A 72,089-nucleotide genomic window follows, 5' to 3' on the forward strand; every position below is an offset into this window, starting at 1 on the left:
CCTTACTGCCAAAATCAGAGATAACTGTCGAATAAAATTCCTATATAGTAATGTTTATTTGATACAATTCAATGTTTATTCCATATATCAATACTTCGCAGCTTGTTTTGCGACATTCTATCAACCATGGAAGAGGACTGTCAGAAATATGCTATTATGGATATAAATAATCTGATAACAAAAACCGGGTTGTTCTCCTTTTATATGACTAGCATGATCATGTCCTCATATCTGGTGTCTGCGGTTTGTTATCTTGCCGGCGCTATTGCATTTCAAGGAACAAACGATTCAATGTCTCGAGAGCTTCTTTTGAAAATGGATTTACCATTCGAAACGAGTAAATCCCCGAATTACGAACTTGTGGTTACCACACAATTTATTATTCATTTCTCAGCGGCCCTTGCGTTCGGGACGTTCACTGCCCTGCTTTTCATGATGGTGAGTATAAATTTTATGCTCCTGTTGAGCAGTTATAGATATATTTTTTGTTCAAAGTGTAAATCATGGACAAATATTTATTTTTAATACGATTACCGTACTAAACAAAACTTTTGTTGCATAAAATTTTATGGCCCTACTGAAGCTATCGTTAATAGTCTTATAGCATTGAAATTATTATTTTTAGATACTGCATTTAGGGTGTCAAATCGACATAATGTGCCAGAATCTAACAGATGTTTTTCCTAAAAATGAAAACAAGTTAAAATTTTTTATTATTAGATATCAAGAAATCATTACTTTTGCAGAGAAAATTGAGAAACTTTTTACGTATATAGCTCTTAGCCAACTTGTATCAAATACAGTTAATACTTGCTGCGAAGGATTCCTCATTGTACTTGTAAGTAATGACTATCCGATATGCACATACGACACTTTACTTTTTCACTGCGTCATGTACGAAATGGATGTTACAGGCTGTAAACGATGAGAGTGGACTTGCTATTGATATACTCATCAAATCTATTTTATTTTACATAGTTATTTGCTTAGAAGTTTTCATATATTGTTTCGCTGGGGAATATCTTCGCACTAAGGTTGTTGTATACAATATCGTTTTGTTTCTTATTTGCACTATATCAGACACATTGTACTGAAATAACATAAAATATTTTGTAAACGAATAATTGTTTTGGAAAAAAAATAGCTGTAAGTGCAGTTGGTACCAATTATTTCGTTATTTCTTCTTATAAATCTTCCACGATTTTTATTAATTTTATTTTATTTTATTAAATTTGTAAATATATATAATTCATATTTAGACCAAGGCGTTTAAGTGGAGACAGTGGTGCACGAGAGAAATACGTTTAAGATAAAGTTGAACGTTCGTAAGCAAGAACGAAATGAAGAAGAGATAAATCCCCTCAAGGCTTATTACGTCTTGTTAAAATAGTTTTTCTCTGTTCTTAAGCAAAGAACATTCATTCAAACAAATCTGTTTACATTTGTGCCAATTTGTGAAAGTGAATTGTGTTTGAGGTACACAAAGCGAGGAACCGTAAAAAATATATTGCACTCGCAAGTGTGCCAATATCTCTTTGACTTTGAAATGTTTATTGTTCTTTCTTCGTTTCCTTGAATCGAATCGTTCAAAGTTCTATAAGTATACACTAGTTCTCTATGTGAAAAAGTACTACAAGGCATATGTATTTCGTATTAACATATCGCTTCGATGTGTAAATATAATTAAAAGAAAGTTATTAATACTTTTCATTTAAAATATCTGTTTCGTTATTAGAGCCAATTAATCGGCGACACTGCGTACAATATGCTCTGGTACGATTTACGTCCAAACAAGAGTCGACTTCTGATACCTGTTATATTAAGGTCTCAAAAAGGTTTCACATTGACTTTCGGAAAATTTTCAAACCTTTCCCTGGAAAGCTTCACAGGCGTAAGTTATTTATTCTCTATTTATTTAGATCATATATTTTAACTGGCATGTAAAAACTACTTGTAAAAGCAATGGTTAAAGGAATTTTCAGTAATCTTAGGGTAAGTCACGCGCGTGTAAAGTACAATGGCTGTAAAATGTATTGGACACACCATTATATTTATTACAGCATTCACATACTAGTTCATTATTAAAAATCCAATGAAATTTCGTATCATTTAGCAGTGCTATCAGGCGAATACAAAAATTTAATACTATGGAAATGAAATTTATAGTACCTGATTAAAACATGCTGTATTGTAAAATAAGGGCGTGAGCCAATACTTTTTTTAGGCACTGGAAGTAATACAAGGAGTAATATTACTTATTATTTTACATAGGTAGTATATTCGCATATAATCGTGACCATTGGAATCTTGAAAGTGAAGCCAATACCATATGAGTTTCTCTCGTAATTTTCGATCATGTTGCAATTTTTTGCAATAAGTATATCAGCTTTTGCCTTCGTAATACATAATACGTGGAGTTCGTTTCGGCTATCAGAGTAATTCGAAACTCATAGCTCCTTGTAATTTAATGTTGTTATGTGTATATTCAAAACATGAGAGTACATGGAATGTTCTTCTGGCAAAACAAGTGATTTCCGACAGGCGCGAGAATAGGAACATGTGTCTCTTGCAAAAGGGATATTTTAAAATAAATAATTACGATATCACTGATACCAATTAAGTATAAAATATAGTTTTTCATTATTTTCAATTAGATCAAAATTCGTTTCATCAGAAAAGATATTATTAGTTTTAATACGTATACATAGGTAATAGGTTTCTTGTACTATTTCCTTTATATGATGCTTTTTTATATTTAATATTAGTCAAAATTCCTTTAGTCTTTGCTTTTGCGCAAAAGTAAAATTCTATCTAGTCGGAAACTTTTTCACGTTACTGTCTGTTTGATTTTCGACGGAAAATTGTGCTTTTGCTTTGTCAAAATTGTCGCTATTCAAGGGACACACTTTTATGATATTGTTTTATCTTTTACATTTATAGATTATGAAGGTTTCAGCGTCATATATGTCGGTACTTCTGGCATTATACTGAGAAATATAAATGGAAATTTCGATGTGGAATTATCGTATCAAGTGTGCAATCGATTTAAATCTAGTTATTGTTGTCTGGATTACTATAAAAAAAAATTACAAAAAGAAAAAGAATATCATTGTTGTATTAATAATGAAAAATAAATAGTATATATAGTGTTAAGGTGTACTTATTTAACATATGGTATACCTCGTATTTGATAATTTTCGTTTGTAAATATTTATGACGATGCGTTTAAAGAGATGTTGTTTAATAGGACAGCGTATTTATAACTATTACGAAGGAAGATATGTAAAGTGATGATAAATAAATGACAACAATCTAAAGATTCTTTTGTAAAGTCATTTATCGTTGATATCGTGTGTATCTCTAAAATATTCTCGACTCCTTTATGAATTATTCTGATCATTACGAGAGGTCACTATGAAAAATGGTAAAAGTGTATAGTAACTGTAAGTTTCTATGAAGTCGACACGCAATTAAGTGTATATATGGGTAAACATTCGAAATTGTCAAAACAGGCTGTCTTGAAAATTAAGCCATAGACAAAAATCTTATCTTTTCCTGAATTTTTTTCTACGCTCTCGATTCGTCTTTTATAATTTGATATAAGATAGCAAGTAATATTTTGAAAAAGTAACAAATAATTGAGTGAAAAATTACATGACTCTAAAAATAAGATATCATTGAACATAGACGAGTATAAAAAAGTTTTTGAACATATTTACGCACCTCCAAATGGGGAATACTTAGGTGCTACGATGTAGAACGTTGTCTACAAAGCTATGTTACCGAACATCGGTGAAATACTATACGCGTATTATATTATGTTAGATATTATTTAGATACTTCATGTTGGCGGACAAATAGAAATATTACACGAAGCTCTAGAAAATATTCCTGTCAAAGATAGAAAACATGGATCATAACGAAATGTCATTAAATCTTTAACTGATCATCATTACCGGATTATCCTTAATTCGGAATATATCGAAAAATTATTCTCGTATATTGCTTTGATGCAATTATTATGTAATACAATCGTTATATGTTGTATAGGTTTCTTAATAATAGTTGTGGGTGATAGTGATGCATGCGTGTGGAAATTACATGTAAAGTCTTTGTATACAAGGAGGAAGCCCTAAAATAGTTTAAGCAAGAGGATATAATTAATTTTATGTGAAATGATATTAAACACGATTAGCCCGTCTGTTAAATTTGGCCTTCATTTTTGTGGTGTCTGGCCTGGAACACCATTTCACTTCCTACATAAGTTATGTTGGGTGATAGCGATAATTACGCTTCAGACTTATCAATACAAATATATCGTTATACATTATAACACCGATACTCTTATGAACATAGCGGAAAATTTGAGCATCGCCGTGCCTTTCAGTTTAGTGTTAATCAAATTATTTGTTACTTGGACGAATTATGGGTAAGTTACCCTGATTTCAATGGAGATTCATGAGTAGAAATTCTATCTATACGTGCATCATAGTTTTCGTGTATCTTCTGTTTTAAATATTGATTTTTTTACTTTTCGAGCAGTATGGTTTTTAATATGATGAGATTTTACAGATATACACAATGATCTCGCACGAAAGTTTATATTTTTATGAATACAAGTATTTTTTGAATGTTATTTATTTAATTCTTGCCTTTCGGCTTCGAACAGTTCCCAGCAATCAACCTTGCAAGCGTACATAAGCTTTACACAATACAAGCATAATATTTTTCTTCCTCACATTAACACTTTATGAATACAGGTAAAAGAGTAGAATTTAATTAGAAATTTGTTTCACTACTGTTGTTGCTGCGGTTTGGATATATATTGTCGCATATTATCCGTTTCACGCATTTTTGCACCTTTAAATTTTTGGAGTCGTCTCTCTAGCTGCTTCAGATTGAGAGAAAAAAACGAAAATGTGAATCGTTCAATGCAACTCACTCAGTGGAATTTAAAATGAAAGCTGTTTTGTAGTGTTGAGTATTTTTATATGTTTACGTTGTTTTGTCATGAATTATTCCGAGTTTTGAATTTAAGAATGTAACATATAAGAATTCATTTTTACGTGCAAAACCATCTCACAACACTACCTTACTGCCAAAATCAGAGATAACTGTCGAATAAAATTCCTATATAGTAATGTTTATTTGATACAATTCAATGTTTATTCCATATATCAATACTTCGCAGCTTGTTTTGCGACATTTTATCAACCATGGAAGAGGACTGTCAGAAATATGCTATTATGGATATAAATAATCTGATAACAAAAACCGGGTTGTTCTCCTTTTATATGACTAGCATGATCATGTCCTCATATCTGGTGTCTGCGGTTTGTTATCTTGCCGGCGCTATTGCATTTCAAGGAACAAACGATTCAATGTCTCGAGAGCTTCTTTTGAAAATGGATTTACCTTTCGAGACGAGTGAATCCCCGAATTACGAACTTGTGGTTACCACACAATTTATTATTCATTTCTCTCTTACAAAATGTATACAGTAATTATTAATTATACGATATGATTATCGAAATTAGTTATTTCGCTAGGTTGGGCTAACTCATAAAGCGGGTCAAATATTTGAATTTAAGATGAAGTAACAGATGAATTTGTAAGGTCCACGAATTGATCTGCACGCTTAATAATAAGATTTAAAGAACAACGTTCATTAATTGTGAGACTCAGAATGGATAAAATTTAATACTTTCAAAGATAGTCGTTTAGTAAATTCAAGATCATTTCAATATTTCGTAAATAACCACCTTTTGTAAATAAAACATTTCGTTGCTAGGACGCATATTTTCGAAGATATCTAGAGTTCTGTTTGTTGCATAGTTCTTCCTAAATAAAATGTTTTTTCTAACAGATGAGCCAAAAACTTTTAATTGAATGAAAATAAACGTATGTCGTGGTAGAAGACTGCTTTGATAGGATAACACGAAATAGTTCTTGCGTATTTTTTCACAAAGCGCGCGATAAAGAAAGGGCAGCGTTTTTATACGTACTTGTGAAAAATTTATATTGATTTCGTTTGAAATATGTTTGATAATGTCAATATCAAATTGCTTATGTAATTACAGATTATGTATTAACAAAGAAAGGCCGAAAACTTTCGATGTCATAATTTGATACTGACGTATTATATGATTTCAAAAATACATACACGCATATAGATACGCATATTCCGTATACTGTATTACTTGTTATCACTTATATCCTTTTAACTTTTTAGATTCTAAAAGCTTCTGCATCAATAATGTTTATTTGATACAATTCAATGTTTATCCCATATATCAATACTTCGCAGCTTGTTTTGCGACATTTTATCAACCATGGAAGAGGACTGTCAGAAATATGCTAATATGGATATAAATAATCTGATAACGAAAACCGGATTGTTCTCCTTTTATGTAACTAGCATAATCATGTCCTCGTATCTGATGTCTACGGTTAGTTATCATGCCGGCACTATTGCATTTCAAGGAACAAACGATTCAATGTCTCGAGAGCTTCTTTTGAAAATGGATTTACCTTTCGAGACGAGTGAATCCCCGAATTACGAACTTGTGGTTACCACACAATTTATTATTCATTTCTCTGCAGCTCTTGCGTTCGGAACGTTCACTGCCCTGCTTTTCATGATGGTGAGTATAAATTTCATGCTTCTGTTGAGTAGTTTTAGATGTATTTACCTTAGAATATGGTTATTTAAGAAACTGTTTTTGTTCAAAGTGTAAATTATGGCAGAATATTTATTTTTAATTCGATTACCACATTAAACTAAACTTTTGTTGCATACAATTTTATGACCCTGGTGAAGCTATCGTTAATTATGCTATAGCATTGAAATTATTATTTTTAGATACTGCATTTAGGGTGTCAAATCGACATAATGTGCCAGAATCTAACAGATGTTTTTTCTAAAACTGAGAACAAGCTAAAATTTTTTATTAGTAGATATCAAGAAATCATTGCTTTTGCAGAGAAAATTGAGAAACTTTTTACGTATATGGCTCTTAGCCAACTTGTATCAAATACAGTTAATACTTGCTGCGAAGGATTCCTCATTGTACTTGTAAGTAATGACTATCCGATATGCACATACGACACTTTACTTTTTCACTGCGTGATGTACGAAATGGATGTTACAGGCTGTAAACGATGAGAATGGACTTGCTATTGATATACTCATCAAATCTATTGTATTTTACATAGTTATTTGCTTAGAAGTTTTCATATATTGTTTCGCTGGGGAATATCTTCGCACTAAGGTTGTTGTATACAATATCGTTTTGTTTCTTATTTGCACTATATCAGACACATTGTACTGAAATAACATAAAATATTTTGTAAACGAATAATTGTTTTGGAAAAAAAATAGCTGTAAGTGCAGTTGGTACCAATTATTTCGTTATTTCTTCTTATAAATCTTCCACGATTTTTATTAATTTTATTTTATTTTATTAAATTTGTAAATATATATAATTCATATTTAGACCAAGGCGTTTAAGTGGAGACAGTGGTGCACGAGAGAAATACGTTTAAGATAAAGTTGAACGTTCGTAAGCAAGAACGAAATGAAGAAGAGATAAATCCCCTCAAGGCTTATTACGTCTTGTTAAAATAGTTTTTCTCTGTTCTTAAGCAAAGAAGATTCATTCAAACAAATCTGTTTACATTTGTGCCAAATTGTGAAAGTGAATTGTGTTTGAGGTACACAAAGCGAGGAACCGTAAAAAATATATTGCACTCGCAAGTGTGCCAATATCTCTTTGACTTTGAAATGTTTATTGTTCTTTCTTCGTTTCCTTGAATCGAATCGTTCAAAGTTCTATAAGTATACACTAGTTCTCTATGTGAAAAAGTACTACAAGGCATATGTATTTCGTATTAACATATCGCTTCGATGTGTAAATATAATTAAAAGAAAGTTATTAATACTTTTCATTTAAAATATCTGTTTCGTTATTAGAGCCAATTAATCGGCGACACTGCGTACAATATGCTCTGGTACGATTTACGTCCAAACAAGAGTCGACTTCTGATACCTGTTATATTAAGGTCTCAAAAAGGTTTCACATTGACTTTCGGAAAATTTTCAAACCTTTCCCTGGAAAGCTTCACAGGCGTAAGTTATTTATTCTCTATTTATTTAGATCATATATTTTAACTGGCATGTAAAAACTACTTGTAAAAGCAATGGTTAAAGGAATTTTCAGTAATCTTAGGGTAAGTCACGCGCGTGTAAAGTACAATGGCTGTAAAATGTATTGGACACACCATTATATTTATTACAGCATTCACATACTAGTTCATTATTAAAAATCCAATGAAATTTCGTATCATTTAGCAGTGCTATCAGGCGAATACAAAAATTTAATACTATGAAAATGAAATTTACAGTACCTGATAAAAACGTGCTTTATTATAAAATAAGGGCGTGAGCCAATACTTCTTCTAGCCACTGGAAATAATACAAGGAGTAATATTACTTATTATTGCATATAGGTAATATATTCGCATATAATTGTGAGAGCCATTGGAATCTTCAAAGTGAAGCCAGTACATTATGAGTTTCTCTCGTAATTTTCGAAGATGTTGCAATTTTTTGCAATATGTATATCAGCTTTTGCCTTCGTAATACATAATACGTGGCGTTCGTTTCGGCTATCAGAGTAATTCGAAACTCATAGTTTCTTGTAATTTAATTTTGTTATGTGTGTATTCAAAACATGACAGTACATGGAATGTTCTTCTGGCAAAACAAGTGATTTCCGACAGGCGCGAGAATAGGAACATGTGTCTCTTGCAAAAGAGATGTTTTAAAATAACCAATTAAGCATAAAATATATTTTTCCATTATTTTCAATTAGATCAAATTTCGTTTCATCAGAAAAGATTTTATTAGTTTTAATACGTATACATAGGTAATAGGTTTCTTGTACCATTTCTTTTATACGATTAATATTAATACGATTAATATTAGTCAAAATTCCTTTAGTCTTTGCTTTTGCGCAAAAGTAAAATTCTATCTAGTCGGAAACTTTTTCACGTTACTGTCTGTTTGATTTTCGGCGGAAAATTATGTTTTTATTTTGTCTAAATTATTGCTATTCAAGGGACACTTATCATTATATTTTAGGGACAATTATTTTATCTTTTACATTTATAGATTATGAAGGTTTCAGCGTCATATATGTCTGTACTTTTGGCATTAGACTGAAAGATATAAATGGTAACTTCGATGTGGAATTATCGTATCAAGTGTGCAATCGATTTATCTCGAGCTATTGTTACCTGGATTATTATAAAAAAAATTACAAAAGGAAAAAAAATATCATTGGTCTGTTAATAATGAGAAATAAATAGTGTATATAGAATAAATATTAATGAAAATTGAATTAAAAAAGTAAATTAAGTTTATCTCCTCGCATCAATAATTTTATTATTTTCAATTGTTATTTATATTATGATATACCTAAAATATGTATCTTTAATCTCGTTTTCAAATTTATCTCATTACGCCACGATGCAATTTTTCATTTATTATATTTTTTTAACGCCGATTGTTCAGTTTCAAGAACTGAACTACTTGTTATATCATTTCTCATATTATATACTTACAGTTACATATTACTCTTGCGGCTGATCAAATTTTGCGACTGTTTGCCAATAAATCTGAACATTAAGGTCATATTATGCATTAGAACCTTTCGAAGAGAAATATTTGCAACAACGACATCATCTTTCCACAGTGGCAATGAACTTTTTATTAACAATTCCCTGCACAAGATTCGCGAACCGTTACAATACTAGAAACATGAATAGTCTTATGCAAAAAACTGTCATAAAACACATATACAGCGATTCTAGAAAGATTTTCCAACAGAATCACAACATCATTTAACACAGTATATAAAATACACGTATTTACTAATTTCGCTGAATGCGTAATATATGTCTATAAAATTGCGATGAGTCAGCGGAGATAAATGTAAGTTCGTAAACAACGAATTTCCGTATAGCTAACATTGTACTTTTTATGATGCAAGGGTAGAGGGCGTGAACGTTTTTTAACTTTTTCTTTATTTTATTTTCCTTTATTTTTTCAAGTGTACGAAGATCGGCAGTTTGAGTTAGTAGGATTAGCTTTTTTATATTTTAGATGATTAGAAATTACCATTGATACCAGTTTTGTAAATAATCTCTGAGAAAAATAATTATTTTTCAACACTTTGTGATAAAAGGTGTGAGTGAGCGTCTGTTTTTAAAGTAAAAATTTTTACAAAAGGAGTTGGTTGGTTGAAAAGACGCCGATAAAATCACATACAGTTACTTATTTTTCTGATCGCTTTTATAACGATACCAATATAACGATAGCAATATCATCTTCCATACCTAAGGATTTTTTACAATTCATAAATCAAATGAAAAATTATGTGGACAAAATCAGTGCCAAATAATTCGCACGTGTGTAGAGTCGCTCGTGAATGAAATATCTAATATTGTTGAGAATTGTGGATCTTTGGAGCCGAAATAATGTTATAGGAACATTAAATCTATACTGAGTATTAATATGAAAATAATGAAATATTTATTACATGGACGATTCTTTACATATTTATCGATACATACTTGCACGCGTCTCAGCACCTTCTACTATACCCGACTGTAAACCGACTCTTCGACGACCCTTAACCGACTGACTGTTTATATTCCTTCGTTCCGAGACGCTGCGCACACACACATACTTCCACACACTGATATATACATATAAGTATTTCTACTACGCACTTAACTCAGTGCAGCACAAAAAATTACACATATCTCAACAAATATGTTGTAAATATATATCACGCACGTATAAATGTATTTATATGGATATCGAACATATCTTACCTCTGTTGAAAAACTAATTTATCTTCTTCTTATGATACAATAGTTTTGTATAAAATTGTTTGATATGCCTGTCCACCACTATTGAAACGAGTATATTTTTATTCACATTTTCTATCTTTTTTTTCTCATTTTAATATGAATATTATATGGATATTGTTCTTTCTTTATCGAATCTCTTTCTTCATAAATCTTCTCTTCCTTCGTATTCTTCGGACAATCGTGAAATGAACTTTCCCGCTACTACGAACTTTCGATGTCCTGTGGTTTAGCAGAAAATGTTGGATGTTGAAAGAAAATTGGGTAAACTTTTCCTCTTCCTTTAATCATATATTTATGGCCTGTACTCGTACGAGTCACAACATCGGTTATACTTATCTGTATTCTTCGTTTCCCATGAATACTTTATAGACATATAGCCAATGTGCAAGAAGTAACATCAGAGACGTCTAGCAAATTTTTTCAACATACAGCGTTCAGTCTTCTATGCATAAACAGTTTAGCGCAAATACTTTCCATTGTATCATAGAGAAGGAAGAAAGACCGAATAATTAATCATTTCTAAAGCCGAACTTATCGGTCAGTTCGCTTAAAATGATACACAGTAAAAGTATCAGTCGGCCGGTAGTAATTGGCTTACGATTGACTGGAATTTGGCCAAATACATCGTATGAAATTATCGCCCGATGTATTTGGGTAGCTATCATCATGCCTGCACAAGTATTTCAGTATCGGTATATAATGAAGAACGTTAGTTCTGGAAACTTGGCAGATGTAATAGAAAGTGCGAGCACTAGTTTGCCTTATACTGTACTGCTATTTAAATTAATTAGCTTTTGGATTAAACGCGGGTAAATATCAATTCCTTTCTTACGCGCTTACTATTTAACATAGGAAACATAAGTTGATCGTGGACTTTTACGGAAATTTATATTTTTTTGTAAGAAATTCTTCTACCTACCAAGTATTGTATTGTAGAAAGGACTGTACCTTGGATATTTTACATAGTCTCATATTACGCATACTCTGTGTAATTTTGCACTTTTAAATTTCCTGTAAACGTATAAAAATGAAAGGTCTAATGAAAAGTTCAAAGGTCGTCGAGTTGAACTTCAAGAGAAATTAATTGGGAAATTATCTGTAAAATTTTGTTTTATCAGTCTATGTGCTACATGTCATAATATTTTTCAGAATATTTAAAAACATGTTGGTGGGAATGTATTACGATTGGATCAACTCTTCCGCTGATAAAGCTAATGTAGATGTTATGACGAACAAAGCTGAACTTGCATACCGTTGCTCGTATTCGATTTTTGGCGTATATATTATTTCCGTTTTTATGTATGCCGGTGTGTTTCTGCAATTTATCCGTCAAGATCAAGACGATTTCAATATAACGTCCCGACAGTTATTAATGAAAATGGACCTTCCGTTTGCATATTATGAAAGTCCTGTGTATCAATATGTATTTCTTGTACAATTCCTTCAACTGTTAGCTGTTGGAATTGGCATGGCTATATTAAATGCTTTGATAATTACATTGGTAAGTGTGTCTTGATATAGTAATCGAAAACGCATTCATTTCACAGTTTATTAACAATCTGTCACACATACAGTGAGTACAAAAAGTATTTGTACGTCGCTGCACTTATTGATTTTGAGAAATTGTTTAATACTCGAAAATGAAGCTCAGCCTTTACGAAATGTTTTAAATACTTTTTTAGAAACAAAGCTACGTGTATGAAGTAAACATGCTGCTTTGTTTTAACAAATTGTATAGCATAGGCGTTTAATAGTAAGTTTAATTTGCTAAAACTCCTGGTATATTTCTGAGTTCGGATCTCCCAGTTTTCATATGAAAAGCGAACTTTTATTGTTTTCTTTAGACGTTGAATTACCAAATGAAGAAGTAATTTCTATTTTCTACACGTGATGTACATATAATATTTTTATGCATATATTAGCTGAATCAAGTACAAATCAGTTAAGATTTAGTGATATGCTCTGTGATGATTTTTAAGATATACTGCATGCATTATAGAAGAGCGTATCTGTAATAAATATGAAAGAAAAAATGTAAAGTGCTGATAAATGGAAGATGACAAAAAAAAAAGATATTGGTTTGTAGTAAACACATGTGTACACGTATTTGTCTTTTTTTTGCAAAATTACTTATTCTTGATATATTGTATATCCTTGAAAAGTATCGACTCTTTTAACAATTATTTTGATCGTCACGACTGAAAGATGTTAAAAGCATATAGGAATTGTAAGACCTATGCAATCGATACGCAATTAAGTTTATACTAATTTTCAAAATTGTCACAACATATTTTCTAAAAAATTAAACCTTAAACAACAAATCTTCGTTTTGAATTTGTTTTGGTATTCGAATGTAAGATAATAAACAATATTTTGAAAGAGTAACAAATGAACGAAGGAAATACTCAAGTTTTATAATATAGTAGATACTTTATTTTGTAAAATTATGTTGCTAAAAGTTGCTGAGATATTATATGTGTATTATATTGTAACAAGTATTATTTAGATATTTCATGTTGGTGGACAAATAGAAATGTTACACGAAGCTCTAGAAAATATTTCTATCAAAGATGAAAAACATGGATCATTGCGAAATGTCATTAAATCTTTAATCAATCGTCATTATCGGATTATTTTTAATTCGGAATATATCGAAAGTTTATTCTCGTATATTGCTTTGGTCCAGCTATTGTGTAATACAGTAGTCATGTGCGGTATAGGATTCTTAATAATAGTCGTAAGTAATATTTACAAATATTATTTTTCATTAATTGTTCTTATTTAAATTATAATTTTATTTATATTTCACATCTAATTTTTTTATATTGATTTATGGTTACGATTACAATTATAATTTGTACTATTCTTTATATCGTATTGTAGGCGATTAATTCACACGGGGATGTAGGAATAGTTGTGAAAATTGTATTATTTTATATTGCTATAATGTTGGAAGCATTTGTTTTTTCCTACGCTGGGGAATATCTCAGTAGTAAAGTTAGTATGTAATTAAAATATATGCATACACGATGTCCTACAAAATGTATATAGTAATTATTAATTATAAAAATCGAGATGCGTATAAATGTTTATTATTTTATTTTTAGAGCCTGTCAATTAGCGCTTCAGCTTACGGTTCTTCTTGGTATTTACTAGAACCTAGAAACAGACGTGTCGTGATTCTTCTTATGATAAGATCACAAAGACGTTTGACAATTACTGCTGGGAAATTTATGGATTTGTCTATGTTCGGTTTTGCGAGTGTAAGCTTGATCTTTGTTACAATATAATAAAAATGTTTTTTCTAATAGGTGTTTCAAAAAATTTTTATTGAATAATAATAAACGTATATCGTGGTAGAAGAATTTACAATAATAATAATAATAATAAGATTCCACGAAGTAGTTCTTGCATATTTTTTAACGAAACTTTTGATAGAGTGAAGAACAGCTTTTTATATCTATTTGTTAAAAACTTTTTGATTAATTTTGTTTAAATTATCTTTCAATTATGTTTCATGATGTTATTAATTTTAATTATTAATTATGTTTCAATTATGTTTCAAATTACATATGTAGTTATGTGTCAATAAAACAGAAGGCGGAAGCTTCTTGAAAAAAAACATAAAAATACGCATATTTCGTGTACCGTATGTTGTCACTTTTATTGTTTAATTTTTTAGATTTTAAAAGCTTCTGCATCATATGTATCGGTATTGTATGCGAGGTACTGATTACAAAGGGACACATAGTAAGCAATGAAATAAGTATATCGTGTATGATATATATCATATATATCATAATTATATATTGAGAGACAATATACTAAAAGTAAGAACATCTAACTTCATGATTTTGAATTATTGCAAAATTACATACTGTATTAAAAAACTTGTTAAACTAGTATTAAATGTCGTCGAGGAAGACGTTATTTGATGTTGATAGTTTCTTTGCAGGTGAACACGTGAAGAATATAAAGGTCAGCTACATTTTTTAAATGCAATCACTGCGTTGAATTTTCTTTATGCGTTGTTCAATACATCTTATTATTTATAGGGAAGATATATAAAATTGACGACTTAACCTTATTTTTAAAATTACAAGCAATACAATTTTTTGCCAGAAATATCTCTATATCATACTATGTAAGCTACCTGTAGGAAACGTTCAGTATCGTTCATTCGCGCATCATTAGCTTATGATTAATTCGGTGCATCTTTAATGCATACATTACAGTTATGGAACCTAGATAGAAATTTATTTTGCCATTAGAAGATTTTCTAAATATATAGATTTAGATTTTAACATATATAGATTTTGCATACGTGCATATTTGGCTAATGAAAACAAAAACGTTCTAAATACTTTAATTATATACTTACTCGAGTTATACATTACGTTTAACGTAAACGTTCGAAGAGTTCGCCTCGTGGTTCAACAAGCTGCTGCACGCCTCAACATTGACTTCCGTACTGACTCAAAAGTGTCAGGTATTCTTCGAACAGCTTCAACTCTATTTTGCACTTTTTCTCACAGATCGTATATGTTGTTTACTCGCGTTAAATACACAATAAATTTTAAATGACCCCAAAACCAAAAACCCAATGGATTCGTCTCGCTCTATCCATCGGTTTGCCAGGGTAATGTTAAGAAATTCTTTTGCAGAAAGAACACGAGGAAAGCACTTTGAACAGTTTCTTTAGTCATCCATAACTTGAAACTAAGGTATACAGGACGGTATATCCATATATTCATATTTCGCATGTTCATATTTTTTACTTATATTAATATATAGATTTACCTCTTGCGCGCATGCATTTGCATGTATGAATAAAAGCTACGACTCCTAGAGATACTGTCCTGGAGGTGTCTGGCGGCAGAGCATAAGCAAAGTTGTGGCAGTTGCGACGCCTCGAGGCACTTGAAGGTATTTGACGGTAGCAGCAACGGAGTGTTTTTGTGCATGAAATTCTGTTCGAAATCGGTTAACGTTAGCGGAGTACGTTGAAATGCCTAGAAATTATGTAGTATTGGTTTGAGAAGCCACGATTAAGAAGGTATGTGTTCGGTATCGTAAAAGAATGCTGTGTCCAAGCGCAAATATAATAATGTTTGGGTAAGCATGGTTTCCAAGAGCGAGAAACATGCCACGTTGGTCGTACTAGCGGCAATGTATCGTCGTGATGATATAATGACAGATAGTCAACCGCTATTTAGTCTTGTTCACAATTTATAATTAGGCCGAGCTCTCCGGTAAGTACCTCTAGTCCTCTAGTAAGGCAGAATGCTTGAGCGAATGTTGGAAAAGTTGATAGCTGGCGATTGGAAGTCGCAGAGCTATGCGATGTCGATGATATGACTGTTTAGAGTTTAAAGGATGCGCGAGATAGTTCACCGATGGTAACCGATCCAACGTTGCATTGCCAAAGAATAGAAACTGTGTCCAAAGGATCTGGCCGCGTAGCGGGGAAGGCAATGGAACCTTTTTGTTAAACGGACTTAAATCACACGGCACTTGTTCCAGAATCTTGAGGGAGTAAACTTATCGCGACAAATTTCTAACATATAAAAGAAGCACGCGTATTAATCAGAAACTCACAAGTAAGAACAAAATTTGTTAGCAATTCGCAAATCATTATGGGATATATTCTTCGTTTAATATTGAAATTTCTGATACGTATGGTGATACGGATTATCGGAGATGGTATACGTACAACTGTTCATGAAACATTGATTTCATAGTTTCCTCAAATCCTCAAATCATTACAGGTGTCCATGATCACGACTCAATTTATTTAATTATCAGTGTCATTCTAAATAGACTTTTGTTTGATGGATCCACATACATCTTATTATCTAATATTAAAGGCGACGTCGGAACAAGTTAAACAATGTCATACATTGCAAACAAGTGATTGTAAATTAGACTTTTTCATGAATAAATAATTTTTGATAATATTTCTGATAAAATATTTTTCCTTATTTTCTAATAAATCAACCTTTGTTCCATCAGAAAAGGTATTTGTGCTATTTGCTTTACACGATGCATTCTGATATTTAATATTAATCAAAATTCCCTTTCATCTAGCGTAATAAATTTTATTAATGCTGTTTGTTCAGTCCCAAGAACTGACCATATATATTACATCATTTATCATATTATGTATCAACAGTTGCATATGAGACTTCCCCGCTGGTCAAATTTTGTGTCTGTTTGCCTGAAGATCTAAACATTAAGGTCATCGTATACACTAGGGCTTACGGAAGACAGATCGTTTGCAGTAAGGATATCGTCAACAGCCCGTTCGTACATCGGGAATGACGATCTGCACAAACACCTTAATACGAAATGGATGTTCCAATATGCAAAAAAACGTACGGTAGCACGTAAACTCGGACTACAAAACCACCCAAATCACCCGGCTCAGATTACAAAACTAATCCATTAAAACGACTGAAAGGAATCGAAGTTGCAGGACGCTGCACAAAATAAAATCTAAACCTAAGAACTCTGAAGGGTTGTTGCTGAACAATATTTATTTATATTTAATATTTTACTAACAACTTCCGCTGCAGAATTTTTGAACCATTGCAACAATCGAACAAAACAATCATACTACAGAGATTCTAAAAATTCTCCAATAGAAGCGCAATAAGATCCCTCAATACGGTAGGTATATACAGATATATACAGTGAGATTTTACAGTCAGATTTTAAGCGAAATTATCTTTACAGGCAGATAAACTAACATGAATATGAAGACTGAAATTGTTGGTCGAATCATTTATGGCACTTTTCGTGTCAAGCTGAATTAAAAATGAATTAAAAATGAAAAATGTAAACGAGTTGAAAACTGAAGGAAAAGCTGATACACAGCGAGCTAAAATGCCGTCATTCTTCAAATTGTACCTATTGATTTATACTGGTAATGTATTAATAAATGTGTTCGTTGTCGCTAAAATGACAATACTTCGATATTTCGTGAAATCTATTTTTGGTCATCGTATTTCCGAAAATGGCTGTGCGCAGTACCGGGTTTGTAAACCAATATTCATCTTTTTCTGATTTTTTTACAAGTCCCATTATGATAATTAATCCGAAAAATTTCTTCATTTCTACGACATCGGTAGCCTCGTCCTTTTTCGTTTCATTATGATTGCCTTGTTGTTGATAATATCGATTTGTTTCTCTTGCAAGTAAGTTTAGCACTTATTCTTCAATAAGTAATTCTACGCTCGATTTTACATCTCAATGTTCACATAGTGTTTGTATTCCAGATTGTTCCATGCAGTCATGGAAAGCGGGATCGGAATCATTTTGCGACCATTCACTTTCATCACCATCAGAAACTACACAATTATCGTCAGAATCACTAATTATCGATCTCTGTACATTTCGAAATCGTCTTTCTACAATATCACTTCCACTGTCCGACGACTTATTATCACTGTTACTTAATGATACTTAATATCAAAGTTACTATAGTTAAAATTATCTATGTCCGGAAATAGATCTGCGTACATTTCCTCATCATTATGAGATGTTGTATACGGAAACAGTATTATCGAGACAGGATATTTTACAATTATAAAATGTTTCGTGAAATGAAAATCAGCTGATCTTAGTTATTATGCTGCGAAAGCAGCGAACTGTTTGAATTTAATTAAAATGAGTTATGGAAATAGCGCTACATACAAGTAATGCGGTCCGACGACAGATAGCAGAGTGAAGTCACGACTACGTGACGCCAGACAAGAACCGCCAGCTGCCATAGATGAATGGAGTCACGCATACGTGACAACGGCCATCAAAGTATTACGATTTTAGAGTATTATTAATTATTGGGGTTTAATAGCAGAGCGTACACATTCATACGAAGGAAAAGAAAATTTATATTATGTATGAAAAGTATATATTATGGGTAAATAAGAACTATAATTTGACCTTACTCGTTACCTGTTGGATGTATCGAAAAACGATTTAAACCACTTATGTTAGATTCGGAGGAACTCGTTTGTTTTGCGCCAATTTGTTTATTTCGTTATTGACGAAAGGTTGTACGTAGGAGTGGATGTTGATGTTTCTAATTGGTGGAAAGTGTGCTAATTTAAATTACATTGTAATTTATTTATACTACAATTTCGTAGTAATTCAATTAGTTGTAATTACAGTATCGTAATAATCCTCTCTAAGAGTATTTCCTCATCTTGAATTGCTCATCGTTCATAAGGTCCTCGAACGTGTTCCATTGTTTGGTGTTTAGAATCAACCCTATAAGCAGCATCTATATGTTTATACATAAATACCCTTAATATTTACCCTGTACGTTTGCGTGTGTCGTATACGTTAAACGATAACAAACGATAACAGTACTCTTTGACAAGAGTACTGTACCTCATATTTGACATCTTAGATAACAAAGGGAAGCAATATTTCCTAAACTTTGGCGAAATTGACCCTCATTTTTTTGTCAATATAGTTCTCTCTCGTGTATTGCACTTCTGTACAAAAGATTCGAATGAAATTCATTTTATATTATAGTGACCCTCCCATAGTGGCAAGCAGAGGGATCACGGCAGAACAATTTTCACACAATTTTCTTCGTCTGACCATCCAATTCCTACAAATACATCCTCTGACCCGGGAATACTCCCGTCCCGTTCCCGTATCTAAGGCACGAGCTAACTAAGAAATCTTACTGATGAATCCAGCAAGCACCGGACTATACGAAACTTTTCTTTCCTTCCTTTCCACTTTTTCTTCGTCTCTTTTATTTCTTCTTTGCAGAACCATAATATGATTCATTCGCACTCTTATTCTTTCTAAAAGATTCATCGCAAAGTTTATTCTTATTTGATTTCAATTTGCGATTGGTAATCGATAACGATAGAAAGTTTACTATTGTAATGGTAGTGATAGAATATTAAGAAAAATATGTAAACAATTTGCAAGTGAGTCTGTGACGTATTACTATAACTCTTTTTTGTATAGCATTCAGATGCATTGTATAGCATTCAATCAGATATGTACTATACATTATATACTTAATTATACTTATTCACATTTTTGTACACAATACTGTCCCAGGCATTCGTGTGGAAGTCCTGTCCAAAAGGAATTTCTTTCCGATGTTTCGCCAGCATTGCAGCTTTTTCAAGGTCTAAAGACGCACCGAAACTTTTCTGATGGATTATCCTGAAATCCCAAGTCTCTTATAAATTTACAGTATAAAGAAAAAAAGAGAAACAGGAAAGAAGAAGATGTGAACTAGTGCGACAAATTTATGTACATAAATGTACGTAATCCATTATATATTTACATATGTATTAGGTTGTCCCAAAAGTTTCTTTTGTTTTATAAGGAAATAATAAATGCACAACACTTTTTGTTTTGTATTACTTTATCAAATTATGTATGATCCATATTGTTCTCTTGGAACATATGGAATATATGTCTTTAAAGGAGCAATTCATGCTGTTAAAGCTAGTAAAAAACTGCCTGATAGAAGTTCCTGCTGGTACAAAACTGACATTATTTGCCACACTTAAAATCTTTCTTAATTTATTAATATGTGCATTTCTTTCATTTCATTTGCTGTTCGAGACATAAACGGACCTACCCCCAACCTAACCCCAAATCCCGAGCAAGTTTTTCATTTATATAACGTTATGGGAAATGTTTATTGATAGCGTAACCTGCAACAGTAAAATGTTAATTATTTCTTTCGATCAGTTATTAGAATATCGGACATTGTAAGTATGCAAAAGAATTTTAATATGAAAATTGAGGACGTGAAACAAGAAGAACACCTCCTTCTTTTCTTTTCAAAACTTATGTTATCATTACGCTGCAGTTCAAGTTAAAACTTTTTCGGACTTAAGCATGTTAAGCGTGTTAAGCGTGTTAAGCGTGTTAAGCGTATTATTCGTTTATTTCGCAGTACAAATAACATATAGCTAGTGGAATAAAATCGATCAAAAGCTATTACGAGAGAAAAATTTCTGTCTCCGTTCTAGTAGCAGATGACCAAAAGCAAATGGTCAACAAATCGGACGCTGTTCTGTTATTTGTAAACTAAATATAAACTATATATGTGAAAAATATGTTTATGTTATATGTAGGTTTTATTCGTTGCATATATAATTACGTCAAATATTTTATAGTACAGTTAGAAGCTGTATGACAAAATACTGTATCGAATACACAGAAACGAAAAATATCTTTCGTAATATTTTCTTTAGTATATAAATTTCCATAATTTTATAGATTATGCAAAATTGTTCAACGAATGTATTTTCCATGAATTCTGATTTTATCTTTTTGTTAGTTATCGCGTAATAACATAATATATCACTTAAAAAAGTGACAACGGCTTCGAAATTTTAAAATGATGATTTTTATAAAATTCTCTTTTCGTAACAGTGCTTTTTTTCTTGAAAGGGAAAGTGCTTTCTTCTTCAGCAGCGTTTCGCATAAGAAGTATGAACAGAAATGTTAGAAGACTACAACGAGCTGTACATGCAGCTTAATACATATTATAGTTTTAATTACTGACGCTAATTACTAACGCTGTAGAATGTAATTAATATTATAACATTCACTAATTATATGAAAAACGTTTAATTTTTTTAAAATACTTTCTTTTACATAAAATAAATAATCATAATAATTGAAACAAGACAAATATTTTCTAAATTTAATTCCAATAAGATAAAAAAGTTTAACTTGTCGTTCATTTTTAAGTGTATTAAATTCGAATATTTTTTATTCATAAAAATAGATTCTTGTGGAGCAAGATATGTTACTAACGGTATATATGTATGAAATAAAAGCACTGTCTCTTATTGCGTTTATTGCCATATAAAATTTACAATTTTGGATATGATAACTTTGTTACAATAATGTTAAACGCCAAACAATAACGTAACAAATTAGCAAAGAAACGATGGTTCAAAAATTAAGCACCCTGTATGACGAAAGATAATAATGTAAAAATTATTGCTTGAATTTCAGGAAATTCTAAACTAAATTATATCTTTGTATTATAATATCGGAATATATATAATAGAAAAAAACACTAACAAACAAGGAGTAGAGACACTTGTTACATTTTGTTTTTTATCCCTTTGGTCCTATGAAGCACTTTCTTTATTTGTAATATTTGAATGTAAAATGCTAAAAATACTAAATAATACGTACAGAACTGCCACTATTATTATTCACTAAAAAATTAAAGTTCAGAAAACAAATGATTCGATAATATTGCATACAAATGAAAGAAAATGCATTTATTCCCGGTTTAGTAGTAAACTAGCGAAGTTTAAGAAATTTTGCACGCAAGTTCTTATTCCACAATGTTTCTCAGTTTCTCGTGAATTTTCTTCATCGCGTGACTCAAATAATTTATTGTGCGCTCACCTGTGCCTGTCGCGCATTTATGCTTGTATCTTTTATGAAAATCACTTTCCGCCGTAAATAAAATTGAGATTGCATTACAACTCGAGCAGCACTTTCTGTAGTTGCGCCTGTTCCCAGCAAACCTGCAATCACTTTGATATTATTTGCAACATTTATGCGATCATCGCGTACGGAAAGAGCAAATGCTTATCAATAGCGAATAAGTTCCACAAGTTTGAACGCTAGCAGTGTAATTTTGCTACAAAATTTTCAGTCTAGCGTGACGAGGTGTAGCAGAACGTTCATGTTTTATAAATCTGTCGATGGTGATAGTCCGACTGCGAGTTCTTATGCAAATTCGTATTTTTGTGAAAATAATTTAAAAAGTCGGACCTAAGCAGAAGTTTATTTTGACTGTTAAATATTATGTCAGGTGCTGGATATTTTGTACAGTGGCGGACAAAAGAAAGTTTGTAACATAAGAAGAATAAAAGGACACCATAATTTTAAGCAGCGGATTTATATTTAATAAAAGAAATACATATATAATATACAGTGGATTTCGCTTGTTTGAGCCATCGCTTAATCGGCGCAATACTTTATATGAGACAATGTTGAAAGAACAGAACCTAAAGGAACGAATTGGCCTAGTTGTCTTCTATTAATTGGGGCAACGTGTCGCTTAGTTGGGACAGATGATGTACGCAGAAGACGGCAAATGGGACAGCATAGGGCGCAGGAACAAGAAGACTACTCTTCTCTGTCGCTATATTATATCGCAATATGATCTTATTTGCAACGTGACACTTTTAGGCAAAATGTATTTCTCTGCCTTGGCATCTTTTCGTAAACGCACTGTTTATGTTTTGCATTCCTCTTCTGTTTGTAAATACGACAGCACGGTTTTTATATAAGTTGAGTGAACGATGTTCACGTATCTTTCCTAATACGTTGTGCATTTTGTTGTAATTGAATTTTTTAGGGAGACTCTGAAGACTCGCATTGATGAAAACATTAATGATATCGATGGTTATTGACAAAGAATGAAAATAGTTCTGCACGAAGAATATGTATATACGTGTTAGACATTTATTCTACGAATATTTAAATAAACGCTTCATTGTTCATTCAAGCTATAGTTCGTTTTATATAATTTTGACTACCGTATTTACGTATCCGATAATTCGCATAATAGAAATAGCCGCTTAATCGAGTGAAAAAACGCTAGACCCGATATGTTCCAAATAATCGAAATTCACTGTATAACACAGGATAGATGATTGTTATCGATATGATAAAAAAGCTTTACGAAAATTACTAAAATTTCTAAACTAAACTTCCCTTTATCCGCAACTGTGTACTTTAGTGTATTATGTGCATTCTATGCATCTTTCTGCTTTCGAACGTCCCTTAAATGTTAAAAATCCGCAGTCTAGTGATAGTGGTGGAATGGAATGGGAAAGTAGCTCGTTTGCTGGAATTTTATCAATGAAAGGTGAAAGTTTCAAACGGTAGAAGCAGAAGGAAACGATCAACTAGTATGAAATGGCTGCAATTAATACAATCAGTCGGTCCGTGAAGTACGGCCTTCATTATGCTGCTTCTTGGCCAGGAGCCCCACTCTCAGTTTTATGTAAACTCATTTGGATGATCGTCCTTGGTGTCGGGCAGACTCACCAATACAATTATATAATCAGGCATTACAAAGTTCATACTCTTATAGAAATAATAGATAATATAAGTATTTGCCTGCCGTTTAGTTTAGTATGTATAAAATTAGTTATTGCTTGGACACACCAAGGGTAAGTTTTTTATTTTCATTATTCTTCAGGCAGATATTTAGATGTACGTTGTCGAAGAAAATTGTGATCTCGCTATGAATAAGTATTAACCCCTTCCCGTGCCATCTAATTCGACGAAACTCGGACCCAAGCGGTAGACATCGACGCGCGCTAAACAGACCAGACTGAAGCTCGTAAACAGGAACTATTACAACATTCAGTGACGATCGTAACGGGCAAAAAAACAGTCCGCGAGCTCGGCTTGTTTATGTTTACGTTTGGCCCAAGTATCTGGTCGCGAGTCAGACTCGCGATATTCATGTTTGGATCAAAATCTTCATCGCGAGTCTGACTCGATAAAGTACGGGAAGGGGTTAAAGATAGAAATTCACAAGGATTCGCCAAATGTTAGCCAAACGTGAATTTGACACGCTAAAACAGCTGCCAAGTTCATAATTTAACTTAATTTATAAGCGTGCTTACAATTTAGTCCCACCAAATTTCATGGGTCCGACTTATTTATCTAGAAACTTAATGTTTGCTTTTCACATTGTAAAAATAATCGTATTATAATCTATAATCTATAATAAATCTATAATCTTAATTCTTTAAGTAAAACACAATTTTTTAATGGATCCGTTTCTTTGTGAAAGTTAAACTAATTGTTTTTTGGCTAGTCATCGAGCTGTCTATTTCTTAACTTTCAGCAGTGTAATAAAATAACGAAAAATTCAGAACGAACGACTTAGAAAATAGTTATATCTTTTCAAAATTTCTTGCACTTGTTGCACCATGTACAAAATATATATTGTACTTTAAATTGTTTATACGAAATAACTGTTAATAACTGCGTTACATATGATGACATTCAGCTTGTAAAATTTGTGGTACTACAGTCGATACAGTTCACTTATAACATACTCGTTTGTAACAGTATTTAAATACTAAATTTATTAATATTTAATTATACATATTGCATTACACAGGGATTTATATCCAAAATATTATTTTACAGCCTGCTTCGCAGTATTTTATCAACCATGGAAGAAGAGTGCCAAACGTATGCTGTTATGGACACAAATAACTTAATATCGAAAACAGCGCATTGGTGTTATCGTTTGACGAATATTATAATAAGTACCACTATGGCATCCACGGTTTTTTACGTAATCGGTGTTTTCACTTCCGAAGGAGTTAATGCAACGACACCTCGAGAACTTTTATTAAAAATGGATTTGCCCTTTGATACTAGTAAATCGCCCACTTTCGAGCTTGTGGTAATTGTACAATATTTTTATCAGGCATCGTCAGCGTTTATATTTGCTGTATTCACAGGTCTCCTTTTGATGATAGTAAGTATCAATATAAATACTTTTTCAATATTATTCGATTCTGCTTATGGGATAAAATATAAAATTTAATTTTCACGTACTTTAAAAATGATTTTTTAATACAATTTAATGAATCACATAAGAACAACATTATTTTCTAACATTAAAAGGTAACATAAGTCATTCATTGTTTTTGTTCATTTATTGATTTAGTTTTTTAGTTTAAGATAATATCTCTATTAAGTAAATCAGCTATAAACAACATATTTGATAAGATTTTTTAAAATATTGAAATAGCTAATATTTTGGAACTTTTGCATATACTGATGTACATATGTACATACGTATATGTATGTACAGTGAACTACTCAATTATCTCCTAAACTATTCGTTTTTGAAACGAATGTTTCGACTAAAACATTTTGTTTTTATTTTAGTTTTCTATCTTATTGTGGTGAACTATCTTCCGGTATTTTACTTAGGATCGTAGTTACACGAGTATCGAAACAATCACTGTCGCAAGAATCGATTTGAAACACGGCTTGGGTTTATTCTTTGTACATTTCAGTATAATAAGCAATAAATATTCACACGAGCAAGATGGATGAAATTTCGATTTTCAGTCATACATTATTGAAAATGAGAAAAAAAAAAAAAACACAAGCCGGGGAAGTGTTTAATGCAGACTGCAAAGTCAAAACTACTGAAAGATTATATATAGAATACGTATGCATTTCATACGCTTTAAAGTAAACTGCAAACTGGGGAGGAAAAACTTTTTAACTCGTTCCATGTATTTCGATCAATGTTCGATGAATTCCATCTATGACGAATCCTTTTAAACGATGTGCCAACGTAGGTCGCAAATAATTGGGACCTTTGCATGGCGTGATGAGGATTCTTTCCGCGAAAAGACCTCTTTTTCTTCATCCGAGGTCGATTGGCTAGAGGCTTTTTAATTTTCCGAAGTTTTGCTGTTGTAGGAGTAGCTGCACGAGAGGATTGCGTTTCTAGTTTGGTACGGGGACGTAAAAAATAACACTGAGAATTGTAAAGGCTATCCATTATTTCATAAAAAACAAATGACAAGTCGACAGGTCTATGATCAGATCCGTAGGAATAGATAGCATCGTACAGGAATGCCCATATCGAACGCATGACAGACGATGTTGTACCATTTGCTGCCTGCTGTCAACGGTGGGCAGATGTCAAATTTGATGACTGTAACTCGCGTGACTGCTCGTATCTCGTATGCAACGACATGTAATGCCCACGTGTGAGAGATGTAATGCGCTTCGTAAAATTCATTTTTTTCAACGATTGTGCAACAGCTGTGTATGTGGTGGACAGGGTGTCTCATTCTCATTGTCATCATAAGACGATCTACTCGAAACAGAACAAGTTTTATTTGAAATAATTCTTCAAATAACCTATTATATATTCTATATAATATTCTACGTAGAAACATAAATCGAAAATGTAGAATAAGATCTTCTTCTTCGAGGCCCCGTTTTTGGGGAAATCGATTTTGAAAATTTATCAAGTATGTTCGAACATGACTAATTCCGGACTGGACAGGAGAAAATAATCGGCAGGAAGTTATTCTACGTGTAAAAGAAAGTCGAAAATGTAGAATAACATTTCTTCGCAAGACGTTTTGTTTGCAAGAAAAATCAATTTGAAAATTTAGTATGCGCATATACAATTCTTAACTAGACATGTTTAAACCCTATTTTCTTGAAGAAACCTTGAACTGACAAATTTTATTCCGCGTAGAATAATCGTCCTGCTGATTGTACATTCATATCCAATCGATAATTACTAATTAATCAAGTTCAAGTACATTGGTATACGAATGATAAAAATTAATTGATTTTGCCTTGAAATACTTGTATACTTCTTTGGGTTGTTTTATTTAACAATTTTATATTATTATTCGTCATTTTTAGGTACTTCATATAGGTTGTCAAATCGATGTTATGTGTCAGACATCGTCAGAAACTCCTTATAAAAATGAAAAGCAACTAAAGTTCTTCATTAGCAGGCACCAAGAAATTATTTTATTTGCAGAGAAAATTGAAAAGTTCTTTACTTATATAGCGCTTAGTCAACTTATAACGAATACCTTAATTATTTGTTGCTTGGGTTATCTCATAGTGCTTGTAAGTAATGCACTGATATAATATAAATAACAATAACAATAAGAATGAGAAAAGTTCATGTAAACACATGCCCGATATGATCCTGTTTTGAATTAACAGCTTGTTTTGTGTCGTAATAGTTGCTTACCCTCAGAGAAATTGCTAGAAATGACCAAGTCCAGTTTTAGTAGAAGCGTTAATGCGTCACATTATAAATTCTCAAATTTGTTCGAACAGCCTACGCGTGTTTCTTGGCAAGTTTGGTCGTCACATTGACGAAGAGTTTCAATAGTGTCAACTGACGTCTTAAATGTTCCCACAACTAATGATAGAATGGGTGCAGGTCTGCAGAGCGAGCTGGTCAGGCAATGAAGTTACCACGACTTATCCATTTTTCGAGACATTCAACTTCTAAGTTGAACTAACTAATATCTAGCGTTACAAAATAAGCTGTAACTCAAACTGTGCTGAATCAGCCCCTGCCGCACTTCCCACGTGCTCTTCCTTGTCCCGTATACGCTATATCAACTTGTACTGATATATCAAATGCTAGCCTTTATTTCATTGTTCATCCCTTATTATCTACTAATATCTAAAATCCGAACTACAATATGAATACCATAAAGATATTTTAGACACGGACTTAGATGAGTTTAGACGTAGATGAGATCATACATAAACACGCCTATACTCGACGAATTTTTTATTTATTCGGAATTAACTTCTCGTACGAAAACATGTCATTCTGGATTTTTCAACATATTGATTCGTGTAAATTTATCGCGTTTCAAACTGTACTACCGGCCGAAAACATTCTACATATACAGTATGTATAAAAGAGGATTAAGACATTATGTGTTACAGATAATACATATTGAGAATGGATTCCCTATGTTCATGAAATGCGTTGTATTCTATATCTCCGTTTGTTCGGAAGCATTTGTATATTGCTTCGCTGGAGAGTACCTGAATATCAAGGTTATTAAACAATGTACTGAAATACCAAATCGATCAATTTCCGGTTATGCGATTACCACGGATAGCGTAACGAAATGATAATTGATATTATGGTCTACGTTAGATGATACTTTTATAATACATAATGCAATTTCGTTTTTATAATACAAATATTAATTTAGAAAATATTAATGTGTTAAACAATTAATTTGTTATGTAACAATAAGAGTGCAATATGCAATAAGCTTCTCCAATATCTTTTACTTATATAGTTGAAGATAATTATTATCGTGTACAGGAGGTTTTGTTATCTTTCTTTTTATCATTACATAGATTATTAACATTAAATATCTTTATTTTTATTACTTGAACTCTTTGATTCTCAGTTGAAATCTACAATTTCCTTCACAAATAACAATGCATAAAATATAAATTTTTGACAGCTATATATATCTACTTTCGAAAATGCCACGACCAGAATTACTTTGAAAGCAAAATGTTGCAGTACATATTTTTCTCTTCGTTTGTGTGTTTATATTTATAAACATTTTGGGTGTTGTAGTTTTTTATCTGTTCTTAAATCTATACTATATATTAGCGCCTTGCCATTGACACAAGCTGTCAATCTGATCGATCTGATAATATTAAATGCATGCATATTTTAAAATCAATTTTTTTTTCAAATATAATGTTTGTTTGTTGAAAAAATTGTTTGTTCTTTATTTACTTTTTTATAGAGAATTATACCACTAACTGGAAAGTACATTTTACGGGTAGCCTGTATAGCGATATTAGTTATTAATTTATTTGCGTACTTGGTTATTGCCTTCCAAACATAGTTGAACACGATTTGCATATGATAATGAAGCAATTGGCGAATGTTAATTAGCACGTTAATATAGTTACCGGGGACGTGGTAATGTGGTAGTGTGAGAAGCACAGTAAGTCGGTAAATTTTAAGACTGACAACAGTTAAATAAATTTCTACTACGATAATCTATAATATTTCAATGAGATTGAAATAATGTTGTTCCTTTCAGAAATGTAATCTTTCTCGTGTAATTATCGTACATTCTTTCAATAATTTGGTGAATTTTAAGACTTTCATTTTATTTATTTTCTACTACATTTTATTACACTTGTATGTGTATAAATTCATGTTCGAAAATACACGAGTATATATGAGTGACAGATGTCTCACAGCTAGCTACTTTAAATTTTCAACAAAGCGATGTACGCTTAAATTTAAATATTTATTTTTCAATCGGAGGGTTGAAAATCAGCTTGAATTTCTTGAAAATATAAGCATAAGTTGAGCCAAATAAACAGAAAATATAAATATAGTGTTTCATCGTTGTTATATACACATAATATATGCATTATCTGTTCCATATGTATTAATTTATCATCTTTCTGAGTTGGAGAAGTTTATTGATTTCCTGCCTGGTTATTACGCACGTGTTTAGTTTTCCTTTTCAATTCCTAGTTAATATTGAATTATAAGCTAATAAAGTCCATTAATATGTTCTAAGGACTAATTCCAGTTTTTGTCCTGGTTTAATGATTATGAAATATCATCTAAAGTCGAGTTGGAACTTCGGTTGACGCTTATTATTTGAGTAAAAGGTAGCAAAAGTTCATTTATCCAAGCCGCAAAATAATAGTAGAGTAAATAATTATATCTTCCATCCAAATAATAATAAAATTGACACACACTGATCGCTGACATTGGCTATAAATGAACTTGCAGTGTTGTGAATCATATATTTAATAACAAGTTTGATATTCCTCATCTTTTATGACCTTTAATAAGTCGATTGGTATTCTGTATGCCAACTTTTTTAATTTATAGCACGTCACATATAATGTAAGCAATATCAAAGTACCCGAAACCTCAAGTATTAGTTGCACAATTAAATTAGCAGAATTGCTAATTCGAATAATAAGTATGCCAACATAAGTTTCAACGTGATGGTGCGTGTAAGAGCGTTAATTGCCACCCCAGCGTATTTTGTTTTAGTATATCTCCAATATTTGTATTTTTTTAAAAATACAAGTATCTCGTATAGGGTAAAACGGGGTATAAAATGAAAAATAAGCTGTCTTATTTTGATATAATGTTTACGAGGAAATATGAAATTGTGACATTATAATCGAAAAATAAATTTTCGTTCTTTGAGAAATACTAAAGCTCGACATTCCCCATTTTTCCTGTGGACCCTTCGTACGTCTACGACTACTACATACTTTTTCATGCTATACTATGTATACTAATTCTTCACCAAACGTATGTCTGCAATGAACGCTCTTGTAACTTCCAGATACATTTTCGGATTACTTTTTAATTTTGCTATTATAACTACATCAATCGTGCGTAAACTGCATCACACTGCGAATAAAACTTCAAAAACTTACGTATAATGCACGCAATATTTTACTCATAAAAAGGTTTTGTGGTAAGTAGAATACTTTCGTGAAACGTCGCATTCATTAATTAGAATGACAAAGCTGTGCAATTTTGAGTTACGAATCTAAAATTGCAAGTTGAAAAAGGAACTAAAGATACGTTGACCGTAATATGTAAATATTCTCTACGCATATATTCATATAGTCTATTTTACAAAAACGTTAACTAGGCGTATAACCGTATATAATCTCCGTTTTACCCTATTTTTTCATAACCTATTCCTAAAATTCCATTTCGTTTTAGAGTAAATTGATTGCGGACACTGCATATGAATTTCTTTGGTACGATACACATCCAAGTAAAAGCCGACTTTTAATACCTGTGATACTAAGATCTCAAAGAGGATTTAGTTTCACTCTTGGGAAATTTGCAAATCTTTCCATGTCAACCTTTGCGGCTGTAAGCTGTTTATAATATGTGTTTTGATATAATATCTTATTTGACATTTCATAATACTTACGAGAAGATTGACGATAATTCGGCTGAAGAAATAACATTTTTTCTACTTTTAGATTATGAAAGCTTCAGGATCGTACATATCGGTACTACTTGCAATGACTTGAGAAAGAGATTCGTGAATACTATGGAATAGTTTATCGTAATTTACATATCTTAAATTAATTAGTAAAAAATTGTTATAGTACAGGAAGGCACAATATCGTGTATGTAAAAATAAAGACAAAAGAAAATGCTAAATGTGGAAAATTCATATGAAGATCGCGGAAAAGAAACACGATAAGTACATTTCCGTTGATTTTTTATTTCAATGTCACTATATAATTGTTGAGATATGAATGAATTGAAAAACTATTGCTCTGTAAAAAATAGAAAATGCGACTTATCGTTTTCTTCCACCGTAATCTTCATATCTAAATAATTGCACCTAAAGGTGTTAATGGTACGAGAAAAATAGTTGATTAAAGTTTTTAACACATTAATGTACAGGTTGTCCTAGTGTTTAAAGAACATCTAAACACTGTATTTGTTTTTAGCTACATAAGAAGCGTTTCATGCATAATTTGAGTGATTTTGAATGATAAACACCGTAAGAAGAACAAATTTTTTACCGTTTTCTTAAAACATTTCAACACCATCGTCGTTATTTTGCAAACAAGAATAGGTATCTTTTTTCTAATATATTTGTAAGAAATATTGACGGCGGAAGTTTTGCGGTAAGAAAAATTTATATCTTTTAGATAACCGAAATTTAATAATTTTCCCTTTTCGTATGTATTTATTTACTACACCGATGTGGATCGTAAATATTTTTTAAAATTGATCTGTTGTCAAAGATCAGTGGATACGTAGTATTTCACGTTGCGCCTCGAATGAGAAATTGTGGTTGTAAAAGGTAATATTAGTTTGTATACCGCTCTGTTTCCTGAACTATCAGTTAGGAAGGAATTTATTGCAGATACGCTATACCGTGCAGCTAGTTCTATTTTTTGCAATAAATAACTTCTATTTTATATCGGTAAAGATCTTTTTGTACGATAAATTTTGAATCTAAAATATACGCAATAGAACTCAATTTCAAAAGCTGAAAATATCTTAACCATAATACTTTAGAAATTAGTAAACTGTGTAATTTATATATACAATTATAATTATAATTGCCTATGACCATTAAACAGTTGTTGCTTACATCTATAGAGGAAAGCGGCTAAATATGGAATAGCATACCTAACAGGGAATTTTTAAAAGTCTGACAAATGAATATCTGTCAAACGGCTATAGACTGTTTCACTCACTCGCTCTGCAAGTGTTTATTTTGCCAAGAACTTTTTTCCCAGTATTCTGATGGTGATATATAGATCAAGTGTCTGGTCCGGTATGACAAATGTGCTGGAGCAGAGTTTTGCACTTGGATATACGATCACTGCAAATAATTTTTAAAAAATGTGTTTATAACTAACGTTCTTTGATCAGTGAAAAGAATAAAACTATCTTTTGTTTGTTTTCCGGGAAAATATTGTACCTGGTGTCAGACTACTTAGTTATTGCGGGTTACGTACAATTTATGTTTTTTCAATGTGAATTCAATGTTAAAAACTGTTTATAACGTTAGAAATATAAAAATGGGATTAAATTGAGCGAATACTATCGAATACTCGTAAAAATCTTTTGATTTTGCGAAAATGACATTCGAAGGACGAAACGATATTCCGTGTATGACTACTTCGCTCTATTCAAAATTCCATTGATTTTTCAGAATCATGTAAACACTTAGAAAACGATGAAACAAATTGGAAGGAACTTCATTTTCGCGCAATTTATTTGAAACCATAGATTCAAAGGTTTTATTCTATTTTTATCAAACTCTTTACAGAGAAACTATGTCTCGGTTAGCTCTCTCACAGTTTCTAATACATTGCTGTTCTTCCACGTAGTTTCAACAAACTTTTATGATTTACCTTCCGTCTTCCTTTTTCTCGTCCTTTTGTAGCATTGCTTTGAAAGTTTTCCGTTTTCAACACGACTGAAACATGACTTCTGCTCGAACATGCGCTTACTTGTGTAAGATGTGCCATGAATTTCATCAGATTCTCTAACCCTTTAGAAGCAAAGTACATTCGCTTTATTGCAGTCGTCGCATCTCCCCACCTAGATGAAACGAATGAAAACCTTGTATAAGGGTCTAAAGCACATTTTGCTCAAAGTTAAATCAACGGTAAAGTACGTGGTTCTACAGTTACTTTTACAAAATACCCAAATTGCAGATAGTTTGTCTGATGGTAATAGTCTGAATAGATAAAATATTAAGTGTATATGTGAATAATCAAACATTTTTCGATCCAGATTCGATCGTTGATATCATTATATCTCGATAGCTCTAACATTTGTGAATTTGTCATTTGTGAATAGGCTGTCAAAACTAATAGATGGAAATACAAAGACAGATTTGTCGACCATGGCTTTGATATGTATTACATTCAATTAATGGGTTACTCATCTGCTATTGATACTGAAAAATGCCGAGGTTATACATCAACATTTTTCCTCGCGGGAATTGAAGCTACTGTGTCGGTGTACACGAAAGTTAAACGATCTGATCGAATGAAATATGTTTTTTTTTTAGTATTCCTCTTATCCTATATTCGTTTTATAGCTACACGGATCACGTGAAAAAATAATCAAACTGCGTTAAAGAAGATAAAAGTATAAAGGTTCTGTTAAAGTATAGAGAGGATTTGTAGAGAAGAAAAAGTTAAAATTTATTTACAAATTATCTAAATTTAGCTCTACATGTAGGTTACTCTCTGAAGGACTCGACAACACACTGGCTTGCTTGTTTGTTTTCTTCTAATCGCTCTTTTGTCTCGACTGAGACCCGGACGTCCTGCGACGCTCACATACACTCTAGGGAGGGCATGCATACATGTGTCTGCAAGTTCTTCGCTCCCTCACTCTCGCACGTACAATATAAATGTACTATTCTATTTAACAAGTTCGATAAAAGCAATTAAAACAAACAAGAAAAAATTAACGTTATGTGATACTGTGATTATTATTTTGATTATGAACGGACTTTAGACATTTGTTTCCATATTTTTTAATGGAGTTATTTGTATTTATAGATTAAATGCTGGAAATAAAAAATATCATTAAAAGATAATATAATATTTATAATTTTTGTAAACAATCTTCTGTAAGAATCTAATTACATTTAAATAAGTAACAATGAATAATTACAAATTCTTAAGTATTACTAAGTATATAATTATTCTGTTTGAAACTTGCCTGCTAAGTTTTCAATTAATAATATTTTTCTAGCATATTGCGTACTACTGTCGCAGTTAAGTACTTATATCAAGCTGAAAGTGTTAAAGGTATCAATTATTAACATTTATCAAGCGAGAAAATTCATTTTATTTCCAGGGGATCAATGTGATTTATAGATGGAAACTAAGCACAAAAGTGTGCGTCAGATCGCAGATGTTCAGCAGAGCAGCAAAGGTTTCTGTTTCGCTCGCAGTTTCTACCCTCGTTTGTTCGCAATCCCTCGCATTAAACCAAATGAATCGGAAGAGATCAAGTTGGCACGGATCTAAGATTATCAAGACAATTTCCGCGTCATAGCTTATCATCAAACTGAAAGTTAATATTTAAAAGGATACGTTTAACCATAAATAGAATTGTTTGTAAACAAATTATGTACATCTACTTATAAAGTATTATAAAAATTACTTAATTATTTTCACCACGTGTTACTTTGTTGAAATTGTTTTGGCTACTCGACATTTATGTAGTTTAACACCTTAAATTCTTACTTATTATAAAAAAAATAGCACTTATATGTAATTATTTTTTTTCAACCACTTAGTATTTCAATAAATCTTTCAGAATTAATTTCAGATAAACACCGTGATATATATTTTGTAAATGTATAGCAAACAACAATAATAATCTATAAGATAAGTATTCTTAAGATACTTTTAAGACCTTTACTGACGATACATATTACACAAGTACACATCATGTAAATCTTTTTCAGACGAACATCACGTTGGAATCCACATCAAAAGACGATCAAATGTACTTTTCAACTATACATTTGTCTATGAGCATACGTTATGGTACAATTTTTTTTCTGGCGATACATCGATTGTCCGACAAAGTGTCAGTTGTACAATGATTCGAGGGTGTGACAATCACACATTCTCTTTGAGACACACATGCATAATACATCTATTCATGTTTGTTCGCTACTTGTCAAATTCATAATTGATTTCATTTCTCTTATTCCTGTAACAATATCCATTACTAAATGATTAAAGTATCTCGACAGATCAAAGTGGTGTTACTTCGAATCATTTGCTGGTTGTCGCGTGATTTAAGAATCAAGATTGAGAAAAGAGGGTCGCTATGCATACCGGACAATACACAGACATGTCCATCAAAATGTCAGGCTTCCTTTTGAAAATCACAGGTATCTCGAAGGCGACAAACAGTATCGGACAGAAGCGAAGGAAATTCATGGTGGTCTATACCATAGCTGCACTCGTTTATGGCGTGTACGTGAACGTCGTGGATATTTATCATAACTTGCATAATTTGGACGTGAGTAAGAAAGTCGTTAATCCTCCATGGACGCGTCTTTTGCTTTTTACATGAACTTTAAAGTTTTCATTAAAGTATGTGTGGGTAGTTGATCGCACAATGTGTCAGTAAATAGTACGATACATTATACGGATTTAGATATATCTCGTTAAAAAAGCTTGAGAGAATTTTTTCGTTGCAGATTGTAGGATTTCAGAAGTGTTTGCCCTATGTCATTTCAAACGTTCTTTTAACTTAAATTTACCAATTGCAAAAATATTACTAAGTCGTAAAATTGTTCTTTTCGAAGCAAGTTTCACCGATTAAATATTACAAATCGTTTTTTTCAGCATTGTATCTTTCTGGCTTCCAACACGTTGAACATAATATTGGCGATGTTCAAGCTTTCGGTACTGCACTTTTATAAAACGGAATTTTCGGATATAATTGTATACGCTCAAAAGCATTTCTGGCATATCGATTACAATGACGATGAGAAGATACTTTTCGCAGAGTGCAGAAATTTTTGCAAGTTATGGACGGTATTTATATTGCTTGTTACAGAAAGCTCTTTGTCTTTCTATGCAATTGTACCAATCAGCGGTAAGTTGATTCATCGATTAAAAGATTAAATAACGTTTCTTTTTTTTCCAAAAGAAAATAATTTTCGAAATAGTGAACTGACTAGCTATCTATATTTTGTTATAGAAGGATTGTACTTTATTTTTCATATATTCGTATATTCACATGTTTTTTTCATTCAAATATGGTAAAAACAATTGTAAGTCATAATACATTGAGGAAATAAATTTACGCGTTTTAAGTTATGGAAATACAAGGACTAAATTAACGTTCGAAGTAAGAAATAACTATCTCGGTTAGACAAAAACCTAAACTCATTCTAGTAAAGTCTGACCTTATAAGAAACGTTTATATTAATCAGGAGGATATTATAAAGCTCATGTTTCGCTATATTTCAGCGAACATTGGAAACAATGGTTCAGAAAGGTTACTTCCATTCAAAATGTGGGTCAATCTACCATTAACCGTGACACCTTATTATGAAATAATGTTCGCCATCGAGGTATTGCAAATCTCCATACATGTAGATTTTAAACTGATGGTCGTTTTTTCTTGTGCGCCCTCAAGTTTTGAAAAGTTTAAACTTTTAGCAACTCTATATCTTTCGTTGCCGGAATAGCTTCTCAATATTTGCAGAAAAAGTAACATAGCTTGATTAAAAAGATATTTAAGTAAAGTATCTGAAACTCGTGTCACATTTTCTTATTGCACAGTCGCCGGTTAAACAGCCCCTAAAAACTGGATAAAATATCATGTATCGCAATAATTTATCATCGACGACTTCATCATCGAATTACTATTTATACAGTTATTGGCCGTACAACAAATTGGCGCAAGTTATTTGTGCCCCGAACAGTTCTTATGTGTGCTGAATCTGCACGTGGTCTATCAGTTTCGTATGCTGCAAAAAACTTTATTGAACTTGTGGTCGAACATCGACGAACAAACCGATATCGCCGATTATTCAAACAAATACTACATAATATTGAAAAAATGCATCCGAAAGCATCAGTGGTTGATTCAATTGAACGCTCAACTCGAGCGTTTTCACGTTGCCGATTCTCAGTCACATGGTTATCTTTAGCGTGCTGATGTGTTTCGACACGTACGAAATCGTTCTGGTACGTATAAATGATAGGTCTGTTTTAGCCCTTAAAGGATACCGCGGATGGGAGTGCGCCATATCATTTAAATAAAAAATTTAGTGAAGTTAATCAAGTGCGATTAAACGTTTTGTTATTATTCCATACTAGATATTCTACTGGTGGTAAACTTTAAGGGTTGAATAAACGATCATTTCTTTCTACTTTTCACAAAATATTCTAATTTTCGAAACGAAAGCCGAATATATTAAATCTTCAGATCAGAATGTTGTACTTGTACATAGGCAAACATATCTTCCGAGAAACGACTTATATTTTTTTTCCACATGATCGGTAGCTTTGCCCATATAATTTTCTTCACATATATCTGCCATGGTTTGGTAGAAGAAAGCACGAATATTAGCATAGCGTCGTATTCGGGATGGTGGGTGTGTCTGCCAATGAGCAAAACAGGCAAAAAGATACGAAAGGATATGAAGATGATGATGATGAAAGCGATGAGACCGTGTCAACTGACCGCCGGAGGATTCTTTCCTGTGAATTTGGAAACATCTACCGCGGTATGCAACCACTTCCTTACTCTAATCTCACGTCTACTCTCAAAGTATCACTTTCAGCGTTCTGTTACGATATCTAACATTATTTTGTTCGTAAGTAAGCAGCATTTGCCTCAAAATATGTCTTATCTTCGAAATAATGTAACATGAATTTTATAGTATAGACAGTATAGATATGGTATTTTTGCATTTATGCTTATCGCATATACATTTTTACATATCTATAATTACAATAGAATACGTATTATAATAAACGTATAAATTTGATGAGATTTTTTCGTTACAACTTATAAGCTCGACGATGTCATACTTTGCTCTCATGGGGGAATCGTCTATGAGAGTAGCAGAGCAATAATTGACTATAAATGCACGGATTTGCACAATGAAAATACCTTAATATTAGCAAATAAACTTCAGTATTTGTATTCAAATGACTATAGGAATAAACCTAATATTATTGAATGATACGTAATTTCTTCAGAAAATTAGCGACAAATTTTCAAAATAAATTCACATTTGAACTTTATTTTCTCGAATGTGCGGCTGCTTCATCTGCGTTGAACGCTAATAAAAGTTCCATCAAGAAGGCAAAGCACACTTACGTCGCTTGAAAGTAACAAAAGCAAGTCACTTTATGCATAGTCACGATCGTTCTTCGTTCTTTCTATTGTCACCTGTTCCGTCCAAACTCTCTGAAATGGCGTTCACGCAAGTCGTCAGAGTGTCGTCGCGATGTAAAGATCTTGCTCTACCACATTGAGCCAAAATTAGATACATAGTCTTTATCTTGATTATTCGACGTTGACCGCGCGAACGATGCAAGATATGAACATCTGAATTTTTCAAAATTCGAAATCAATCTTTATTTATGCGTATATCACGTCATTTACATTTATTTCGTTACATTTGTTTCGACAATTAGTTATGCGTCGTGAATCTTCACGAAAGCTTCAATAACGCAATCAAAGATCAGATAGGCGATCAGAAATCAGATACGAGATTATCGTATTATGCAATTATTTCTGATACAAAGTTGAAGAGTTGTGTACAACAGCATCGAGTACTCATTGAATATCGCAGAAAGTTAGAAAATATATTTATGGCGATCGTGCTTGGCCGGGTAATTTCTTGCTACGATGTATGCCTTGTGGGATTTCAGCTATTTCTGGTGAATATGGTAGGCGATATATTTTAAGTTCTATCGTTCAGTCGTTTCGTTTCAAATTGTCTCAGTTACTTGCGCCTAAAGTTATCTCTTTACATTTTTATTATTTTTGTTGAAAATTTTATTTCTTTTATAAACGTGTGTATGCAGTAATCGTGAAAATTAGAGACTACGCGATGCCAGGACTAAAATCTTGGCTTGGACGTTTGTAGCTGACTACGTTAACCAGATAGAATGGATACACGATATACGGTAGTGTCCGGATATATCGCCACGAGCTATTTCCACCAACTCCTGCAATTGCTCGCTCAAGGCATGCCTCGTTGTCTGTGATCCGTATCGATGTAATTGAATTCGATATTGAATTATTGCGCTAAGCAAATATAATTTCTTCTACTGTTCATCATATTGTTACGAGATGGCCTTAATCGGATTATTGAGATTCGTGCGATCAAAATGATACCAAACATGAACATATTTGTCCAAGAATTTTTAACTAAACCGAAGAAATGTGTAATATTTGATCAGGAGTAAGAAATGATTCTGTCTTTCTCTTACCTTCGATACGTAATGTGCGCCAATTTTTGGAAAGTCAACACACCCGATATATAATCGTTAAACACAGTTTCGATCAGTGAACATATATTCGGATATTTTAATCACCACGTACAACAGATGCAGTCAATTCAAATATCGTACCAGCTTTTTAATAAATATTCATGGTATGTCAAATTGCATCAATTATACACAATACATACTATGCAAATGTAAATATCATACGGTTCCCTATTATTTGACTAGATACACAATTGGTTTATACATCAAACCGAGTTTTCATAGAGAAATGAAAATATTATTAAATAAATAAACATAGTTATTTTTTTGTTTCTGAACTTAGTTATACATTTTCGTTCAATATTTTAATTGAACATAATTATTAAATCCATGTATTATACACATACAATATATATATATAATGGCAGACAATAGAAAGTTTATAAAATAATAAATATAAAAAGACGCTATAATTTTACAAAACAGATTTATATTTGATAAGAGTAATGAATAAGTATATGTATAATATACAGTACAGAATAGACGATTATTACTAACACAGCAAAAGATCTGTAGTACAGAAGGTATTAAAATTCATAGTCTATCAATTTTAAATTTCCCTTTATCTGCAATTGTATAATACATATAGTAAAACTATAGTTTAAGATTGCACTTTTCACGAGAAATACACAGTTTCTCTGGAATATAATTTTCTGATTACATATACATCATCCGTACGACTGTCGTATGAAAAATAATGAATTTCGTAACTTAAATTATTTTCCAGTACAAGTGAAACAGTTGCACAGTTATTTCATGCATTTTACAATAGCTATTATCCACATCGGAAACAGTATGTTGAACAGAAATATTTGCATAAAAGTAAATTTATAAGCAAATTGATATTATAAACAATCCATCCATTTTTTTTCACAAGGTGTGAATCCTTCGTAGCAATACAAACAGCAATCTCACGCTTTTCCTCATCCATATGCATAATTCAAGGTCTTTTGAAGGTTGCACGAGAAAAGAAAATTTGATTTCTTTGCTCTCATTTCCCATGATTCATGGTATCTAGAATTCCATTAAACGAATTCCATATTTAAAGAAGTTTGCCTAAGTGGTTCATAAAAAATATAAATCGTACGAAGGAATAAACTAATAGTTAATCCTACATGATATTTACTTATTTTACTTGTTCATTTGTTCAAGATCGCATCAACCCTGCGATTATTAGCGAAAACAACGACCGTATACATAATATCTAATACGTAATATATAACATACATAATACATAACGCATAATGAATTAACGATATAGCAATACGGCAGTATATTAGATTGCAGATTTTTGAGCGAATTACAATCAAGCAAATAAGTAGTAGAACCTCGGTAAAAAATTGCTTTATCTACCAAATATTACAAAAAGTACTGTACCTTGGATATATCATATATTTTATTATATTATATGCATTCTGTGCAATATTGCATTTTAAATGTCCCATAAATGTATAAAAATCAGCGGTCTAATTGATTATAAGCGAATATATGTATACACGCATAGCGGTTACTACATAGTCGGATAAGCTCAGTTTACAATGTTATATCCCAATGTTATCCCACGTAGTTATGTTTTTAAGAAAGCATAGAATAGTTTTGCAGAGTTTTTGATTGTTAAAAACTAAATGAAACTGAAGCGAGAGATAAAATTCAGTCCTTTTGTGCAAGACATTTTTGCAGTTCGATAGACGGTCCATTAAGAAGATACCATTGTGATAGTTGCTCTTTTGCATCGCTTCTGGTTAGAAAGCGTGAATGTGTTACGTGGCTTTTTCGTCAATCGACCTTAGTGTTCGATAATCAATTTTTGCGCGACCGTTTTCTTCTGTATACTGTTTACTAGTCTGTACAGTGGTAAATATTTACTTCAACGTAAATTAGATAGAGGAAGGACACACGGGGATAAAGGAAAAGTAGGATGAGAGATTGTAAAATCAAAGCAAATACACGTGTCGAATGGTACGAACTTTTTGGAGTTCGGACGCAATGCGATTTTCCAGGAAAGTTGCGGCCGTGGCAGCGACGGTGGCGGCGGCGGGAAATTCCCCGGGCCGAGCGAATTGGTCTCCATGGAAACCACCCCAAAGCCAATCCGGGGTACATTCGTACGTACATTTACCCTTGTCGAGGCGCGTCTGCAACACTCCCCTTACTCCGCTCTCTCTTCATAAACTTGCTTCCCTTTTCGCCCCTCTCGACTCTTCCGTATTGTCCCCCTTCTCCGCATCCCGAGCTCTCCTTCTCCCTTTCTCCCGTTATCTGCTTCACTCCACCATCTTGCTCCCTTTTATTTTATTTTTCTCTCGCGTCTCTTTGTTCCGCTATAATCTTCCTACCCGATTTCTTTTTTATCTTCATAACCATCCTATTTCTCTATCGTTTCGTTTTATTTTACGTTCTTTTTACGCCTCCTCTTCCTTCCTCCTTTCACTTTTCCGCGTTCACTTTCCTTCGTCGCGTTCCAAACCAAACCAGTAAGAAACGAGTCGCCTATTTGTCAACCCCGCGAAACAAAAAACGGGGGAAATTGATGAATTATACGAGATCGATCAAATCGATGAAACGTTTTTGCGCTGAGATCCAACAGATTTCAAAAAGTGGAGTTACCACTTTCGCCCGTGAGCTTGATGCCCGTGAGCGTGACATTTATTTGAAATTCGATTTATATATTATTACGTAGTAATTAATCATTTCAATCCTGTAAAGCAGTAACGAAGGTATTAAAATTTATGTAATAGGTAGCGAATGTAATTTATTTTTCAATATTTGTCGTCAATGCTCTTCTTACGTAATAAAAAGTGTCTGGTAATGAGGGATTTCAATCGAATCGCTGTCCTTAAGAAGGAAATAATAAGAAGAAATTTCCTTTGTTGAAAATATCGTAAGCACGATTGTATTTTACCTCTCATAATATTGATCATAGCTAGTAAACGTTAGATATTTAAGTTACATTTCCATTGTTATATATCAAACAATAGAAGCTATATATGAATACAATAAAATAACAATTACAATAAAATTAAATGTTTATGTATATATACTTTTTTGAATTCTTACTAATTATATTTTTATTATCATCTTTTAATATTTTCCTTCTGCTGCAATAACATTCGCATATTCTTCCAGCTTTTTTATTTTCTTTTGTCACTCAATAACATTTATGTTTTTGCGTTTCAGATCAACTTTCTTTTAGCTATTTCTTTCATGTAGCATTTTGCAATTCTCTTTCTCGTTTCACAGTATCTAACATGTTCTTCTTTACTTCTTTTTCGTCAGTTTCTGACGTTAGAGACGCCACGTCAGCGACGACGCCAGCGGCGCGGCGCGCGTCGTCCAGCAGATTGCCTGGCACGATGCAGCCTTATAGACGCCGCGTCGTTGCGTGTCTGATTGCTCGAGGCCCTGCGTTTAATCGAACAGTGACGCCGAAGAGGGCTTCTATGACATTTGATAAGCTCCTTTTCTTTCTCTATCTACACTTGCGTTCTATTCTTACCTCTACGCAAATATTCTTTATGCATTTGACAATTATTGACAGAAAGATCTCGTTTTATTAGCTTCGTTGCCATATTGCTTCTTTAAAATTAACAGAAACAATTAACGATAGAAGGAGGAGATGAGTTTCCATTAGTAGAAAAGCACATAATTAATCGCGTACATATTCGGATACGGCACTATCTGTCTTGCCGCGTATAAGAAATGATTTTTAAACATCGTGTTAAGGTCCTTTTCTTTGTACGAGTATTTCCTATAATGATACCTTCTCGTATCGTCTTGTATCGAATAACATTTACTACGGTACTTTTCTTCGTTACGAATAATTGTACAATTTTGCGATAAATTTTTCCCCTTGTCTTTATAATAATGGATATACAGTGGCCCAACTGAATATTAAACTGAAAAGTAACGCGAGCGTTGAAATACTTTCGCGAACCTCATAAGACGCTATGTAGATACAAAGTCCTTAAGTACCAATCCCGTATACGTTGACAGATTTTCTTTTAATATTCACTATACATTCCTTAGAACTTGTTTCTTCGTTTAATCACAATCCAGGTTTCAGAACTTAAGATTAACGTGTGTTGTTTGTTTGTTAGCAGTTTAGAGCGTAAACGTTCGAATATTTTCGTAAGCGGCTGTATATAAGTGTACATGGATGAAGCATAAATCCTCCACAGCTGTCTAGCTCAACGCGTCAGCTACCTCTGCTGTGCTCGTTTCCCTGGTCCTTCTTTCCCTAATGGCAAGAGGTAACCGTCCAGGACAGTGCGTCATCGGACTGTCGACCTGGTACGATACAGCTTCTGGCTGTGTGGTCCGCGGTATCGTAGGGATAACATCGCACGGTGCTATTTGCTGGTATACTGGTCATGTGCTATTTGCCGAATGTGATTCTCCAGAAATCAGTGGCATTGGAAGAGACGAGGCGGTAGCAGTTCCACCCTTGCGAAACCAGCCCACGAGTCTCCTTTCTGACCTGCGACTAGTTATCAAAGTACTCTTCGTTTACACAGATGCTAGGTAAGCTAGGTAAGATAGAACTTCGATGGGAACCAGATCTCCTTCATATGCACCTTCTCGATCGCGTAGTTCGCTTTTTACGCCTCATACGAGCCCAGATTCAGTAGAATTGGGTCTCCAGTCGCAGCTCTTAAAGGACTTCGATTACACTAAGCTCCACTAGGTCAATATTGCTCCTGGCAGCAGCTAAATAGTGTGATAATGCGAGTGACAGTGCGAGTATGCGACGTTGTAATCTTCATCGATATCGAGGATCTCCGCCGCTGTTAGAACTGCGATTATTGTAATAAACGTATTTAAAAATCACCGAAACCGAGAACGTCAGTTTTCTGAATAATTGATGGTTAATTTTCTTTTTACATACAAGTGACATGGATTTAATTCGACCGAATAAGTTGTTGCGAATTCTCAACTAATCAGTCAGGTTGCTGATCGGTTAATATCGCGAATCTTGAACCAGATTAACGCTCAAGGTGAAGGTAAATTAAAGATGTTGAGTAGTCGTATGTTTAGGTTATTTATTTGCACTGTTTAGTATACACGAAGAGAATCACTAGCACGTTAAGATACAGAATAGTGTTATGTTTTAGTCGATACGGATTAGTATAACAAGAAGAGTATGACGCTCTGATGAATGTTGCAAGACTTTGTTCATACCGCTTTCTCAAGAAGCTTCGTCTTACTTTTATATTATTTTCCTTATATATTACTTCTCCGTCCCCGGTTTTCCTTCTTACCACGGGTTTTATGGGATGGGAATCTATTACTTCAAATCTTATAATTCTGTACTCTCGTGGGCGCTTATCCTCTGGTATTGTTGATTGATACCAGTTGTTTACTTTAGACCTGACCGATCGGGCACTTAGGGCACTTATTAATTAGCCTCTTGATGAGTTTCGCATGTAAAGTTTACAATTTGGAAGGTAGGAAATTTGGACTTTTCCAGAAAAGACTGATGTGCTGTTTCAGTCATAAACGGACGGCCACTTCAAATCCCGAACATAAGTAAACTTTACAAAAAGAAAAAAAAATGAAAAAGAAAGAAAGAAAATGGAGATATTAGAGAACAATTCAATCGTAAAGAGGAACGATCAACGTTTCATAAACGAAACACGCGGTACTGGTGCGTTGCTAGAAATAACAAATGTTTGCTTTCTCTGTGTTTTATTTTCGTTGCTATCGCTCCTGCGTTTATTTCCTGGTGAAACAGTTCTAACGAACCGGAGATGATAGGTTCTCGAGAGTGCTTAACTTTTCAGTTTTAAAACATTAACCAACATCTCGAGGGAGTCGTATGTGCAAAGCCCATGAAAGTGCATTATGATCAGCCTTCGTTAATGGTTTCCCATCGATCCTAGTATTGTACATACACCATATAGCTATGCACAGCACGTTAATTTTGTTTGCACTTAATGTAATTTTGTCCATGTTAAACTCACCTATATACATCTAAATAAAGCGATGACAATCACTCGATATTATCGCTTCTGATATAATCAGTATAATTGTAGTTGTATTTATGATCTGCCCATCGATTTCCATCCATTGGATCGAGTGATAAGTTTGTTTATTCTTCAAAAATTATTTATAAAAGGGAAAGATACACGTATCGGAATATTTTCACGAAAAACTACGCCTGCGTGACTTAACTTCGGCCCGACAGACATTGGCATCTAAACGAATTATTACAATTAATTATAATTACGTTCAACGACACGATAAGTTGTATAAAGTTACCATGGAAGAACATTTATAAGCATGTAAATTGACACACTGATGATCAACCAATGGTTGAACCAAATCACAGAAAACACTTATGAATTAAAAAAAGTTGTTTCTGCCGTATTCCAGTTTAGCGACAAAGTAACGCGTGAGCACCGAACTTTAAAGTCACTTGAAAACACATAACTATGAAGACACCGTTATTCGCTAATCCATCGTTGTACGGTCAAGACCCGACAATGGGCTGGACTCCGACCGATTCAAGCTCCGTTATGTGCATGGAATTGTAGTAGGGAGGCTTTCTTGAAGTTCCAAACGATACATAAAAGACATCAAAGACTAGAAAAATAATTCTGAGGGTTGTAACTTATCCGTTTTGCATATATCGGATGATTACGTTATGGGGCACTTGATCGGATAAACGAGACCAAGCTCCACCTGCATAGATCGGATAACTGGACCGCCAGACAGGCGCCATCGCCTGCATCCTGTTTATCACGGTTGCCAGAAGTACGGACAGCAGAGAGGGGTTTTGACGTAGCAAACAATAACAGAGGGAGAACAGACTAGTTCTTACCGAGGAGTCGGCGTCGATTGGCGTTAGCGTCGGTTGGTGACTCCACGCTTTCAAAACACGAAGCGAATCGCGCATATCAACAGCAAGTGCATAGGTAAACGCTTGTTGATTGCGAGGTGACAATAATTTTGTATAGTTTTGTCGAATTTTGAAATTCCGATATAAATAAGGAATCAGGTGAGACAACTGTTTAACACTGTTGTATCAATGTAATCTAAGAAATGATCGTTTTTTAAAGAATATGAAGTATTTTGTTATCCTGGAGTTATGACACGCGAAATCGATCACTCGTGTATTCTTTAAAGCGATAAATTCGAAGGCAGTGACTACGTCATTTTAGTTTTACGATTATTTGTTCTTTTCTTAAATAGCTCTTTTGATGTATTTAGGCAGTGATGGCGTGCCGGTACAGCTGAAAGAAGCTTTGCTATAGAAAATGAGTCAAGTAAGACATATTATATGTTTGATACTTTTGCATCGGTTTACATCGTTATAATATCTTAAATCAATTAATAACGAGTATTTTATAAAGGGACAGCGGTAATAGTATGCTGTTTCCTGCTACAAGGAAAGTTCCTAAAAAGCAGGCATTCCGTAATGACCAATATGAAACTAGGGGTACAGCTTGCAGCGGTATCCTCGTAGCAGATGGATGTGAGCTGCTGAAGCACAATAAAAGAATGACCTATTTAGTAAATGTATGGGCAAGAAGTCTGAAAGAGGTAAGACATGGAGCAGAAGGTTCAACAACCTGTTCTTTGGAGAACAATGTAAAGAAAGCGGAATTGAGAGTTGAACGTTGTTGAGCACAGCAGAAGTTTCTACTTATTCGGACATTTTTCCATTTCATATTCAACATTGAGAAATCAACAATAGTGTAAAATATTTGGCTCAAAAGAAACGAAATATCTGCTCTCATTACAAAATGTTATTAACAAATGTATAGTTTTAGAAATATTACGAAACATAACTTTCTCCGCATTGATAGATGAAAGAGACACGTCGGAAGTCAAAAGTAAAAAAGGCTATGTAGGAAAACTTGTACAAATGTTTTCTACATTCTTTAATAACAAACTAATGATTTAATTGCTAAAGAAAAATACTAAATTCAAACGCCAGTTTTACAGCGATCACTCCTAACAACACCCCCATATATATAGTATACGTATAATATAGTATACGTATAATATATAGTATAATGTATAGTAATCAGATAATACTATGCCATTCTTACAGCATTGGAAGCTGTTAAAAAACACTATAAAACAGCTGTCGTATTTAGCAACTCGCTAGCAACGATACTCGTAATAACTAGCAATAACTTTGTTATAAGAGACATACTCGAATTATACACGGATCTATCAGCAGCAAATTACTATAGCATGAATTCCAGTCCATCAAGGAATATCGAGTAACGAAGCTGCAGACAACGTAGTCAAAGAAGCGGTAAATATCCAACCTTCGACCACATCAACGTCACGTCAAGATTTTAAAAGAAGCATACAGCACACGTCAAACAAGCGTGGAAGCACAAGTGGAACGTTGAAAAATCGATTAGATCGAGCAACAGCCCGAACAATTTTCTTCATGACGTGATAGGAAGATCCTTCAATGGCAGAAACCGAATAATTCTAAACAGGATCCACATTGGCCATGTTGAGGCTGAGGTTGACCGATTGCAGAACGAGTGGATGAATTTGTAATAGAAAAGTATATTGAAATAATTAAAGGTATAAGTATAAGTTTATGTTGATTCAGATCCTCGCTCTCTTAGTGTTGCGATACAATGGAATCGATAGGGAGCACGTTCATATATTTATAGCGAAAGGGCATTACCAAAAATGTTAACCTTATAGCTTTAGCTAGAGGCTACAAGGAACATAAATAGACATCTGTTTACTAGTTCCTTTGTTCCTAGACCTTGCGACCCAAAACATAATGTATATTCAAGGGTATAATGTATATTTCTGCGTAACAGCAGTCTCCAAGTCACGGTATACATAAACAAAGACGTAGAGTTTTTCTTGAAGCAGTTACTTCAACAGGCCATACCAGACGCTCTTACAAATTCCTCCTCACCTGAAAGGGAATACCTTTGCCTCACTGAAACACATGTCAATGTTCTTTGACTCTTAAATACATATCGATCTTTCGTAAAAAAACAGAGACCTTACGAAATCAGGCTAAACTTCTCCAATCAGTAAAGGAACGTTTTGTACGAAGATTGTTAAGAACCTTCTCAAATTTATCCAAAGCAATAAATAGGTTCTACGATCTTATCTAAGTACTACCAATCGGCAGATCGATAATGGTCCAGATGTCGGTAGGACGTTGATCTTTTAAATAAAAAAAGGCATACTAAATTGAAGTGGATGGAGAAAGAAGAACGAGCCCTTGACAAATCGCCTTAACAACAGAACCTACACTGGCAATAGGATTATCATTATGGTCCTATCGCGTCATCGATCGCCGATCGAACGATTCTGTCGGTGATCGCCAGCGGAATTCGTTTTGGCCTGGAGCTGTTACAAAATTGTAATAAAAACTTATAATTATCCTTTTTCCCCGTTTCTCTTGAATGTGGCGTAACTGACTATTTTATGAATCTTTCGACCTCGGTGAGAGAACGCAGTGGATGACTAATTACATTCACCGTGTTACCGTGATAAATAGTTTTGCGGAATTAATGCGATAACCGAAGTACTGTCAAATTATTTCCAAACAATAGCGAAAAGATAACGCTGGTTTGGTTGCAATCGTATCATTGGTATGCAGACGCAGAATTCATGCGGCGCACTGTGTTGAAAATGAACTGAATATACCGGATTCTGAAATTTTCGTAATAGAATCCGTATAAAGGATGTAACTCACACGGGAGTTGATGGTGTCGGACGCGTAATTATTTAGGCGTTAATTGAAAGTGGAAATTATAACACGATTTACTTGTGCGCTTCTATTAAATCCAATAATATCGTATGTACGTAATGTTTTAAGCGAGTGGTATTTCATTTTCAAATATGAAGCGTAGTTCTTTATCGAATAAGACTCATCTGTATCTTTAATACAATTTGCAAAACATTAGTTTCCACTTTCATTCGCTGTTAAACAAAGGAAAAGTAAAATCCACGTTAAAACGTTCATTATTGATCGAATTGGCATTATCTGTAATAACAAATAATCTTTATAATGAATCTATTTCTGTATAAATATTTTGTCAAGCTTTACATATTATATTTATATGAATTATCATGGAAGACGCTTTTAGAATTTTCTTTTAGATTTATAAATTATGTCTCGCACTTAAATCATCATCGTAATTATCATCCACGCGTCGTATAGATATTTTAAAAGTTTGCACTGAAGGGCCAACGCGGGTTTCAGATGTACACACATCGTCACATGTATGTATTTCCGATGGAAAGTGGATTTCATGAGTACATAAGTGCACAACAGCTTCGAAATCGTTCAACGTTTCATCGATAATATCAATTATTTATAACAGATACACACAATTAAAATTATAATTCTGTAAATTTATATATGTATGTACTCGAATAATTAAAATTGCATACAAGTTACATATGTATGTAGAAATGTTAAATTATTAGTTTGTAGGTAACAGTATGATTTATACAATATCGTTTGCACTCATACGAAATCGAATATAATACCTCGTTTCACGTTTTCGTTACTCGCTACTTCTTCGACACGACACAACGATCTTCGCACGGCAACGATAAATTCAACTCTGACTCTTTCAACTCTCGTTACAATGTTTTCCGTGCTCACTTTTTTCCCAAACACATCTTGGTAACGCTCACAACACTTTTACAACGTCAATATATCTCGACGACGCTAATAAACAATTACTCCTCACGCCACGTCCTTCCCCGATGTCACACTATTCCCCATGTATATAAATTATAGCTTTCATAATTCAGTCGATAACAAAGTTTCAAAAGGAAATCATGTCTTCAAGGTGAACCGACAGATGACGCGTTAGGTCACCAATATGTTATATATATGTGCATACCATATATACCATAGAACGCTGTATCACATGTCATACACATAATTATTACGATATCAATAGTACTTTGTGTGTTAAAGCCATTCAGTTTAATTAGAGATATTAACTCCTACAGCAAAAACAATTTCAATCATCTCGACAGTACCCAATTTTAATTTTCGATGTAATTAGGAGGCGTGGTACAATATTGTCGCGTTAAGTTTGAGCTTTAGAAAAACATTTCATATGCGCCAATGTGCATTCACGTATTCCAAATGTTATTTATTTTAGCGTAAGAGAAAAGATCGAGATAAAATAACAATATTACCTTCAACCTGTTATAATCCTTTTTTTGCGTTTCGAATTTCTATTTGCGTTTTACATCTTTTAATCATTTTTGTCTTGATACAATTTGTTAATATAATTTTGGATCTAAAATTAATTTAAAGTTAGAATTTTGTAGCTTTTTAATTTCGATATTATTGAACTATCTTTTTTTACGATTAAACCGCTCACCTCCTTACTGATAAATTACATTTATAGTATTGATCTTTCCATCGATCACCGAATATTATATAATGTGATAGAAAGGATATAACAGGAGAGAAAATATAACATGTATAAATAATAAAGTATTATATACGATAGAACTTTATTTACCCTAACTTTTCGGAGAACAAGCGGTTTATATAATCGGAAGAATCGTATAACAGAAGCCTTCCGGTTTCGCCTATTGCCTATTTTACTTTTCGTTCGCATAACAAGGGCTGACGTGCAGCTAAGTGAATTGAACCAGAGACAGTTCAGTTAATCGATCATCGATAAAAATTTCGTTGTAACAAACAAACTCCGGAAAAACGTAGTTCTACCGTAACGTAAAATAGAAAAAAGTCGGCAAGTTACGACAAAACAGTCGATCGATACGAAGCATTAAGTTTTCTTCTTTTCGTGCTAGTCAAATAAACAAATACCGCGTTCGAGATTCAAGCGACGAGGTGTTTTGCCGATGCAACTACCGAATCCAAATCGCGCGAATGCTCGTGAAAAATTCAAAGGCGGATTCGTAAATTGACAGATTCGAGTTTTAACCTTCGCGCAGTCATACAGGCAGTGCGACAAACGAACGGGGTATCCAGAATAACTTGCTTGAAAAACGCCAGCGGCGACGCCTGAAACCTTTGAATGGGGATCGGTGATCCAGCTATTGTTGCTAACCCCATGTCGCGTGCCGGCTGTGTGCCCAAATTCCACACCCTTCTCGTATTTCCCTACGTTCATTGTCCGTTATGGTAATTTTGCTGCAACTCCCGTTGCAAGGCTGTAACTGAAGCACATCGTGCAAAAATGATGTCGATGAATACGATTTTTAGCTGTTATTATCGCAGCTTGAGCTACCGTGAAAACACTGTGGCAGTCGGCATGAATGTACAATCAGCCATGAAAATCTACGTACATCTATCGAATTTTACGTATCTGACTTACCAAGAAACTGCTTTCCAAGTCAACAGCTACATCATTAAAGATGCGAGAATCAAAATTGTCATCGTCACTATCTATATTTTCCTCGCAAAGATAATTCATTTTTCTTCTCGACATAATTCAAATAAAATGGGTTTCCAATAAAATAGGTTCAGATCCGACTGTCATTACCGATCGCTTGTAACTGGCCGAGGAGTATTATTTTTTATTTGTAAACAGTTACCGACAACGACCGAAAAATACATTTGGGGTGGAGCACAACACATCGGTGGTGCTAGAGAGGCGGACTCGGGGCGTTAAGGGTTAATTAATCGATAATTTGTTGGCTGTTAGTTACGCAGCAAATTGGAACAGTTTCGTGTACTTCTATAGGCAGCGCGGAAGATTTATTTCCTTTGGGAAACTTGGAGTCTGTTTATGCCGTGTTCTATTAGTTAGAAGCGATTGCATGCCGTTGGGCATTTTTAAGTTTCATCTTGCATCTTTGAATTTAGCGCAGTAGTAAAGTGGACGTTCGATGGAGTTGATATCGCGATGGTCGCGGGATCCAGGATTTTACTTTTGATGAGATGCGAATGTGTAGCAGTGGCTTATCCTGCGTTTGATTATTTGTATCTGTTCTTTTCCTGTGAAGGTTATTCAAATCGCAAAAATCGGTTTCAGCGGTAAGAAAGTAGCTGGACATTATTGATGTTTGCTAAAAATATTTAGGTATTAAGATATCGATATAACGTTAAGCTTACTTTCTTATGGCTTCGTGTATCAGGTATATGTAATTTCCGTAACGTTGTATTTTACATGTTTTTACGTCTTTTTATTTAACGAAGGCGTAAACGAATAAATTGTGTTACACTTTAGCTATATATGTCTCGAGTCTTGTTAATTCTTGAATGTCTTTTGTCGATATTAATTCGCATAGATAAATATTTGACACAGAGATAAAGTAGAAGTAAATATTACAATTAATATAAAATTATAAATTTGTATTTAATTACGACGTTTCTGCTTATAAAAATTGCGATATTTTGCGGAAAATGTAAGTACTTTTATACTGTATACAATTAAGCAATTTCAGTATGATTATTGAATTAGAAATTAATTATGCTTTCATCGATACGAATTTTATCATGCTTCCGTATATTCCTTCTGCATACCTATTTATTTATCGAGCTTGGTGTCCATATGCTTCATTGTATATGTCGATGCATAATAAATATCGCAATTACAATTCTAAGACATACTTTTATACAAATAACAAGATCCTACATATGTCTATTAATATTTTTGACTGATTTGTCAATCCCATTCACGATGGAGAAATGAAATTATCGTTTTATTGGGCAAAAAAGAAACAAACAGCGCCGATTTCCAAATATCCTTTCGTAATCTTTAAATAAGTACATAATTTTTCTGTACCGCCACGTTTTTAAACGCAAATATTTGATACAGGTAGAAAGTGTGTAAATTGAAATATCATTCCTGCTATGCAGCGTTAAGGGTATGGAAGCTGAGAGATGAAAAAATGGAAGCCACTAACGTGTTTTCATGCATTTTGTTTGCGTGAATAATATACGACGAATAGAATACATACGGCAACGTAAGCAGATCGTTTTGATTCGTTATCCTTAGCCACGATTTTTTTGATTCAACGAATATCAACGATGAACAAAATAGGGGATCGTTAAAAGCATCGCGACAAATACAAAAGCATCTCATGTAAATCCCGTAACAATTTACATAGTTTTCGAAGCGTAACAAATCCGGTAAAAGATACGTAAACCCATCACCGTAGTATTATAACACTACGACAATACGATAGTCTTATACTTCACTTTATATCCATTTTTAATATTCGAGCAATTTTACGTAGGAGGAAAATACGCGAACCTGTTAATTGCAAATTAGACGATGAAAATTCAGAAAAATCTGTTCGCGTTGTCTATAGTATCGCAATGCTTTATCGAAGGAACGTAATAATAAATAGACTGTGAATATTTATGCAGATTCGTATTTTTATCGAGATGATTAAAAAAATAGAATCTAGGTAGAACGTTCTTTTAGATAGAAAGTATTATAGTTTGGATATATTATACAAAAGTATAATATTCTGGATATTTTACATATTTTCGCTTATTACGTGCATTGTGCATTTTGGCACCTTCGCAAATGCATAAAAATTTGCAGTTTAATAATAAAGCAACTTGGGATTAATCGCTTAACACGTTCACTGCGTTCCGCATTCGAGTCGGCGCATAATTTTAGATTAGACTTGAATGTACAACGTGAACAAAAATCCTGCGATTATGAAAAAGTATTGCATAATAATTCATATTAAATATACATGTCGACTGTTGACGCCGCAATGACATATCTCAAAAATCACGATTTTAAGGAAAACGAGTTTGTATCGTTCGAATCGTTATGATTTTGTAAAAGCGCCGCGTTAAAGTGCCAAATTGGTATAAAATTGGTATCGAGGTAACCCAAGGAAAAGAACATTACAATGTTCTTCTTAACTCGATAAATTCACGAGTATCCTCCATTCTGTGATACTCTTAATGCGAGATTTATTTAACATCATGTAATTATCGTTGGAAAAATATCAGCACAACGATATCCTAATAACGCAAGATGCGATATTTAAAATTTTGATAAACCTGACGCTGTTGTTGCAATGACGCAACCGAGATATGTTACCGATGAGCCAAACCAATAGGAGCAATCATAGAAACGCAATAGCAAATTAAGCCTGCTCGTGTAATAATTTAGGAGCTCGTTTACACGACTCGACTGCTAAAATGGTATCAACGATAACCAATTTTTCCGTACAAGCGACTCAAAAGCAACGAATTTCTAGCTATGTTGCAGCGAATGATCGATACGTATAGTTCCAAAATATAAAAACAGGATGAAAATCGTATAGAAATTATTCGCTAGCATAGCGTCGTGCGGAAAACGACAATCAGATCGTCAGAGGTCGCGTTAACGCAGTTATATCGAAAATTTGGAACACCCAGTATTGTCGAAAAGCCATTACGGATCTTGGGGTCTTGTTGGAGACGCGCGTGCATGTGTAGCCTGTAATGGCAGATGGCGTGGGGCCTGTGTGTCGAGCAGCTGCAGCTGAGAAAGAGAGCAGACACTGGAGGAAGAAAAAAGAAGGGGAAAAAGAGGGGCTAAAGGCCGTGGAACGTATATACATACTTGCTACTCGTGTCGCGAGGACCACCCCAACCCCCATGATCCAGCGGAAAGAAAGCCCCCATACGTAGCTTTTACTCACGGGAAAACCCTACGGAAAGGAACCTGTCGGTAGCAGCACTCGCGTCACCACCTTAATGGTGACCTCATCCTTGAAAAGATCACCGGAAAGCGGAAATGAGTCGTCCCATTACGTCCAAAGAAATAAGTAGATTGGGGTTAGGTTCGTGCATTTTTGAGAAATCGAAGATTCCAAAGATTTACGCCATGCGTCTAACACGAGGCGAAACGAAATACTTTTGTATCGTAAAATATTATTTCGCAATTGTTATTTCGCTAATTGTCATCAAGATAGCTATTATCGTTTGTAAGATTAGATATTGTGACGTTACTACTGCTATTTTTAAAGTTAAGTAATTTTTTAAGTCTCGTCCGTATATTCTTTTTTAGTTTATCATTCGGATTGCACGAAACGCGTTACAGTAGTTTTATTTCGACGTATCAGCGACTATCGTAGGCCATAAATTGTACGCGAAAGTTGTAGCTTTCTCCCTTTCTGTACTGGAAACCAAAATGACGAAAGTAACGTGAAATTTAATATACTTATTCATGGTGAAAAATGATCAACAGAGGTAGCGAAAGATGTGATTTAGTAATGCTATTAAGCATCAGTAATGGTATATCTACGGACGCACAGCTGATAAAACAATTCTTTATTAACGGGATTCACGAGTATCAGCAGCAGTAGCAACAACACTAGTGACAACAGCTGCAGAACTCTCGTCGATCGACGAGAGAGCAGCTGTTCCCTTTTGCCGTTCCCGAATCACGATTCGAGTTCTGGTTCAAGTTCTGCTTTTCCTGTCATACGCGTATACTCGTTTCGGCTAGGTTTCTCAAAATTCTCAAAATAAATGAATCAGTCGAACGTTAGTTGAAGTTCGAGTCGTACACAACCGTGTAATATATCGAAATCAGCATTCAATTTTAATGCTCGTAAATCTTGTATTATAATTATGTATATAGCGTAAATGTATGTATATAAATGATTAAAACGAATTTCAATAAAGGTATACGCAGATTGCGGATACTTATGCAAATTTACACTTTCATGAACAGCGAGAGAAGCGGAAAGCTTAAGGGCGATACGTTTCACTCGTCAAATATTATAACGAGTACTATACCTGCTTCGGATATTTGTATTTCATTTGCAGCTTTTAATTTTCTACAGATGCATAAACATCCGCAGTCCATTCGTACGATCGCTTTCAACGTCAAGGTAAGAGCAAACGAAAAATTCAGTAAAAATTCGTTAAACGGATAACTTTTTGATGCTGCAAATACACAAACGGAATACGCAAGTTTCAGTTAGATTATGTTACTCCGTCTTCTTACTTGTTTATTTAAGGTCGCAACTAAAAATTTGATTTAGAGTTTATAGATACGATCGAAACCGTAAAGGAATTATAATAAATTAAATTTACTTTTCACCGATCACCAGGCTATATGTATCCCAATTAATAGAAATGCTTATTTACGATAAGAGGTGAATCATGGAAACCGAATTCAGATGTAAGATAATAGCCTTGATAGGACATCTAGGTCGCCTTCTTTATATGCACGTAATGAGAATCAGTCTGGCTAGGGTATGTACGTTTCATCGAGAACGAGGTGTCGTCACCGATATTCTTCCCCTCGCACGCAAGTGGTACGCGATTATACAATATAGGAGGATGATCGCAAAGAGAACGCGTGTACGCGTGCACATCGTGTGTCGATTGGAACGCGTTTGGACGGCCAGAGGAGGGACAAAGGTTGATTTAGCCCCTGTATCGAAGTCGCATTGTACTCGTCGTCTGATTCTCGTCTCGATGCCAGCTGTTCCTATTTCCCTTCTCTCTTTCTCGTCCTAGCTTTTCTCCCCCTGAACGAAGCTTTCCTCGGAGCTTTCCTTTGTCGAGCATCATCCACGTTCGTGCCAGTCGATCCGTACCGAAATTAATCAAAAGGGAACGATCGCGAGCACGTGGACAACCCCTAGTGCTTGCTACTCAAACGAAACGCAGACGCCTCTCTCCGATCAAAATATTAAATAGCGCGACCAACCCTCGAGGGCACCGGCTCCCCAGCAATAAGAGGTGGTGGGGTTCTTGCTTATGAAGGGGGATTTGGGGTACCGACGTACGGCCACGTGCCAGCCATGGGAATATAATGCCGCAACGGCCACGTGCCCACCACATAACGGGTGTGTACTGAGAAAACGACCACTGGTTGCTTTCAACCGCACAGATGTGTTGTCTATGCGTAGCGCTCCCTTTCGTTTTCGCCATACATCCCTAGCGCCCGACTCTTTCGTTTCAACTTCTCCCGCGGAAGCTTTTTCGTCGAACAACCAGCTTTCGCCCGCAACTTCGCTCGCATGCACTACTGATACACGCAACAATTTTTAAGCAGATGATTTCTTAGGAATTAAATATCTACGTATTTTTTATGTACTAAGAGTCGTAGCAGGAAATATTGGATTATACAAATGTTGGATTTCGAAATAAACACGACGTAAACCATGGTTGCTTCGCCTCTACCAAACATGGGAGTCCATAGAATTCAGATGTCAGGCCATTTCACAGCTTCTACGAAGCGTAATCCATTTTCTTTCCCGGATATTAATTAAGCTGTACAGCAGAGAAAAACCCGTCAGAATCCATTCGCTAGCTTTTACGCGATGCGAGCGCAAACGGACAGACAAAGATCCTAAAAATTAGTTTTTTGGATTCCACAGCGTATGACCTGTTTCCGGATGACTGCTTTGTTTCTTTTTATTCGATGTACAAGCACAATTCTTCCACTGTTTTACTAAACGTATAGATTGTATAATATTCACGTATTTTTAATAACGCGACATACGTTTTATTTATTTAATAAGTACCTAATGATAATTTACTAGCAATTTTTTTCTCTTTGTCGTTTTTTGCTACTATATTTTACAATTTTCTTTGCCACGTAATAATCGGCGTTGTTCACTCTGTTCCTATTAATTATTTCGCACGTTCTTTGCCGTTTATCACGTTCACTGTGTGCCTTATTGGAGCCAGGACGCATATTCAAAGTCACGAACGTTCAAAAATACACGCTAAGAATAATTTATATAACACACGTGATAATATTTAATATAAAAGTAGATTTTATACGCGACTGTCGTGGTCGTAGTGACAAAATTTGAACTCAATTTGGAAATACAAGTATGTATAGAATTTGCAAGTATTTATTACAAGGTAAATTAAACAAAAATTAATATACAGTATGAACAGTTACCTGAAGCATATAACAATCGTTAAAAGTGGTCCTGCTATATACTACTAATTAACTAGCACTAATTAAATAGCACTAATTAATGTCGTGAATGATCGTCTGTTTGAATACCTTCACAATTTCTGCAAAATACATAGTTGTACCAAATATCTTGCAACTTCTGTACACATTTTCAAAATCGTCGAGAATTTATGCGACAGTTGGGTATAATTACAACGCTAATGTAATTTCAAAATGTACGTAATATGTCTGTACTTGTTAGAATAAAATATGGGCAATGAAGATCCAATCAACGGTAATTCTAATAGGAATGGTTTCTTAAAATTATATTTAATTAAATAGTGTGCTTCAAGTGATCCTAAATAAATCAGCTGGATCGATTAGCAGTAAGGTTCCATTAGAGCGCTACGTTAGAGCGCTTTGAAAAATTGATTAACGCGGGAAATAAAATTTGACACAACCGCTAACGATTTAGAACAACTACGTTAAAATGTGCTGCAGTTAGGGGTTGAATAATGAAAAGAGGGAGAGCACACTACCTAGTCATCTGTTGAATAGGGCGGCAACAGGACCCAGGCTCCCTTTTTCTCATTGCGTTAACGAACTGCCGATAAATTATTTTCCTCGGTATATTAATCGAGCTGCCGAAGGGTAGATAATACGTTAATGCATCCGTTAAAATCTTTTTTGAGAAAGCATTACTAAAGTTTATGTTTTATAACATCTGCTTCTCTTTCCACGTGAATTTTCCCACGTTCCTGTTAAAACAACACGCAATACTTTTATTCAATTTCTCTTAGATTAAATATAATTATTTATAACCAGAAGAGAAATCTGTTCTACACGTATCTGTCAATTTATAATGAATTTAATTTAACAATTCGATTTTAACAAGGATCGTATACCGATTGAAGTTGTAAAAATACTTTTTAAGTTGTAAGTCATTAATTTTATTCGAACAAGTAGCTTAAATATTAAACTTTGAAGATATAAGATATGTTAAAACGTAATAAACGCAAATATGTCAATGTATAAATTATTAAACTAAATTAATTTGTGCCGATGATATTTTATGTATATCGGTCAGTTGTCTCTTGTGCACTGTAGAGCTTTCAACTTTTCATTTATAACGATATTTTATTTATAATTATAATATCGGAGGGGAAAATAAATTATTTGTGTTCAACAAATTGTATTTTAATGAATGTTGAAAATAATTAGATAAGACAATAGGAAATAATAAATATCAAATTCTTTAACAATTCTACAAACTTGAAAAGTAATCCAGTTCATTAAGAATTCCTCTAAATTTTTCGAGGTTGCGTGAATATGTGTCGAGAATATCCTTAATCACAAATGTTTGTATTTTTATCGTTACTACAAACGCGTAATTTCCTGGGTTACTCGTAATTTCATTTATTAAGTCACTTTGTCGTAAATTAATATGTATTTATGCATTCCACATAAACTATATAATTTCTACGTTATTTTTGCAGTGTTTATACTTATGGCTTACTTATAGCGTACTTATAGCTACTATCAGTACATTAATACATTAATAAGCACATACTAATTATTTTTGAATTTGTCATAGTCGGTTTGTAATGAGCTTTTTCTTATAATCATAAAGTATATAGCAAATATGTAAATAATGAAATTTTCAGCGAAATCGCGTAGCGCATTATATAAGTAAAGAGCTGTATCTTCATATACTTTAATAATAAAGTTACATTTATCTACAGTTGAGCGCAGATTTAAGTACTTTTACCGTTCAAGAAATTTAACGTTTCTTACATACAGACAGATTAAGATAGTACCAGCACTTCGTAATCTCTAAATGGGATTTCCCTGCCTTCATAAGGTACGTACAATACTCCGTGGGTTCTATGTACCTGGAAAGAAAAATCTAATGTTACAGAGACACAAGTAAGTTGCAGCGAAAAGCAAAGAAATACGTAAAACTTGGAAGAAGAAAATGTGAAATTGTAGAAAATCTTGTGCGATATATGGAAACTATCTCAGGACGGATTATATAATCCGATTATACAAGCAATAACAAATCAGGAAGAAAGAATACATTTTATTTTGTTCGAGGACGCCCGATTGCTCGATAAAACAAAGTTAGAAAATTTGTTGAGTATGTGTGCACTCGCAGTGTCGATCGGCTTAGTATTATTATCGAGTGATTACTTCAAGATCTTTATTCACTCGATCTATAGCTTTGACAACTGAAATCAATGAAATACTGCAAGAATACCTGTGCAACGAGTTAAAACAGTAATAAAATACTGGGTAATAAGTTCGTTCAATTTTATCCAGTAATATACCTTTATGGAAAAGAAAAGATGCAAACATCTAAGTTGTTTTATAAAACATTAGCTCTAGCGTAAGACGTTGCTTGGGGAATATAATTATTTATTTATTTATATAGATATTATTTAAGATGCCAAATCATCAGCCCTGTATATTGAAATAATAAAATAATTAACACAAATAAACGGTGCCACTAAACGTGACGGTAGGTCAAAATACCGCAGAGTGTCGATTATCCGACTTGACGTGGATCGAATCTACTTCGGACCGTCGAAAATTCGAATAATGCGTTAAAGTCCATGACTGTGGATAAGTCGTGCATTAAAATTGTGAAAAAAACATTTTGATAATGTAATATTGTACGTGTATTTAAGTTTGATTAATTATTTAATCAAGTGTAAGTTTGATTAGTCGTTTTAACAATACCTGACTGTTTCCGCTCTCGTACTCTGCGTTAAACCTTTGAAAAAATGAAGTTACGACAAAGTTCGAAGCACCTCGGATAATACGGAACTTTGGTTAAACGGGACTCGAATAACCAAGACTTCACTGTATATTAAACTAAAAGTCATCGATCATCCATGTTCGCCTGCGTGGAACCTGGAACCTATTACATATATCCTTGCTATGGTCCCACTATTTATGTGCCCATGGCCAAGTGTCGCATGCGCTTTTGAGTTAGTGCAGAAGCGGGGATAGAGATAAGATAGATAAGACGGAGCGAATAGATATTAATGTCACTTAAGGAAAAATAAATAGCGTATGTTCTAATCCTGCATCTCAATTATATCATGCCAATTTTGAAGTGAATCGGTTCGGTAGTTGAGGCGTGATCGAAGGACAAACATAAAACATTTCATTTTTATATACGTTAGTATATAATGAATGTAAAATGTAAAATATAAAATATAAAATGTATATAATTTTTATATACATTTGTAGAGAAATGAGATAAATAAGTTAATTAGAGAAATAGTATCTAGTACTCGACGCACATACTCTTCTAAGATAAACACGAACGAACTTATTACTCACCTAGTTGATACGGTGTTATTAGTTGGAGTTCATCGTGATTCATTACGTAAGAAGATAGTAAAACTTACTACTAGTGCAAAGTATTCGAATAAATTCAACTATTGTTACATGCACGATCGAAACCACAGGTATGTTATCTATTAATTATCGTGAAAGTTTCAGATGTAAAATATTTGAGGAAAGTATGTTTCGTGTCTTAGTTTGTGACAAATTACGAAAGACGGAATCTTCGAATCGCTTGGAGTCAAATGCGACTAAATTCCAATGCTTCTGCCGAAATCTTTATCGTGTTCCAACTAATCTCTGTTTTAACGTATAATCAGAAGAAAAGAATTTTCTACGATAGTTTACGATTTCTTATCGCGTCCAATCGGAGATATTTATATTTGATTTAGATTTTCTATCTCGACTTTTTTACCCATCGCTCGTTGTTCCTCCAAAACTTATTGACAAATAAAGTTGAAAATATGTTAACATATATATTACAAGTGCAGTCCGCAAGGTATACAAAGTCCGTTTCGCTCGGACAATCAGGATTACACCTGACTGGCAAAGTCCAACGAAATAGTCAAAAAGCACACAAATGGTCCGCTGTCATGTGAACGAAATTGTCCACCACTGGATGAGCAGACTCGATAATTGTTATTTCTTTGAGAACTTTGTCAGGTTTGAAATGGGCATTGTGGATGATGATAAATCCGTGTGGACAGCTCCGCGCTAAGTTGTTCCTGTTTTATTCGTTTCAATTGTACCATACTTTCTGAAACGAAGTATCGGTATGGGGTTAGGAATATAAAAGTCTTGCCAGCTCCTTCATCGATGGCGTCGACGCGACGCGACGCGATGCGACGAACGGTGCACGCGACCACTTGTGGTTGGAAATTATTATCGCGTGTGCTTTTCCGTGCGTTGGGGTTCCCCTGGCATCGGTGAAACTGTTGCCAGCCGGCTCACACTGGCCGAAGACTTTTATATGCCTAACCTCGTATCGATGCTTTGCTGCCTATACGTCAACATACGTGAATATTTTCAACTTCATTAGTTAATAATTAATTGTTAGGGAATAACGAGTGACGGCTAGAATCTCGTAATTGTTTGGTCGATGTTACCACAAGCTGTATTGAAATGTATACGAAAAAGTGAACTTACTTTTCCCACGCATGGTATACCATTTTGAAAAGCACGGCCTACGTAAAGCATTTCTCCTTCCACCGTATTTCCAGATTCGACCGCGTGTGGTGGAACGTAACCGTTACTCGCGTGGACCCAGTGGAATTCGGCAGGCATCAAAATCTATTACGAGAATAAGTATCTTACAACCATCTGCATAGTTTCATCGTTTAGAAGTACGCTGTTTAGAGAGATCGATAAAGGGGCATGATCGTCACCCTTCTAATCTTTAATTCTTAATTCTTCACACTCAGACAAATGGCCTTAAACGAGACGCTAGCATAATCGAATCGGCAGAAATTGATTTCGATAAATGTGATCCAGCGTATCACGTAGTAAATAAGGGGCACCTAACGTAGCACCACTTGCAAGTAAGTGGCTGCTTATTTATGCAAGCAAGTATATTCGAAGAGCGAAACGAATGTCACCAATCGATACCGAATGGCGATGAATATACCGCGGATGTTTCTGCTATTTTATACGTTTCTCCGTTTCATCTACTAAATATCACGATAAATGCTCTCCTTTAAATATTTTATACATTTTTGCATATTATCTGCACTCTGCTTATTTGCAAATAAGTCACGTATTATGTACCTATCTGTAAAGTTTAACCAACATCGGTGTGTCATACTTGAGCGATGTTTCATGCAAGTAAGCGTTTAATAAGTATTTAATATTAGGCATGAATATTCTACTCAAACTCAATTAATAAACGGATATGCAAGCGGATAGAAGTCCGTCGTTCAAAATAGAAATAATATCGTTTAAATATCGTTTTACCTCAAAATCATGCTTCATGTGTTCACTGCCGTTGTGACAGACATAGGCAACGCCATGTTCTGGCTTCACCTTCGCAGGAAGCATATCACCATGATGCAAGGCACGTCCAACAACAAGATTCAAGCCATCCAAGTCCTTGCCGACACAGATCATTCCCGGTACGAAGTAGCGAGCACCCGTGAATCTAACCCATTTATATCCTGCAGAAGTAGTCGGTATCAGTGAACCTGAACATGGAAACTATCTCTATAGATAGAAATCAGGTTGTTAGCAACGACATTCTCGATCGAATATCTCACAGGTCGCGAACTTTGTTGGTTAAATCAGTCTTGTGAATCACGTTGAATTTATCTATTGCCAATTCCAGAGTACAAATTCCAGTAATCAATGGTTATTGATTCGTTAATTCAGCGCAGTAGTAAAGTAGATGTTCGATGGTGTTGTTGGTGCTGCGATATTCACAGGGTTCAGGATTCTCTTTTCGATAGGGTTCGAATGTGTAATGTTATAGTGACCAGTGCCGATTCTGCTTCTTCGTGTCTGTTCCTTTTTGCCAAGGTCGTAGCAAGGTTTATTTCGTGTATGTTTCTTCTGGATTTATTTATTTAAGAAGGTGTTGCGAACAAAGGCATTCGAACCGAAAATCATCCACGATATCGCTAAGTCTCAGCGTTAAGTGGGATCGTCTCCTACGCTCATTATATGCTGCAGGTGATTATTCGCACTGTATACTAGTTTTTTTCAAGTATGTATGAGATTACAGTGAATACCAGGTTGTCCCAGAAGCTTCTTTCATTTTACGAGGAAATAAGAGATGCGCGGCATCTCTTGTTTTATATTATTTTATCGGATCATGTATGATCCATTTTGTAACGATAGATCAAAATGGAAAAAATCTTTTGAGAGAACCTAATGTCTTGTAACTTGTATATGCGTGATTCTGCAGAAGTGGAAATTATTTCGCAGCGATGTTGCCCGCACACTTTTTCATTTAATTTACGAATGACATATGACAAGCTTCAGGTATGACACAGGACACGCTAATATTGCTAGAATTTGTGGTCAGACAAATAAATAGCTGTCTGTGATTTCATCTGTACATTTTTAGAAACTCTTTACAAGGACTGAGAAGGTATCCGGGAAGCTGATAGTCCAATAAAAGTCTCATGTAACATATTTGAAACAAACACGTTTGAAACCTTTTACTTGAAGAAGCAGATATTTTCTCTCGTTTTTTATCACGAAGCATTAGTTGGGAGATAATTATTCTTCTCAAGGATTATCACTATTCAATTCTGATATTAAAAAGAAAGCTAAATGCCACTGTTACATTTACGTTACGACAAATAAAGCTCAGTAAAAATAATAAACCTGGAATGTAATACGAACCGTGAGGTTGAAAAGTTGGTGGAATGGAATGTGTGACTGTTCTACAAGGATGCGTAAATTTAGATTTCCCAAAATGCCTGTTAAAACCTGTTAAAGTAAATATCATTCTTTCAGAAATTACTTCATGGAGGTGTAAAAGTGGCGACAAATATTGCAAATCTTATTTATCAATAAAACGAAGTCGATCGAAGTAAAAGTAAACGATATGAATAATAAATATAACCACTATAAAATATATACAAAAAAAGGAAGAAAAGTTAGTACATAACTTCAAATTCATTCACCGATCATGGGTTGCAGAGTAAAGTTTGCAACTGTGACGTAGCAGAGGACCGAGAATTTCATGTGCAAGAGATAATCTCTGGATTAATTCGTAATTTTCCTATCAAGTTACTATCTTTCTCTGTCATACAAATACGATAAAATTTAACGTTTTCAGCCGTTTGCAGTCAGAAGCGTTGCTCTGTAACTGCATAGCTATTTAAACCGGCAGGTCCGACAAACGACATCAATTTCTAACTGAAACCAACGTCCTTAGGTTTGTATTAACATAGCGAGGAGGATCGAGGAAGATAGGCGTTTCAGAAATTGCTCGGGCTTATCAGTCTGGATAAAAAAGAGATATCTCGAGTGATATGTGACGCTCGATGACTGAGATGTGCAACTGCATTCGATCGTACATAAAACGATATATCCTGACGTTTCCATGAGATAACGATGAAACTTTTTTATTTCTGATTTCTTTAAAATTAAACTTCCACTGACGTGACTGACTTTGTAAGATGTTTTTAATTAAAATGAGACTAAACGTAATATAGTTTAAATCGCATTTACGTATATATATCGGACTGGACATCGGACTTAACAGGAGAAAAGGTCCAGCCACACTGGACATAGGACCGCAAAGGGTTTAGGGTGCTAAAAAGTGAATACTGCAAAAAATTCCCACTTCTGTAGAATCACTCGTATATATTTTCAGATTGGGTTCAAACTTTGCCAATATAAGCTTGGCAAAAACGTGTGTTCATATAGTGTTCAAAGTGTTTCATATAGCATAAACAGTGTACACGTAGGAGTTTTCTAATGTATATTAAGTGTGCAAATATCTTTGCGAGAAACTGTAAGTATGCGTGTAAAGGGAATGACGTACAGGGTGATTGTTAAATCTTGATTCGAGATCCGTTTTCGAAGCATTTTGCAGAATCTACTTATCGAATAAAATAAATCGTTTTCTCGGTATGAGTTACGTTTGTCAGAATACAAACTTTTGTGCCAATTGTAAGGTTAAAAACTTTATCATTACGATAAAAAAGGCATATATAGCGATAAATTTAATCGAGAGATAGATGACGAATCGGTTAAGCGACGAGTCGATCGTTTAACCAGAAAGTCGATACGAATTTGTTAACATTATATAGATGCTGAGATTAGAAAGATACAAACGGCTTTACATACAAGGCGATCCGTAATTCATGGAAAAAACACGGAGATTCTATGGTTGTAAATAAGACGAAAATCAAGAATAACAAAATTGCAATGGAAGCGCTTGGTTTTTGAGAAAATCGAATTTGAAAATTTGTGAGGAAATAGGCAAATCTGAGCTGGACAGTTGAAAACGAAGGATCAGATGTTTACGCGTATGGTCCTGCAATGGAGAAAATAGAATTGGGCAAATTTTCAAATTTGAGTTTCTCAAAAATGTGACTTTAGACAAAATGATTTTATTCTACGCTCGAAAACGAAGTCTTCGATGCACTTTTGTTATGAATTGCGAATCATACTGCATATTCACAAAATTAAAGTAATTATCTGATTATGTGTGATGTATTTATCATAGCCATTTTATCACCTGTTATATCGTGCGCATGAAATGCATAGTATTCGTAAGATACACGACAAATGGGTATCGATCTAAATATATTACAAAAAATAAAATTATATTTCAAACAGTTACTTACCACGGCCTTGCATCTTGACTTTGGTAACAAAACTCCCGTAAAACACAGAATTTTTTTGAATCGCGCGAACGCTTACGGTTGCGAAGAGACACTTTGCAATACGTTTAACGTTATGGGTGTGAACGCAATCTCATCCTCTTTTAAACGGAACTATCTTATCGTAAATGAGATACGAGCAGTATTTATGATATAAACACCGATCAACGATTATGTTTCCAAGAATTATTTTAAGGAAATGTTTTTATAGATATTTTGTTTTTTGGTCTTTTAAATTACTAAAAAAAATTTTGTCTGAGAAAAGAAAAGAAAGTAAAAACTGAAAAGGTCTTTTAATATATTTTTCAGTAGAAATGCGTGAAGCTTTTACTAGAATTACGTGGAGTTTTTTCGTTCATATAAATTTGCCAATGTGATGTTATATCGGTAAAATTTGTTTACTACGATTGAAGTATTAACTTTGAATTGCTTCGTGTAAATATTTTATGCTGCAGTTAATTTTATTTTATTTTATAAAAAATAAAATTTATAGCAGTACGTGAGTACATCGCGGTGGTACTGGGTTCGCTTTTTAAAATATTGCGTTATATTCGTTATTAATTAATATTAGCGTGTCCTCTCATGTTTTGTACGGAAAACTCAAGTGTGTCGAATCGCGTCCCTTTTAAAACCATTCAATTTGTACCTGCAACATTTTCTAATATTACTAAAAATAAGCGAGATGTTCCAGGTGATAAAGTTATGTGGGCCATCCTTAGATGAAACCCATACGTAAGAAGTTTCCAATACTTTGGGGAGAGTCTTCTTCTTTATTTACTTTCTACTACTTACTTTACTTATAAAGTTACAGTTACTTGTAAAGTTACTACGTACTTTCTACTTTAGATACTTTCGTCACTGTATGTGAACTACAGAATGTGTGCTAATTGATCCAAAAGATATATCGTATCACATAATTACACGCTATGTAATAGCAGATATTTTCATAAATTTATAAAGACAAATGAAGGAATAGAATCTAAGCAGAAAGCTTTCCTTGTGCGTATTATCGCGTAATAGATGCTTTGAAATTTCCCATAAATGCATAAAAAGCCGCAGTCTAGTAATTATTATTGCCAAGTGGTTATACGTTTCATATCGGAGTCTAGAACCGATGTACAATACAGAGATCATCATATTGAGAAAGAAGGATAAACTTTCTCATCGATTGATCAGGAAGCGAGCAATTCGCTGTGTTTATCGATCAACTAGAGAAAAACGCACGTCACTTAAGTGTATCTTACGTACGTACAGCCATCTTCTACGAGTTCTCGTGTTACGTGCCCGTAAGTCATGTCCAAAGCCAACGTGAGCAAAGTACTTATATAGTACATATATTCAGTGTTCGAGTATTAACGTCAGGTGGAAACGAGTTCGAAGCTGCTTATTGCATAACGAGAAAAAATATAACTCTCGCATTTCTCCGTGGAAAGGAAGCATCGTAAATACGAGCATCCATGCTCGCTTGGGCTGCTTGCAAAACATCTGCGCAAAAGAGCATTTAATCGTTCAATCCGAGTGATATTTCTGTAACTGACAATGAGCGCTTGCCGAAGCAAGACAACTTACTTTTATCCACAAAGCACGTTACTTTCATCTTGCTATAAAATTCCTCTAATTAAAGCCAATAACGTTCGAGACAAGCTTTTAGTTACACGAATTTTAAGAACATTACGCCATGATATTGTTATAATAGAATTTACACATACGTGTACAGAGCTTCTCGTTATTGACACAGTGTAATACAGTGCTATTGTCACATAGGAGACACAAGAAATCACGAAAATGACAGATCATCGGTGATCTCCTCGCGTCGCAGTTCGAACGTTTCACAAAAAAGGTGAAGAAATTGAACTTTATATATGGTAATAGAATTTATTATGAGAATCCAATAGAGTGACGGTTCAAAGTGTTAGAACAGAAAGGCACGGAGCGCTGATTTGGCAGGGTTTCTATACCGAGGTTTTAGTCCCTCTGGAGGTGTTATTGTCGGGTGTATATCAGAGGTAGCTATTTCGTTACTATCTGGTTATTGTTTCGATAGCTGTGGCATGCAGGATGTTTAGTCTATCCTATTACTGCTTCTGAGCGTGTGACCTTCTTGAGCATGTGACACTATCAACCTAAATTTAAATCAATACGACACAGTGTATTTTAGAACTAAATCGCTAGCTCACAATATCATAGCCGGTGATACGAATAAATATTTTTGAGGAAGTTGAGAAGATTTTTGCAATGTACGATTTAGACATGCCTGAATCCCATTTGGAAGAGCATATTTACTTTCGTATTGGGAAACGTTACTACAGTAAAGAAGATGATCTACAAACAGAATTCAGTTACAGCGATTGCGCTTGTTTGGTTCATTTTTAGTTATAAGATGAAAATGTGTTAGTTTAGTGTGTCCAAGTCTGGCGAGAATAACTTGCTCTTTCCTATTAGAAGCAAGTGCTGGGTTTATATCAGATACATATATTGGTACGACGAGAACTATTCAAACAGTACATCTTCTTCAAATAATAATTTAAAATAGTAACTCCTTTATTTGAATTTATTTTTGCGTTTTGTGTCTAACGCGAATGTGATATTCAATCGGTATAAGAAATTGAACGAATGTGCAATAAAGCTCTGATCTACTGTTCAACAAAAATCCTATAACATTTTCGTTTACAATCCATTACGTCTTTATCTAAAATTAATTACATACCACATTTGTGTATTTAGCGTTAATACGATAGTCATAAAAAATGCTGTGTCCATAAATTGAACGAAGCGAATTTCTCGATATGAAACAGAACATTTAGTTTTAAAAAAACATCACTAACAATTATGTCGGATTTTATGTTATTATGAAACGAAGCAATAATTGCCGAAGCTAATAGTCAATGATAACAGTAAATGAGATTACGCAGGAGCCGTTCTATTCATTCAATGAGACGTATAATGGCGGAAAATTTTGGCTATTCGAAAGAAACGTCTCGTAGTTCGTGACTAATCGTTTGAAAATTATTCCGATCGATGATTCCGTTTAACGATAATCCAGATTAATTGCATAATCTGTAGCACTTCAACAGCCGACATCACGAGATAATTTTGCTTGCCTCTCCGTATGGAAATCGACATGATTAACGGAATAATACATACCTCATCCCTTAGAAAGTTAACGCGGTATAAAACTACTAAAAATGACCTCACTAACAGAAAGGATCTGTTCTTTCTTTCCTTTTTTCAAGTCTTACGATCGATAATTTCATCGGAATCGAGAATTTCATGGGTTGATAGATTTTATTCAACTTCTACCATCCGCCGATCCTTTCTCGTTTTTAACAAAAAATTAGAATATTTGAGATTTAAACGAACAAAAGCTATTATCTCGTTTTGGATTTCATTGTATTTTATTCCCTTGCAGAAAGAAAGAAAAACGGAAACCTGAAATTTATGGGGTATTTAATAGAAGCACAGAGACAGCGCGTATGTATGTATATGTATACGAAGCTGTTATAATTTTTACATACTAAGTACTGATCTACGAAAGATTTAAAAATTGAGTATTTTGCAAACGCACCTTAAACAGTTACATATACAGAATATTAAAAGCGTCGGGCAAAGGTATTTATCGAGAGGATTAAAAAATGCTTAATCAACACAGAATCTAAAAGCAACGCTTTCGGTACAAAATCCACGTTTGTTATTTATTTATTGTTCGATATGTGAGCGAGTCTCTTCACACGTTCGACACATTGAATGTATATGGTGGACAATATACGACTGACTAATTTCAAAGTCACACCATTCTGCAACGATGCATTATCTTTTGTTCCGCCTTAGCAATCGTCTCATGGATACATGGCAAAATAATCACGAAGCGTTCTGGAAAAAATAAAACTAACTAATTAACTAACTACACGATATACATTATGTGTATACTGTATCAATGAAATGAAATTGGTAGGCAGTGTATCTGAAAATGGTACCTTCAAGAGCTTCTTGTAGATGCTAAAGTATGTCAAAGTGTTCTTTATGCAAACACATATTTAACATCTTTAAATATTCAGCCATGATTGAAAACAGTTCCTTAATTGAATATTTTATATCTAATTTTCTACTCGATTATCCATTGAATGATCGGTTTATTGGAATAATTATCGGAGCACTTTCTAATGAAACAAAAATGGACTACGTCGGAGTTTCAAGTGTTGCATGATTTCACTTTTCTTATACCATCTGTTAAATTAAAAGGAACAAGAGATACATTCATTACGAACAAACTCATTATGCAATGAATTAACGGCGTGTAATCTGATAAATGAAACGCTAATTTGCCAAATCAGTTAACTCCATTTACCAAGTCGGTCGCAGAAGAGGAAGTAGAGCAGATTAATGAAATTATATAAGATGAACATCGCTCAACCGGCACTAAATTTCAAAAATTTCAGAAAGTGAAATTGTGACCAATTTGGTCTACGAACGGCTCGAACGACAACGATTTACCAGTTTCGTGAAGATCCACGAA

At 33.8% G+C, this 72,089-nt stretch overlaps 6 protein-coding genes and 1 long non-coding RNA gene across 8 annotated transcripts; 5 read left to right on the forward strand and 2 right to left on the reverse strand.

Annotated features, from left to right (window-relative positions):
• Positions 1 to 101: 101 nt before the first annotated feature.
• Positions 102 to 3,910, forward strand: LOC105680672 (odorant receptor 4-like; the record flags this gene model as incomplete). Its single annotated transcript, XM_024367114.2, has 5 exons — positions 102 to 438; positions 626 to 838; positions 915 to 1,034; positions 1,736 to 1,891; positions 2,941 to 3,910. Coding segments are annotated over 5 exons (877 nt in total), but the record flags the coding sequence as incomplete, so codon positions are not given.
• A 166-nt stretch (positions 3,911 to 4,076) lies between these two features.
• LOC100742947 (odorant receptor 4-like) lies at positions 4,077 to 9,390 on the forward strand. Its single transcript, XM_033320369.1, has 6 exons — positions 4,077 to 4,429; positions 6,308 to 6,644; positions 6,863 to 7,075; positions 7,152 to 7,271; positions 7,973 to 8,128; positions 9,173 to 9,390. Exons 1-6 carry the CDS (start codon positions 4,176 to 4,178, stop codon positions 9,221 to 9,223), a joined length of 1,131 nt encoding a protein of 376 aa, XP_033176260.1. The 5' UTR covers positions 4,077 to 4,175; the 3' UTR covers positions 9,224 to 9,390.
• LOC117151570 lies at positions 8,176 to 24,375 on the reverse strand. The gene is made up of 3 exons (XR_004461592.1): positions 24,332 to 24,375; positions 15,847 to 15,848; positions 8,176 to 8,187 (listed from the first exon to the last, which is right to left on the reverse strand). It is a non-coding gene; the product is annotated as an uncharacterized LOC117151570 (long non-coding RNA).
• LOC100745049 (odorant receptor 4-like) lies at positions 11,086 to 14,244 on the forward strand. Its single transcript, XM_033320370.1, has 5 exons — positions 11,086 to 11,747; positions 12,088 to 12,439; positions 13,445 to 13,675; positions 13,822 to 13,935; positions 14,046 to 14,244. The coding sequence occupies exons 1-5, from the start codon at positions 11,491 to 11,493 to the stop codon at positions 14,226 to 14,228; spliced, it is 1,137 nt and encodes a 378-aa protein (XP_033176261.1). The 5' UTR covers positions 11,086 to 11,490; the 3' UTR covers positions 14,229 to 14,244.
• On the forward strand, positions 22,099 to 31,708 carry LOC100745169 (odorant receptor 13a-like). The gene is made up of 7 exons (XM_024367116.2): positions 22,099 to 22,768; positions 23,767 to 24,137; positions 25,132 to 25,468; positions 27,397 to 27,609; positions 28,453 to 28,566; positions 31,256 to 31,411; positions 31,525 to 31,708. The coding sequence occupies exons 2-7, from the start codon at positions 23,881 to 23,883 to the stop codon at positions 31,573 to 31,575; spliced, it is 1,128 nt and encodes a 375-aa protein (XP_024222884.1). The 5' UTR covers positions 22,099 to 22,768; positions 23,767 to 23,880; the 3' UTR covers positions 31,576 to 31,708.
• Positions 31,709 to 35,902: 4,194 nt separating this feature from the next.
• LOC100745292 lies at positions 35,903 to 39,644 on the forward strand. The gene is made up of 5 exons (XM_033320374.1): positions 35,903 to 36,073; positions 36,403 to 36,655; positions 37,033 to 37,252; positions 38,075 to 38,297; positions 39,217 to 39,644. Exons 1-5 carry the CDS (start codon positions 35,903 to 35,905, stop codon positions 39,487 to 39,489), a joined length of 1,140 nt encoding a protein of 379 aa, XP_033176265.1. The 3' UTR covers positions 39,490 to 39,644.
• A 20,485-nt stretch (positions 39,645 to 60,129) lies between these two features.
• Positions 60,130 to 67,705, reverse strand: LOC100742470. Of its 2 annotated transcripts, XM_033320368.1 has the most exons (5): positions 67,541 to 67,661; positions 65,583 to 65,669; positions 64,194 to 64,393; positions 63,390 to 63,533; positions 60,130 to 60,784 (listed from the first exon to the last, which is right to left on the reverse strand). In XM_033320368.1, exons 1-5 carry the CDS (start codon positions 67,551 to 67,553, stop codon positions 60,698 to 60,700), a joined length of 531 nt encoding a protein of 176 aa, XP_033176259.1. In that variant the 5' UTR covers positions 67,554 to 67,661; the 3' UTR covers positions 60,130 to 60,697. The 2 variants fall into 2 exon arrangements, with proteins under 2 accessions (XP_033176259.1, XP_003488930.1); XM_003488882.4 differs by lacking the exon at positions 65,583 to 65,669 and having other exon boundaries at positions 67,541 to 67,705.
• Between the last annotated feature and the right edge of the window lie 4,384 nt (positions 67,706 to 72,089).

This window comes from Bombus impatiens, unplaced genomic scaffold (assembly GCF_000188095.3).
Source record: "Bombus impatiens unplaced genomic scaffold, BIMP_2.2 scf_0296, whole genome shotgun sequence".
Lineage (NCBI taxonomy): Eukaryota > Metazoa > Arthropoda > Insecta > Hymenoptera > Apidae > Bombus > Bombus impatiens.

Bases quoted from the DNA above. Each gene is read 5' to 3' on its own strand.
- LOC100742947 (XM_033320369.1), top strand. From the start codon at position 4,176: ATGATATTAAACACGATTAGCCCGTCTGTTAAATTTGGCCTTCATTTT. The intron at 6,645-6,862 runs GTGAGTATAAAT...TATTATTTTTAG, and splicing joins CTGCCCTGCTTTTCATGATG to ATACTGCATTTAGGGTGTCA. The intron at 7,272-7,972 runs GTTGTTGTATAC...TTTCGTTATTAG, and splicing joins GGGAATATCTTCGCACTAAG to AGCCAATTAATCGGCGACAC.
- LOC100745049 (XM_033320370.1), top strand. From the start codon at position 11,491: ATGATACACAGTAAAAGTATCAGTCGGCCGGTAGTAATTGGCTTACGA. The intron at 12,440-13,444 runs GTAAGTGTGTCT...AGTATTATTTAG, and splicing joins ATGCTTTGATAATTACATTG to ATATTTCATGTTGGTGGACA. The intron at 13,936-14,045 runs GTTAGTATGTAA...TTTTATTTTTAG, and splicing joins GGGAATATCTCAGTAGTAAA to AGCCTGTCAATTAGCGCTTC.
- LOC100745169 (XM_024367116.2), top strand. From the start codon at position 23,881: ATGGCTGCAATTAATACAATCAGTCGGTCCGTGAAGTACGGCCTTCAT. The intron at 24,138-25,131 runs GTAAGTTTTTTA...ATTATTTTACAG, and splicing joins ATTGCTTGGACACACCAAGG to CCTGCTTCGCAGTATTTTAT. The intron at 28,567-31,255 runs GTTATTAAACAA...ATTTCGTTTTAG, and splicing joins GAGAGTACCTGAATATCAAG to AGTAAATTGATTGCGGACAC.
- LOC100745292 (XM_033320374.1), top strand. From the start codon at position 35,903: ATGTCCATCAAAATGTCAGGCTTCCTTTTGAAAATCACAGGTATCTCG. The intron at 36,074-36,402 runs GTGAGTAAGAAA...CGTTTTTTTCAG, and splicing joins ATAACTTGCATAATTTGGAC to CATTGTATCTTTCTGGCTTC. The intron at 36,656-37,032 runs GTAAGTTGATTC...GCTATATTTCAG, and splicing joins TGCAATTGTACCAATCAGCG to CGAACATTGGAAACAATGGT.
- LOC100742470 (XM_033320368.1), bottom strand. The intron at 64,394-65,582 runs GTTCGTATTACA...CTACTTCTGCAG, and splicing joins ACCAACTTTTCAACCTCACG to GATATAAATGGGTTAGATTC. The intron at 63,534-64,193 runs GTAAAACGATAT...TTCTCGTAATAG, and splicing joins ACATGAAGCATGATTTTGAG to ATTTTGATGCCTGCCGAATT.